The 72,089-nt window shown below is 42.6% G+C and overlaps 2 long non-coding RNA genes across 3 annotated transcripts; one reads left to right on the top strand and one right to left on the bottom strand.

Annotated features, from left to right (window-relative positions):
• The first annotated feature begins 22,670 nt into the window (after positions 1 to 22,670).
• Positions 22,671 to 49,564, top strand: LOC308476957. Its single transcript, XR_013986272.1, has 3 exons — positions 22,671 to 22,836; positions 41,545 to 41,631; positions 49,313 to 49,564. It is a non-coding gene; the product is annotated as an uncharacterized lncRNA (long non-coding RNA).
• Positions 49,565 to 52,657: 3,093 nt separating this feature from the next.
• Positions 52,658 to 66,587, bottom strand: LOC308476978. Of its 2 annotated transcripts, XR_013986305.1 has the most exons (4): positions 66,499 to 66,587; positions 54,353 to 54,461; positions 53,616 to 53,819; positions 52,658 to 52,685 (listed from the first exon to the last, which is right to left on the bottom strand). It is a non-coding gene; the product is annotated as an uncharacterized lncRNA (long non-coding RNA). The 2 variants fall into 2 exon arrangements; XR_013986306.1 differs by lacking the exon at positions 52,658 to 52,685 and having other exon boundaries at positions 53,611 to 53,819.
• Positions 66,588 to 72,089: the final 5,502 nt, after the last annotated feature.

Here is a 72,089-nt window from a genome sequence, read left to right as displayed (position 1 = left end):
GAAGCATCTGTAACCTGAAGCGTCTGTAACCCGAGGTACCACTGACTATAAAAACATAATAAAACATTAAACATTAAAAAAAACTATCTCTATACAGGGCTGCCTTCAAATGTCTTTTAAAGGTTGTATAGTTATTTATCTCCTTGGTTCGAGGGTTGCATAATTTCAAACCCTCCAACATTTCTCCAATCAAATTAGGTACGTCCTAAGGAAAAGCAGGACATTCCAGCATCAAATCAGAAACTGGGATGGCTTCCGTAAATCTGGGAATGTTCCTAGAGAATAGAGAGACTTGGAGGGTCTGTGTCAGTGGGGCATTTCACCTCAGGTGCCACCCTGCTGAAAGGCAACAGAATATAAAAGTACATGGTTATTCTAACAATGTATTTACTGTCCTGTGAGAAAAGTCTCAGTATCTATTGAAACAAGGTATATATGTGCTAAGGTAGAACATAAGAAGAAGAAGAAATCTACACAAGTAAGGGACCATAGATGGACTTTTCACTGGGCCATTGGGCCCTCAACTTGTACAAATTACCAACAGTAGCTGCCATTTCGATTGCACCGCTCCATTCAGGAGTGTATACTTTATAAGACAATTTGATACAGAGCTAAGTCTTGTAAAAGATTTAAAAAATCCAGATGGGCTCACAAAACTTGCCCTGAAGTTTATTTCTAGAATTCTCCTCCCCCTTAAAAATAATAATAGTGATTTCCCATTGTATAAGACAACAACCAAGATTTCACACTGAGAAATAAAATACCTACCCCATTAACAAATATGGTCTGCATTTTTAATTTATACATACCAAAAAAAAAAATGATCTGTGTGAAGGACCAGGTGTACAGCTTGGGAGTCATTTTGGACTCACAGCTGTCCACAGTGCTGACCTTTAAAGACCTAAACGGCATCAGCCCTAAATACCTGAAGGAGGGTCTCCATCCCCCCCCATTGTTGAGCTCAGACATGGAGATCCAGGACTGAGGGCCTTCTGGTAGTTCCGACACTGTGAGAAGTGAAGCTACATGGAACCAGGCAAAGACCCTTCTCGGTAGTGGCGCCCACCCTGTGGAACGCCCTCCCAGCAGATATCAAGCATATGAGTAATTATATAACATTTAGAAAACATCTGAAGGCAGCCCTGTATAGGGAAGTTTTTTAAGGTTAATGTTTTACTATGTTTTTTACCTATGCTGGAAGCCACCCAGAGAGGCTGGGGCAACCAAGCCAGATGGGCGGGGTGCAAATAAATTGTTGTTGTTGTTAGTATTAGACTTCGTGAAGATCCAGATTCTGACTGCATGTTGTTGTTGTTTAGTTGTTTAGTTGTGTCCGACTCTTCGTGACCCCATGGACCAGAGCACACCAGGCACTCTTGTCTTCCACTGCCTCCTGCAGTTTGGTCAAACTCATGCTGGTAGCTTCGAGAACACTGTCCAACCACCTCGTCCTCTGTCGTCCCCTTCTCCTTGTGCCCTCCATCTTTCCCAACATCAGGGTCTTTTCCAGGGAGTCTTCTCTTCTCATGAGGTGGCCAAAGTATTGGAGCCTCAGCTTCAGGATCTGTCCTTCCAGTGAGCACTGAGGGCTGTTTTCCTTAAGAATGGAGAGGTTTGATCTTCTTGCAGTCCATGGGACTCTCAAGAGTCTCCTCCAGCACCATAATTCAAAAGCATTCTGACTGCATTTACCTTACCAAAAAGAAAAGCAACAAGTGACTGGATGCATAAGCTGTTGCACAAGAAATGATTGCCAGCATCATGTCACTCACTTAAGCTTCTTCGGGGGCCGTGTTCTGATCCCTAAATGATAAAAGCATGGCTGTAGAGTCTGTGGCCCTCCACTTGTTGTTGGACTCTAACCCCTAGCAGTTTCATAGCAGTTCCTTTATAATAGATGTGCTTATGATCTGAAATTGCTTTAACCCTACCTTATGCAACCTTTGAGAAGCAGGCATGTTTTGGTCAGAAATCTAGGGAAGGTTCAAGAAGAGAGTTTTCCACCAGAGGTGGATTTAGGGCAGCATGACTGGTTCCGTTGCACTGGGCACCAAGGCTAGGGGGTGCCACTGGGCAGAGCAACTATGACCTAGTGAATTGAGCAGAACAGAAGGCAAGAGGTCGGGGAGGGGAATTCTGGCCTTGCAAAGAGTGCTGCTGAAATTAGAAAGACCAAAGTTCACTCCAGTTCCCACTGATATGGAAGACATATTGCATTGTTTACTGTATTCACTACTATACATTGGACCCAGGAGGCGATTTCTCACCTTACAGGGAATATGTCTCCCCCCAGCAGAAGATCCTATAGCTTCTGAGCAATGTAAATGCTTCAGTGACTCATAAACTCACCCTTTTTGCTTTGTTAGCCAAAGATATCAGAAAGAAGACCCTGGACAATATAGCAGTGTATTGAAAGGGAGACACAGAGTTCTTAATAGAGACCATTATTTGTGGTGTGACACCCCTTTTGCTTGTATTTATTTTTGATTCAGATTCATCATAGCCACTGACTAGTACAGTGGTAACTCGGGTTACAGACACTTCAGGTTACAGACTCTGCTAACCCAGAAATAGTTCCTCGGGTTAAGAACTTTGCTTCAGAAGGAAAACAGAAATTGCACAGAGGCAGTGCGGCAGCAGCAGGAAGCCCAATTAGCTAAAGTGGTACCTCAGGTTAAGAACAGTTTCAGGTTAAGAACGGACCTCCAGAACGAATTAAGTTCTTAACCTGAGGTACCACTGTACAATAAAGTTATTTTTATTTGGAGTCCCACTGATATGCATGGGCAAGAACATTCCATTGCTATCATTTTTATTCCTCTTCATTGACTGTTTTGGGAATACTGGGAATGTGTCTTGGATCCTAAGTTAAGAACATTGATGGAAAGAAAGTTTCCTGCACTTCCCTGCCCCGCCTGGGGCACAAGATATCAAACCCAGAAGTCCTGGGTTCAAATATCAGATAACCCGTCAACCCAGTGGGTGGGGTTGAATAAGATACTGATTGTCCAGATCCTAACCACCACCATCACCATCTATCATGCGAATTTTTAGTTGGGAAGAATGAAATACAGATTGTAAAGGACTTAACACTTTTATGAATGGTGCATAAATGCTTAATGAAACAAATTAAACCTAAGGTGAACCTAAGGCTTAAGACCTAGGCTGAAATAAGGGCTTGGCTGCATTGATTGACCATGTCCCTGACACTTTTGGATTGCAGTGAATATATTTTATTTTACTCTTTTTTAAAAAAAGTGAATGGGGGTCAGAGAAAGTATGCTAATTGAGAGTTCAATGTATCCTCGAGGTTATGTCATTTAGATCTCAGTGTGACGTTCTTTTCCAGAGAGGGAAATTTTCAATTACTAACACATTGCTCTTGTTGAGTTTCCTCTTTCTTTCTTTTTTCCTGTTCTTGGAACCTGTGTCTAGCTTCCTGCTGGGTGTTCTTTGTTCCCCCTATTTAAGGATAATATCAGTAGTCTTCCCTTTTTTTAATAAGCCACATTAAGCTATTCCACCTGGTCCTCTAAGGGTGCTATCAGAGCAGTTCTCCCTTCTAATCAGTCTTTGTCTGATGGCACAAATATATATTAAATTGTCATTATGACACCTAGGAGAGCTCAGCTTAAGTTAACGTCCTCAGGTCAAGAAGTAATTTGAGTTAGCAGAAGTAAGCCACTGTTTCAAATTTGTCACGGTTCTTTCAATCTGTTACAGCTAATTAAGGTTTGGCTCATTTCCAGTGAACACCTAGCTGCAATTGTTCTTTTCCTTTATATAAAGATATTGCTCTTTACTTTACCCTTAAGACTTCAGAGTTGTAGAGCACTGGTTGTTAACGAATGTTTAAAGACAGGTTTGAATGGAACAAGGGTTAGGAAGGAAATCCACAGCATACATAGAAAGCACGCTTGTACCCCTTTAACAGTCATGGCTTCCCTCAAAGAATTGTGGGAGCTGTAGTTTATTCATGCTCTAACAAGTCTCAGCACCCTTTACAAACTATAGACCCTCCAAGTGTCCCTATTTTCCAGGGACAGTTCCAGATTTACAGAAAGCATCCCAGTTTGTGATTTGATCCTGGAATGTCTCACTTTTCCTTAGTAAAGGGTAAAGGGACCCCGACCATTAGGTCCAGTCATGAGCGACTCTAGGGTTGCGGCACTCATCTTGCTTTATTGGCTTAGGGAGCCGATGTACAGCTTCCAGGTCATGTGGTCAGCATGACTAAGCCGCTTCTGGTGAACCAGAGCAGCACACGGAAATGCTGTTTACCTTCCTGCCGGAGCGGTACCTATTTATCTACTTGTACTTTGACTTGCTTTCAAACTGCTAGGTTGGCAGGAGTGGGGATTTGAACCGCCGACCTTCTGATCGGCAAGTCCTAGGCTCTGTGATTTAACCCACAGCGCCACCCGCATCCCTTCTCTATTTCCATCAGAGAAATGTTGGAAGGTATAGAAGGACATCCCTATTTTCATTGGAGAAATGTTGGCGAGGATGGAGTTATGTGATCCTCGATCCAAGGAGATGACTAGCTATACAACCTTTAGAAGATTTATGAAGGCAGCCCTGTACAGGTAAGGTTCACGGCAATCTTTGGGGGAAGCCATGACTGTTAAAGTGGAAAAAGAGTGTTGTGGATGTGACTATCAGTGGCACAAGTGTGATATTATGTAGCACTCAGACATTTGCTCCAAACCTCAGAAGGACTGCTTTGTTACAACTAGATTTAAGAGCTGCAGTGAAGCAAAGAATTTATTTTTTTTAATGAAACTGTGGATTTTCTGGTAACTTCTAAAAGAGTGTGGGTGGATGTCTCCTCACATCTATGGTCTCAAACATTCTTGCAGGTTTATTTTGGTACTTGGTATAGAAAATTCTGTTTCTATTCTACATGCTGGGTGAAAGTCACCTTATTACCTGGTATGACTCTCCTTTGGTCCCCTGCTCCCTTTTCAATCCTTGGGACTTCATTCATCATTAAGGTACTGTCTGCGTATGTTCGGTGCATTCCCCTTGGCAGTGGTGCCTGTTTCCTGATTTCCCTGGATTAGTATGCATGCAATACCTATTTCTTTTATCCCTGACAGAATATATATGACCACCCTGACCACCAAAAGGTCATGCACAAATAGAAGGATGCACCAATGCATTTTGGGTAAATCCACAATTGCGACGCATCACCATGCATAATTCAGAGTGCATTTGCATTCATGTCAGAAGCATTTAGGTATTCCAGTGGTTTTTTAAATGTGGTTTTACGGGGGACCACTATTCTAGCTGGGTATCTATCTATCTATCTATCTATCTATCTATCTATCTATCTATCTATCATCTACCATCTACCATCTACCATCTACCATCTACCATCTATCATCTATCTATCTATCATCTATCTATCATCTATCTATCTAGCTATCTATCTATCTATCTATCTATCTATCTATCTATCATCTATCTATCATCTATCTATCTATCTATCTATCTATCTATCTATCTATCATCTATCTATCTATCATCTATCTATATCTATCGCCACCGTATTTTCCTACCCTACAGTCACCTTGTGGGAGGATGCTTAAAAAACTTACAATTTAAAAATCTGTCTGTCACAGATTCACCTGGAAGTGCTTTGTGACGGCAAGAGCTGTTCGACAGTGGAACAGTCTCCCTTGGAAGGTGGTGGACTCTCCATCCTTGGAAGTTTTAAAGCAGGGGTTGGATGGCCATCTATCATGGAAGATTTAGCTGAGATTCCTGCATTGCAGGACTAGATGACCCTTGTGGTCCCTTCCAGCTCTGCAGTTCTATGACTGTGATTATTTACATACAGAGATATATGTGCACCGGCACAGCTGTACTGTTGGATGAGGCCCTGGATGCCGAAGTAATGGACTATCAGTGGTTCAGCTTGAGATCATCAGAGTGGTGGGAGGAAAGACCTGCCACTTCACCACAAGGAAAGAGCACCACATCAGAATGCAGGATGCGTAGCTAATGAGATGTGCTCCATATGTTGTTTGGCCCAAGTTGATAATCAACTCCAGTCAGCATAGGATGATGGGAGTTGAAGTCAAGTGTCATGGACGGCTGAATGCAGAGGAGAGGTGGGAGGCACCAGCTGGCGAACACCCAAGGGAACCCCCAGGGGAAGAAATCTCACAGAGAGGAGATTGGTGGTGGGGTGGCAGTGAGTGTTCAGAGGGAGAAGAGGAAGCAGACTGGGAGGAGGTGTTGGAAGCTGGAGAGGAAACAGGGTTTAGTGAGCAGGAAGAGGTTGTGGCAGAGAGCAATCCAGAATCGGAGGCTAGAGGGAAGGGGGGCAGGCAAGAGACAGAGATGAAGCAGGCTGCAAAAGAAGCTAGGGAGTCTCCCCATCCTGCTGTGATCAGCTCTCCGCCCGCCTGGTCTCCCAAAACACAAAGAGGAATGAAGAGGGTGGAACAAAGAGAGACAAGACCAGGCATAGGCAAACTCGGCCCTGCAGATGTTTTGGGACTACAACTCCTGTCATCCCTGACCGCTGGTCTTGTTAGCTAGGGGTGATGGGAGTTTTAGTCCCAAAACAACTGGAGGGCCGAGTTTGCCTATGCCTGGACAAGATGAAGGAGCCTCAGGTTGCTGGGGAAGGAACCGGGAAAGGAGCCTTAGAGAGTGGTGGGAACTGCCTCATTGATGTAAGACCTACTGGGAAGAGTTGCTGTGATCACTAGGCCTAGGCTGTTTTGGTTTGTTTGAATAGAATTAACTTCACTGACAACGGGTGTTTTCTTGCTGACCTGCTCCTGACTGCTCCTGTCAGCTAGCAACATATGGAGGACACCATATGGGCTACTACCCCTGATGTACTCCTGGAGATTGTACAACTAGGTGACACTCCATTTTCATAGGAGTGAAAGTGCTCTCTTTCAAACCTAGCAGGAAGCTGTAACTGAGGGCTGAGTGTGGGTGTTCATTGTACAAAATGTGTCTTTCTCCTCATATAAAATGCTACATGGTATGTGTATATAAAGTCCCATGGGACTGTAGGAGATTTTATTTTAAGAGGAGAACATTTGAGGAGTAGAAGAGGGGTTTTTTGTTGTTCTCTGTAGTCCATACCTCAAAAAGTAAGACTCCACTGTGTGTTTTTCCATAAATACTAATCACCGAAAATAACTGCAAAACAGTGAAAGCATAGAGCAAACACATAAATAAATCATTGCATGATGTCAGACCAAACCTCCTGCCTGCCTGAAAGACTCCCTTCATTTCTGGTATATTTGACCTTTTGATGGGGAGATGTTTGCATATCTCTGAAATATCCCCTCTTTATTATTGCCTGCTTTCAGCAGGTTGCAGCTGTATCGAACCTCATTAAAACAACAGTCTTTCAACCACTTACATTGGAGCGGCCCCATTGACTTTAGCGAAGCTTCTCCCAAGAAATCTATTTGAGCCTGGAAGCTTTAATCACCGTATAGAACAGGTGAGCGTGAAAGAAAGGAAATGATGGCAAGTTGACTGCATTTCAAAGAACATTTCCAAGGCTGAAGCACAAATCTGGAACACACTAATGTGGAGGGGGGGGGAGTATTGTGTACAATAAATATGGCTTTTGGAGGAAGTGATCCTAACGTTTCCATATATGTTTTTAATTGGTTTAAATGTTTTTAAACACACACACACACACACACACACACACACGTATTGTTATAGCTGTTGTTTTATCATTTTGGTGATAGCTAGCCTGGGCTCATTTCAGAGAGGAAGGGTGGGATACAAATTTAATAAGAAACTAAGAAGAGTCTGCTGGATCCAATATGTGTGCATTGGGGAAAGAAACCCATGTGTCTTGCCCTGAAGAAGGACAGGATATCAATGCAGTAATTTATTGCCTATTTCACTTTAGAGTTTAGATGCTATTTAGAGCTGAAGGGTTTCAGAGCAGTTCAAGCTATAATGAGAAAGAAACATTTTGAAATCTTCAGAGTTGTTCCGCAGCCTTATGTTGAGATGTTTAAGCCAGCAGTTCAAGGTGTTGTTCTGTTGTTAGAGCATTATAATCCTGTATCTTTTCCTACACGGAAAGGAGCGGGGGAACAGCTTGGGAACAAACAGCAGGAGTGGGAAAAGGTAACAGTTCCCCTGCAGTTGTTCTGCTGTCCAGCACTTTCTTCCCAAACTGCTTCTCCTTAAAAGAAAGAACCCGGAAGAAGTGACCTGGCTGCCTACAAACCATACATTTCAAGGACATTTCAAGGTCATGACTTTCCCCAAAGAATCCCGAGAACTCTAATTTACCTCTCACACAGCTACAATTTCCAGCACCATGAGCAAACTACTGTACAGTTGCCAGGATTTGTTGGGGGGTAAGTCAAATGTTTGAAACATGCTTGTGAAAAGTATAGGGTGTATGCTGGCCCAGAAAGCTTAAGGAACAAGACTATTAAAAGTAGCAACAGTTTCCACAAGTATTATTAACAAAATGAATAAATTTTGCTTCAATGGAGAAGACATTTTGCCACTGGAGTGGATTTGCGGATGAAATCAGATTCTTTTGAAGACGAACCATTTCGTGAGATAAAAATGTATGGACTGAATTCTGTGGTGGCACAAGGGCACCACCATTTTGCAAGGGAATGTTTCGTCGTCATTACCCAGACCTGACTTAGAGAGCAATGCTATGCACAAGAAGCTGGCGTAAAACAAGCTGGTGTAAATTAAGCTGGCATTATGTTATACCAGATCCAAACCCCATTCAATTGTGGGGCTTGTAAGGTCATGTGACCACTCTGAGTGGGATTTGTGATCCAGCCCTACCGTGCCCCTGTTGGGGGACTTGCACCAGACAAGGCTCCGCCATCAATGTCTCAGCCGACTGAGGCAGGATGAGCATGTTATGCTGGTGTATCTTTGGCTGAGCCAGGGTTAGAGACCTAATGCCGGCTGAGCCAAAGACTCACTGAATCCTAAGCTGCTTATCCCGTAACTTGTCGTAGGGCTGCCCCCTGAGTTTTAGATAGTGTTGGGTTGCCAAGACAACAGAGGTTCTTGTCAGTTTATTTCCTACCTGCTGTCAGAAAGGCATGCTTTGGAGTTTACTCCTGTAAGGAAGCTTAGCACACATACTGTACCCCACATTACAAACATTTGCGACATCAGTTCCGGAAGCCCGTAAATTGAATCTATACACCTCTATCATACATTAAATAATTAAGAAATGACTCATTTCTTTCAATACCATTTGTTTTCAGTCAACACTTGAGCGACTGTGTTTGTGGAATGGGAAGAAAAGCTGAGGGAAGAAAACAATATTTTATATTTTATAATCAGGGATGACTTATCTCTCTGTTTTCGGGGTGCCCGTGTATGATTAGGCCAACCTGTGCCCTGTCACAGATGTCCAAGTTTGATAACAACATTGATGTCACATGACACTAATGTCACATGCTCTGAGATGGTACGAGGTCATAATGACGGAATGAATGCACTTTCTGAAATCTTTCCTTTAAGGACGGTGGTAGTTCAGTGTGGTGGTGCTTACAGCCTTTGAACACTAAACCTGCTTTAGATGTGAAGAGCAAGTCAACAGATTCTTTGAGCAATGTCAGACAAGACTGAGAGTCTGGGTGCTTGGAAAATCAAGCAAGGAGTGGCAGTCCAAGGTCAGTTCAGCGTGAAGATCCAACAACTTTATAGGATCAATGTGAACCCTATAGGTCCCTTCTGTCTTTTGACCTCTGTTTAGTTGGTTAATTATTGCTATGCTACTCTTTGGATGGGACATGAGTGGCACTGTGGGTTAAACCACAGAGCCTAGGGCTTGCCAATCAGAAGGTCAGTGGTTCGAATACCAGCAATGGGGTGAGCTCCCGTTGCTTGGTCCCTGCTCTTGCCAACCTAGCAATTCGAAAGCATGTCAAAGTGCAAGTAGATAAATAGGTACCGCTCAGGCGGGAAGGTAAACCGCATTTCCATGCACTGCTCTGGTTCGCCAGAAGTGGCTTAGTCATGCTGGCCACATGAGGAGGGAGACAGTGCTCCTGAAGGTAGGAGTCTATCAATTGATGAAGATGATCATCCAAATGTTATAGACCAAATGGAGCAAACAGCAAGCAGACCTAGTGGTGGGAGGAAAAAATCCTTAAATAAGAGACACGGGGGAATGATTAATGGACTTCAATGTCTGTACACTAATGTGCAAAGCATGGAAAATAAACAAGATGAGCTTGAGCTCTTGGTACAGCAAACAAAATATGACATAATAGGCATCACTGAAACCTGGTGGGATAAGTCCCACGATTGGAATGTAATAATGGAGGGATACAATCTATTTCAGAGAAACAGACCAGACAAGAAAGGAGGAGGAGTGGCGTTATATGTCAGGGATGTGTATACCTGTGAAGAGATCCAAGATTTAGAACCTCAAAGCCAAAGTGAGAGCATTTGGGACAAAATTAAGGGAGAGAAGAATAACAGTGACCTCATTGTGGGAGTTTACTATAGATCCCCAAGCCAAACGGAGGACATAGATGATGCCTTCCTGGAACAGATGGCCAAGCATGCAAAAGGAAGGGAGATAGTAGTAATGGGGGACTTCAATTACCCGGATATTTGTTGGATGTCAAACTCAGCCAAGAGCATAAGGTCAAACAGATTCCTCACTGGCCTTGCAGACAACTTCATTGTCCAGAACGTGGGAGAAGCAACAAGAGGAACAGCCATTTTAGATCTGGTCCTAACCAATGTTGATGACCTGGTTAGTGGGGTAGAAGTGGAAGGATCATTAGGCGTGAGTGATCATGCTCTTCTGAAGTACAGCGGAAAGGAGCAGCCAAGCATACTAGGACTCAATTTCTTGACTTTAAGAAAGCCGACTTCATAAAACTTAGGGAAGTGCTGGGTGAGATCCCATGGACAGTAATACTAAAAGGAAAGGGAGTTCATGATGGCTGGGAGTTTGTTAAGAGGGAGATAGTAAAAGCACAACTTCAGGCAATACCAATGAGACGGAAACATGGAAGGTGCCTAAAGAAGCCAGGGTGGCTATCTAAACAACTTTTAACTGAGTTAAGATTAAAAAAGGATGTGTACAAAAAATGGAAGAGGGGGGAAACCACCAAAGAGGAATTCAAACAAATAGCCAGCACGTGTAGACACAAAGTCAGAAAAGCTAAAGCACAGAATGAACTCAGGCTTGCTAGAGAGGTTAAAAGCAACAAAAAAGGCTTTTATGGGTATGTTCGTAGCAAAAGGAAGAACAAAGAAACAGTGGGGTCACTCAGAGGAGAAGATGGTGAAATGCAAACAGGGGACACAGAAAGGGCTGAACTCCTCAATGCCTTCTTTGCCTCAGTCTTCTCTGAAAAAGAAAACAATGCCCGACCTGAAGAATTTGGAGCAAATGATTCAGCAGAGGAAACACAGCCTAGAATAACTAAGGAGATAGTACAAGAATACTTGGCTAGTTTAGATGTATTCAAGTCTCCAGGGCCAGATGAACTGCATCCAAGAGTATTAAAAGAACTGGCAGATGTGATCTCAAAACCACTGGCAGTCATCTTTGAGAATTCCTGGAGAACAGGCGAAGTCCCGGCAGACTGGAGGAGGGCAAATGTTGTCCCTATTTTCAAAAAGGGGGAAAGAGAGGACCCAAATAATTACCGCCCAGTCAGTCTGACATCAATACCAGGGAAGATTCTGGAGCAGATCATTAAGCAAACAGTCTGTGAGCACCTAGAAAGGAATGCTGTGATCACCAATAGCCAGCATGGATTTCTGAAAAATAAGTCATGTCAGACTAACCTGATCTCGTTTTTTGACAGAATTACAAGCCTGGTAGATGAAGGGAATGCAGTGGATGTAGCCTACCTTGATTTCAGCAAGGCATTTGACAAGGTGCCCCATGATATTCTTGTAAAGAAGCTGGTAAAATGCAGTCTTGACTATGCTACCACTCAGTGGATTTGTAACTGGCTGACTGACCGAACCCAAAGGGTGCTCATCAATGGTTCCTCTTCATCCTGGAGAAGAGTGACTAGTGGGGTGCCACAGGGTTCTGTCTTGGGCCCGGTCTTATTCAACATCTTTATCAACGACTTGGATGATGGACTCAAGGGCATCCTGATCAAATTTGCAGATGACACCAAACTGGGAGGGGTGGCTAACACCCCAGAGGACAGGATCACACTTCAAAACGACCTTGACAGATTAGAGAACTGGGCCAAAACAAACAAGATGAATTTTAACAGGAGAAATGTAAAGTATTGCACTTGGGCAAAAAAAATGAGAGGCACAAATACAAGATGGGTGACACCTGGCTTGAGAGCAGTACATGTGAAAAGGATCTAGGAGTCTTGGTTGACCACAAACTTGACATGAGCCAACAGTGTGACGCGGCAGCTAAAAAAGCCAATGCAATTCTGGGCTGCATCAATAGGAGTATAGCATCTAGATCAAGGGAAGTAATAGTGCCACTGTATTCTGCTCTGGTCAGACCTCACCTGGAGTACTTTGTCCAGTTCTGGGCACCACAGTTCAAGAAGGACACTGACAAACTAGAACGTGTCCAGTGGAGGGCAACCAAAATGGTCAAAGGCCTGGAAACGATGCCTTATGAGGAACGGCTAAGGGAGTTGGGCATGTTTAGCCTGAAGAAGAGGAGGTTAAGGGGTGATATGATAGCCATGTTCAAATATATAAAAGGATGTCACATAGAGGAGGGAGAAAGGTTGTTTTCTGCTGCTTCAGAGAAGCGGACACGGAGCAATGGATCCAAACTACAAGAAAGAAGTTTCCACCTAAACATTAGGAAGAACTTCCTGACAGTAAGAGCTGTTCGACAGTGGAATTTGCTGCCAAGGAGTGTGGTGGAGTCTCCTTCTTTGGAGGTCTTTAAGCAGAGGCTTGACAACCATATGTCAGGAGTGCTCCGATGGTGTTTCCTGTTTGGCAGGGGGTTGGACTCGATGGCCCTTGTGGTCTCTTCCAACTCTATGATTCTATGATTCTTCTATGATGACGGCTGTACGCCGGCTCCCTCGGCCAATAAAGCAAGATGAGCACCACAACCCCAGAGTTGAACCTAATGGTCAGGGGTCCCTTTACCTTTTTACTCTTTGGATATTAGCAGTGCTAGCAGCGAACTGCCACAGTGAGCAGGGCAGCAGTCCCTTTCTCTCAAAAGCTGCTAGACTGTCTTAGAGAATAAAGTATTTGGAGCCTATTATTAGAGTTTCAGAGTTCTGGGACTTTGCAGTTCCAAGCCACCCCTCCCTCCCTCCTCCCCCCCCCCTGTGTTTCAGGAAGTAGAATCAAAAGCCTCCTAGGGATGCCAACCCATATTAAATGTTTGTCAAGGTGATTCTGAAGATCAATAGCAACAAGCAACCCCACAACAACTTCTTTGTGGGTTGAGAAATGCTTGCACAGGAAGAACACTAATACCAATTAACATTGGATAATAACTCAGTTGGTAGAGCATGAGGCATCTCAGGGTTGTGGGTTCGAACCCCACGTTGAGCAAAAGATTCCTGCATCGCAGGGGGTTGGACTAGATGACCATTGTGGTCCTTACAACTCTACGATTCTATCATTCTAATACAGATAATTTGCATCAAAGCAATTTGCATGAAGACAAGCACAAGTCTGTGAATTTAGGACCCAGCATGGAACATGATGGTTCATTGCTTCTAATACAGTTGGAAACATTTTTATATTTACCATATTTTATGGGGGAAAGTGACATGTGACTTGTTTTGTAGCCAGGGCCCCAATCCAGCTACACAGACTGGAAGAAGGCTTCCGTGAGTATATGCTTAGCTTGGTGAGATACCAAATGCACAAATAAGTACTGCGGAAGTGATTTCCTTCTCCATGCCAGCAGTCCTGGCAAACGGCTGTTGAGAGGGAACAGAAGGGATGAATACCGCCAACCCGAACCCACTTATTTTCCTTGCCACCTCTCCCAAAAAACTGATCAGAGGGAATTTTGATTTTAATGAAAGGTTCCATCTGTGCAACTGTCTCTTTCATATGAAACTCCATTGGATCCAAACTCAAATTAGAGTCCCACCTTTATGGTGTGGGTTTTGAGACACTTTAAAAAGCAATTCCTGTGCTGATGATTCTTACTTTCCAGAATCCAAACTTCTGTATGCAAAAGAGCCAGACCCTGACTCCTAATAAATAGTAATGTTGTGCTTTGTGTTGTTTGTTGCATAATTCATTGCTCATGTCTGTGTTTCGCATTGTCTGGTCTCCTTTCATGCTAATTTCTCCAAAGGCTGGATTCATCAAAAGGAATAACCAGGAGATATTTTTCATTTTAACAAATACAAATGGCACCCTGATGCTCCCCAATCTATTTTTGAAATGCATAAAATAGCGCTCGGAATAATGACTAGGTTTTGCATTTGTGATAAATTAAAATAAAAGCAATTGCACTTCATAAATATTGGAGAAAGATAAGAGCTATTAGAGCATCCATTTTATACTGTGAAAGTACTGGAGATAAGTCTCAATAAAGGACATATCACCCACTACAGCAAATATTTAGTTTCTATCTTAAAAAAAATATGTGATAGTTGTGACACTAGTGCTGTCCCACTAGTTATATTGTAATGTTGGCATTGTTGACATGACCACCATTGTTATCAGCAATTGCTATAACTATCTAACACTAACACAGGTGAGCATTTCCATGACAAAAGTGCTCTCATATATAGATAGGGATGCCTGAGTTCAGTATTCGTGAATTGCAATATGAACTGACCCTGATCAGCATCTCCTGAACTAAGGTGTGGATTAGAACATAGTTACCCATCAAATGTCACATTACCCCCCAATGTTGGGGAGTGGTTTTCAGCTCAAGAAATGTAATAAAATGCATTTTTCAAGGGAAGATTTGAAATGTGCCTTTTGAGAGAAAATACATTCGAAAATATTCATTCTACTGCAAATACAATTATCATGAGTTCAGTACTGATCATCTTCAAAGTTGACCTAATGATTCAAAGTTGAAGTAATGGGCCCCGCCTGCTAGCCTGTCCCTAAAATATCACTGGTTAGATACCTATTAGGGCCATAAATTACCATATAGCATATATTCAACACAAAAAACAGCGACAATTGGTTGTTGACAAAGGACAGCTGGACATATAAAGGGCCTCAAGGACAAAGCTTAGGGCCTCATCAAACCTAAATCCGGCCCTGTTTGAGGCTGCTGCTTTTCATCATGATGTAAGCTCAGCTGGGTTGGCATCAGTGCTTCTCCAGGTTTTCTACATGTGAAAGTGTGAGCTCTTTCTCTTGGCTTCCACTCCTCCTTCCTCCCTGTCTCCCGCTGTTTCCCATGTCCCCTGCTGTCATAGGCACCACCAATTGGCAGGGCCGCCCATTTCCTGAGACAACATCTGTAACACAACAGCCCTCCCACAGCTATCCTGTTGCCTTCCCTGCCTTTCTCCAGGCCCAGTCCTTTGTCTCCTCTCCCTTTCCTCAGTGCTTCCTGCCCAGAGCAGGTGACCATTTTGGAACCCACTGAGCTCCATTCACTGGGCATGGTATTCAGTCAAAGTGCATTAATAACCTTTCAAAATATCTCATACATATCCAACAGTGACTGGAAAGGAAGAGCAAAAGAAAGCTCATGCGGGACAGGTCTCATCAGCACTACAGTGTGGTGGGATGCATTGTGATCCAAACAAAGATCTATTAGATCAGTAGTCCCAAGGTAGTGGTCTGAGGAACCCACCCATGGGGTTTGTGGCACCATTCAGAAGACCAAAGCCACCATAGAGATATCAACATTTTCAAAAACAAGGTGTCCATGGCTTAGCTTTTGAAAAACAGGGTCTGCTGTGCTTAGCTAATTGGAAACCACTGTATTAGAAGCTTTTCCCCTCTAAGGTCAATTGCAGCACAGGGGTGTTTTTTGTCAGGATCACAGCTGAGAAGGGAAGGGTTTAACTTCCCCTCTCCTTACATTGTAGCCCTGGTGAGAATCGTCTCTACTCAGTGGAGTATTGCATTAACAACAGCAATCATACGTGACTGTGAACCACACAATGAAAGTATCATTGGTTTGAACCTTCCTGGTTCTCACTGGTGGGGGTAAGGAAACACATACTTTATTAGGATATGGGGGAACTGTCCTCAACATTATGGCGACAGAAGTGGGGATTTAATGGGCAGCTTCTGTTTTTGGCTGCAGTCACTCTGTTCACACTGAGACTTTAATTGGGCTCTGTTTGACCCCTATGCAAGGTTACCGAAATGCTTTTCCAAGGATAGGATTTTTTAAAAAAATAGGAAAACTCTGAGCAAATAAGAAAAGAGAGAGGTGACACCATGTAAGTAAACTACTGAAGTCACTAGTATGAATTTTGTTGTCCTTAAAAGTTCAGTCAACATGGAAAAAACAACCACCTTCGGGTTCTTCATATATATTTTTTAAAGAAATCCTCAGTGCTGCAGTACAGAAGCATTGCTTTAATATTAACAAAACAAATGAATGAGATGGAAAATTAAAAGAGATTACGCTTCCTGCTCGGCATGTTTTCATTTTAATAGTTTGCAGTTTAACAATTACAAACAAGCCTTTCATTATTAAAATTGGTGTTTGTTAATCAGGCTTAAGTTCTGTTTCATAATTAATTCTGCAAAGAACTTGATGGATCTGGTTATTAAAAATATGACAAAGCAAAGCACAAATGAATTTTGGATTTTAAAATTATCCTTCTTTAGCACACTTGATAGTTGACGTTCATTAGCATAAATGATTATATTGCCAGAAAATGGGTGAATTGTAAAATGTAAAAATAATGCAACTTGACACCCACTCACCCGCTATCTTTTTCCTCACCCTTATATGCAATAATGAAGGCATTTCCTGTTGGCTCGTTTGAAGTTCATGTGATGTATCTGATCAGATTTTGACTTGCATATGGAGTGTAACATATGAGAAATTACTGGACACACCTATAGAGAAGGAAGCCCAGGATGGTCACAGAGTGGAAAGGAACTGGAAAAATCTTGGCTCCCAGACAACTGCCTCATAGTATCGTCTTCCTTCTTCCTTACATATTCCTCTATCACTCTGTGGGAGGGTGGCAGATCTGTAGCTCCCTGGTTGTTGGACTTCAACTCCCATCAACCCCCAGGAACATAGCCAATGATCAGGAATGATAGGAGCTGTAGTCCAATCACATCTGCAGGGCCTCCATTTCTCAGTCTGTTCTGTGCTCTCTGGGAGCATAGCCTGTTGTAGAATAGGAAACTATAAACGGACCAAGTCAATCTTTATCATTTTGAGTGTGCACCAAAGAAAAGGATGGGCGCACATAACTTCTGGAATGCCAGGCAAAGCGTTGGCTGAATATCATTCCAGTTCTCCAGGAATGGCAAACAGGCATGGAAGCTAAAGTTCTAGCAGAAAAATCAGGCATGGGAGGAGTGCCAGTCAGTCAAGACTGACCTGGTGCAATCCTTATGCCTACATGACATAGATGTGTAATGCATAAATGGCATGGATTTCCCCCAAAACTTGTTAAGCAGCTAGTCAAGTAATGAAGGGTTGGGATCTCATTCTGTGGATACTTTGGCATGCAAACTCTCTGGTTATTTGACTTTTGATGCAAAAAATAGCAAATGTGGTGGCAACTGCTGACAGGCAGGGGCAATAAGGGCAGAGGGCCTTCTTGGTAGTGGCGCCCTCCTTGTTGAATGCCCTCTCATCAGATGTCAAAGAAATAAACAACTATCTGACTTTTAGAAGGCATCTGAGGGCAACCTTATTTAGGGAAGTTTTTAATGTTTGATGTTTTATCATGTTTTTAATATTCTGTTGGAAGCCACCCAGCGTGGCTGGGGAGACCCAGCCAGATGGGTGGGATATGTATAAATAAATAAATAAATATTATTATTATATTCCGGGTGGGGTGGAGTCTCTGCTCAAATGTGTTTTGAGTCAGATGTGCCTCAGTGTGGAAAAATATACCGTATTTTTCGCTCTATAACACGCACCCGACCATAACACGCACGTAGTTTTTAGAGGAGGAAAATCCGTAGGCATGCCACCCGTAGGCATTCCCTCCATAACACGCACAGACATTTCCCCTTACTTTTTAGGAGGAAAAAAGTGAGTGTTATGGTGCAAAAAATACGGTATATGCCCCGATGCAGTGCTTTTTTCCTAAAAAAAAAAATGTATAGGGGTACTTCATTTTCCTACTCATATTGAAATACTGCACCTCAATGAGGCCAAAGTTAGATTCACAAAATGTTTAGGGGTCTACGTACCCCTGTGTCTCGCCAGAAAAAAAGCACTGCCCCGATGACATCTATATGACATAAGTCTAAACTGAACTCTCACTTGGCACATTTTCTCTGCCCCCCACATAGCATCAAGCTATAAAGGAAAACATAGTGATCCAAAGGTGTTAGGAACATTGGCAATCAATGCACCTAAGCATTCATTTCATTCTGTTTCTCAGTCCTTAGATTTTTCCCTCCCCCCCATTATAATTTAATTCATGAAGCCTTTATGCAGCATTCATAAAAGTGCAAAGTCTTTAAAATATTTACCTCATTCTTTTCAGCTAAATTCTGCATGGCAGGTGGTTGCTTATCAGAGAGGAGGAAAGCCCCATCGCACAAACAAAAGTCCATGCACAGGGCTTCTCCTGACCGGGCACATTAGGTGAATCCTGCCCTATGTTTCTTTGGTTACATCTTAATTTGAGTGTTCTTTTATTGAAAACAATAAAAGTCATTTTAAAAGAAAGTTTAAAATACTAGCCACCAGCACTGCAAGAGGGAGAGTGAGGTTTGGAATCTTTCTCCCCCTACTCCCCCTTCTGATCAGTGGGATTTAGCTTTCATTTTTTATCCATCCTGCCTTCTCAGTACACACCCCATTGGACTGTAACACAAACATTCAGAGTCACACTCTTAACGACATGAATTTTGAGCTCTAGTTTCCATGTCTCTTGTGCCAACGAGTCATTTTTTCAGCATCCAAACTTCCGCAAGCCAGACTTTGGTTCGTAATATGCTACTGTGGTGTGCAAATTATACAATTTACTGTGGTGTGGGGGGGGGGGGCAGCAAAGAAAGATCTGGTATGTTCTATGATAGTATTTGCTAGATTCACCATTAGCCAGCAATGGAAGAATGCACTGGGCCAAAGACATTTTATTCAAACTGGCATGGCTTTATTACATATGTAAACAATACACAAATGCAGAGAGAAATCCCTTAATGATATAACTTATTTTAGAACAAACTGTAAATCTTCATTTCTTTCTTGGATTCACAACCTTCTGTTTGTCCTTCTGATTGTCTTCAAGCTGGAGTACTTTCACAAAAGGTCAAATTGTGGAGTGGAAAATGGATCTGACTCATGTGTGGGTAATTAGGAAAAAAATTGGCTGAGCACCTAGATTCAAAACATGGGGCTTTTTGTTCTTTTCAGTGGGTGAGAACCCCCAGCAGAGTTTAAAACACTCTCAGAATTAACCAACAGCACAATGTTGGCACATAGGTTGTTAAGCCCTTTTGCACATCTCATTTATTCCGTCTGAAAATGCTTGCACCTTCTCTCTATCCCTCTAGCAATGAACAGACCACACACTATTAAGTTTAAACGGTTTTAATTACTAAATCCAAAGGTCTGGTTCATGTATTATTGCATGCAGCAGCAAGGAGAACACAGGTAGATTATTCTTCGGTGCAAGATACATCATGCAACTTAGAGAAAGTTCTAAATGGAAACCATTTAGAATTGAGATCCAGTGAGCTTGCCTCTCTTCATCTAGACAGTCAGACCTTGGGCTTTGTTTCAGAACCATCCCAGAATTACACAGCCCTGTGAACTAGTTTTTAGACATCAATACTGACACCATCAATCTAAGCAATATTAATGTTAATTAATATATTATAATGTGTTGTTTTTAATATATGTATTTAAAGAGTGGCTTGAGGTGCTTGTAATTATATCATCCTTTGTTCCTTTATCCTTCTAATTCTCCCTTCTTTTCTGTATATACCATAAAAGCACACAGATTATATTTGTAATCCAGTGTATTTTATTTCAACACATATGAAGGGATTTATATTATGATTTTCCATTAGAAACATAGAATTTAGAGAATATATATATGGGTGGGTGGGTGTTTATTATGTATTATTATTTCACAGTGATCTATAAATATGTTTTGTGTGTCATATATTATGAATAGTTGAGGTTTTCCATATATAATGATGGTTTATTTAATATAAAAAAACTTAAGAGAGGTTTTATGGTATTATTCATGTATATAATTATCTGCATAATGGTTTTCTTACATATTAATTACATGATATTTCAGTGCCCACAAGGAAGGTTATCATTAATGGAAACAATGGCATTTTATTGTTTTACAAGAACAATTAATTATTTGATTTTTAAAAAATACATATTTCAACATCACTCTAAGTTTTGGCTCTTTTGCTGTCCCCTTTTTCCTTCCACTTGCTATCAAGTTTGTCCTAACTGAGGTTCAGATGAGTCCTCATCCAGCCCATTACCTTCTCAGGGCATATATACAGAATAGGTATGACAGATAAACAGAACAGATCTGTACAGAAGTAGAACATTTGAGTTTTGATTTCTTTTTTCATCTTTGCTAATTTAGTTCTAGTTTTTCAGTGTTCTCTGTGGGGATAGTCACATCCTCTTTCAAATTGGCTCTCTGGTGCTTTCAAATAGCGACTGCTATCTCTTCAAGGACTCACGTTCCTTTGCTCAGACATAGCCCAGCACACAGAGATGACTTCACTGGCAGAACACAAACACCAGAGCACTCTCCCCTCCTGTCAGGATGCTGTCAGAGGCTCCCAGCTGGTTGCCCAGGAAAGTATAAACACAAGGAAAATTTCTTGCCATCCTTTTTTATTTCAACATTAAAGAGAGAGGCTATAGAACCCAGCCTCTTGGATAATGGCATTGTCCCGAGTGAATCTCCACCCCCCATCTTTCCCACTTCCTCATTTGTCATCATCATCATCATAATCTCCTGTATGGGTACTGTCTTTGAGCTCTTTGCTCTCCTACTTTTAAGGCTCACCAGGTTCTGGGATATGGAGGGTCTGGAATGCTTTCTATAGACACCGTGTCAGCTAACTGCCATTCCGGTCCTGCCTCCTCCTCTCCCATTATTTCCCAACTTCCCCCCTCATCTGCCTCTGAGCTGTGACCTCCCTCAAACCACTGTTGTAAAGCTATACTGTCTTCTTCATCGTCCTCCCTGGAAGGGTCAGGATGGGGTGGCGGTCTCCACCATTCCTCCTCTGCTCAGTCCCTAACACCTTCTGTGGTTTCCAGCACCCTGGTATTTGGAAGCATTTCTGCCACTGATAGCCCTCTGCCCTATGTAGTTGTCCAGTCCTCTTTTAAAGCCATCCAAGATGGCAGCCATCACTGGCTCCTGTGGGAGTGAGTTCCATAGCTGACTATGCGCTGTGTGAAGAATACTTCCTTTTATCAGTCCTAAGAGATTTGCTGGCACATGAGGAGGTGAACAAGCCCAAGATGTTCTGCCTGTTGCATTGCCTGTTGCTGGCAATAATTGTTCTAGAATAGAGCTAGAAAATAAAACAGATATTCCTGCTTTCAGTTACCATATACATACACGTGCATGGTCACCAATGCCAAAAAGAACAATAGCAGTTGCCAATGTAAAAACAAAAACAAAAAACCTGCTTTGGGTGACTGGGGGAACCACCAAATTAATAACAGAAAATAAATTCCTATAAAATGTCACTGGGAATCCTGGACAAGTGCTCACAACAAACAAATGGAGCAGTATTCAACTAAGTTTTACTCAGAGTACACCCACTGAAATTAATGGCCCTAATGTAATCATGTTCATTAATTTAAATGTGCCTCCTCTGAGCAAACCTTAGTTGAATATCACCCATAGTTGTGCATACCTTTTACAGAGAAGCTGCCCCAAACCACCAACAAATTGCAGAGCCCACCTTTCTCCGTGGACTGAACAGTGTTTTCCAGTGCTACCCTGGTACAACAATATGGAACAAAGTCATGATGAATCTTCATGATTTTTCCATGGGGATTGTTCCCTTGACGCATGCAGAACTGTGGCATGAATTGGTTAGTTCTAAAGGGGCAACCCAGGACTGTTAACAAGGGACACCTTTCCAGACCTGTGGGAAAAAATCATCCCCCACTTGTTGGCTAGTTCATCTCTCCTTCAGGCAGGCAGCATTGGCACAAGGTCACAAGGTCATGAACTCTCCTTCAGACAAATAGTAACAGCATGACGTCACAACCACCAGTCTTCTCCTATAGACAAGTACTATCATCAAGAAGTATCAGCTTGAGGCAAAGGTGCCATTTTCTAAAAAACATTGAGGGGACCTGACACAATGATGTCTTGATGTCACTCTGTGCCTGGCTCCACGTTCGCCCTGAACAATCGGGGCCCAGCCCCCTAAAAACAACATTGAGTGCCCCACAGGGCTTGAGGACACAGTAGCCAGTCTCTCACAGACAGGTAGCACCAGCATCATCACAATGTCCAGCCTCTCTTCAAACAGGCAGCATCACCATGAGGTCACAATAGTAGTTTCTCTTATGGGCAGGTGACATCAGCCTGAGGTCACAATGTCCAGCCTCTCTTACAGGCAGGTAGCATCTCCCTCTTTCAGGGAGACTGCATCAGTATGAGGTCATACTTGGCAGTCTTTTTTATGCTCAAGTAGCAAGTCTCTCTTACAGGCAAGGAAGAGGGCAGGAGTTGGGCATCATCAGAGTACCGAAGACCCCTCACTCCAAATTGGCAGGTGAACTATCTTACTAGTTTTATGTAGATGTTAAATAGTATAAGGGACAAGACTTGCAGAACCTTGTTGCATCAATGCCATAAGGCTGAGAGAAGGGCATATAACACATGCCAGGAGTAGGACTTTTGAAAAAATGGTGTCCCCAAATCTCTTCACTCCAATTTTCTGCCCAGGAGGCCTACAAGGAAAGCTCTCAGTCACACACACTGCAGTAAACCTGAATTATAATTTTACATTTAACAGAAAAATAAATAATGTAAAGGCATTTTGGTTTTTTAAAAGCACAGCATTACAAAATGAGCCTCACTACAAAGATATGCAAAACAGCACAAGGGCAAGGTTAAATTATTGAAGGATGAGTAAAAAAGTAAAGGGGGAAAAGAAGGATTTGGTTTTTTTGGTTTTTCTTTTTTGTATAATATATTGTTTCACTAGGTTTCTATGTAATCCGGGAAATAGAGTATTCATTCACTTAATAGATCAATATCATATGTGTGTGTGTGTGTGTGTATTCTGAATATTATTAGTAAATACAGAACATACTTAAATATAGATAGGGTTACTAAAGCTGTAACTTTATAGTACCTATTGTTTTTCCTTTCCCAACTTTTCAAGAGTTTTCTTCTCCTTTCTTCTTTTTCCATATCCAAGCAGGAAGTCCATGGTCAAATAATAAAACCAAACAAACTATTAATGTTAGCAACAAACTGAAACCATAGCTCTCCATGATTTTTCATCTTTTTCATGATTTTTATTTTTAAATATTGTTAACAGCATTGTGCTCACTTTTTTCCTTTCCCCTCTTCTTTTCTTTTCTTTTCTGTTATGAATAAGTTAAAATTTTTATCGTTAAAAAGAGAAAGCTGCTATGCACCTGATTCAAGCCGGAAGTCCTGTTTTTGCTTCCCTTTTTGTTCTTTTGTTCATTTTTATGTAAGTGCGTAAGCACTTTTTTCATTTTAATGTTTTGCTTCTTCATTGTTCTCTTCTTCTTCTTCTTTTTCTTTTACATTCGTATTGTTACTAAGGTGTGGTTTTTTTTAATTATAAGCTTTATTTTTGTCCCATTCACTTTTTCTATTTCTTTTTTATTATTTTTACATTGATATGCTTTTTAAATTCTTCCTTTTTCTAATGGTGGGTTGGGATCCCACCTTACAGAACTCCAAAGGTATTCCACAGACAAGTGCCACTACTGAAAAGGTCCTAAACTTCTGGGATTAGCAACCTCACCACTGAAAAGGAAGGGACCCAGAAGGGACGATCTTAACAGACAGAAGGCGAACTCTGAGATACCTGAATGGATCCAAGTCCAGGTTAAGACCTTGGAGTGCCAGTACCTTGAACAGACTCTAGAAATGAATAGGAAATCTGTGGATGACTTGTAACATCTAAGTAATATAATACAATGTTTGGTAAAAGCAATTCAAATTCCCACACCTACGCTTGCAATGGCTGGCAGCTCTAAAAGGACTCCTGATTCTTCACAATCCACTACTTTGCTCCTTTAGCTACAGCAATTCATTGATCTTGCACCTGAGCTTCATCTGTGTCATTTGTTGCTGGTGTTCTTATGAAGGACATTGAGCAAACACAGCTGCTCACAACAATTTGTTTCGTATTGGCTTTATAATAAAAGCAGCAGCAAAGAATAGCATAGCTTGGTGGAACTGATCTCAGTTCCTTGCATCAAGTCAAACAGCTGGTTTACATTTCCAGAGAAGTAGACGATGTCTCTCTCTTAGAACTAGACTGCACCACTTTAAAATGGAAGTGACTATTGCATTCATTTTTATCCTGTCCTTCACGAAGTTCAGGGTAGTCTACATGGTCCTCCTGCTCCCTACAACGACCCTATGCAGAGGGTTGGTTGATGGGTGTCATTGGCCCGTGGTCTCCGAGTGAGCTTTATGGTGAGGTGGGAATTTGAACACAGAGCTTCCTGCTTCTAGTCCAGCACTCTAACCACTTTATAAAACTGGATCCCCCATATAAAAATAACTTCCTGAACATGGAAAAAAAAAACCCCAAAAGGAGTGCCAGGGTAAGAACTAAACTAGAACACTTCTCCATGTAACTTTCCATGGCAAAGAGCTTTTGATTTGAGGATGATGATAATTGGAGGTGGGGAATTAATGCCATACCTGCAGGCATACTACCAAAATGCAACATAGGGAAGCTCAAAGAAGCGGGAATAAGAAAACATTTAGCTGTGCCTTTGCAATCTATCCCCTTCCTATTCAGGTGGCATAGTCCCAGAAGGATGCATGAGTGTATTAGCCCAACTTTTTATAATAATAATAATAATAATAATAATAATAATAATAATAATAATTTATTATTTATATCCTGCCCATCTGGCTGAGTTTCCCCAGCCACTTTGGGCAGCTTCCAATCAAGTGTTAAAAACAATACAGCATCAAATATGTCTTTTAAAGATAAGATAGCTGCTTATTTCCTTCACATCTGAAGGGAGGGCGTTCCACAGGGCAGGTGCCACTACCAAGAAGGCCCTCTGGTTCCCTGTAACCTCACTTCTCACAATGAGGGAACCGCCAGAAGGCCCTCAGTGCTGGACCTCAGTGTCCGGGCCGAATGATGGGGGTGGAGACGCTCCTTCAGGTATACAGGACTAAGGCCGTTTAGGGCTTTAAAGGTCAGCACCAACACTTTGAATTGTGCTCGGAAACATACTGGGAGCCAATAATAAGGCCTAAGGGAAACTGTATGCAATCACATGCCATCAAAACATTAACTGGTAACTTTTGGGGTGGCCCTAATTTGAGGGACTGAGAATGCCATTCCACCTAGGGGTATGGAATTCTCAGTTTAAATTCCATTTGCTAAAGAAGTTGACAAAGGGAACTTGCATTGGAAAAATGTTCCATGGACATGGCTAGCTTCTCATGAGATCAATGTAGCAACTTGTTCCAGGTCACTTCGTGGGTCCCTGAGTGAGTGCCACTGAATCAAATCAAAGAGTGGAAAGCTGCCATCTGGATGAGCCTTTTGAAGAGGAAGCGCTGAAATCTGAAATACGAGATGCCTTAAAAAAACGAAGAAAGTGTTCTTGTTTTTAAAATGTCGCCATCCGAAATCTAGAAATGAGACCAGAGTCATATTTTGTTTTCTCCCTGTGCTTACTAGCGGGGGGCAAGGGGAACTTGGCTATAATGCATTAAGACTCTCAATGCTATGTACTTACAATTTCAAAATGCATCCTGTGGGATTTTACAAGGGCAGTCAGAGATGAACAAGGATCTGTACACTCTTCAGGCCATGCTGAGAATTTTAGTGTTTCATTAGGTTTTGGAGGATGCTGTGAACTAACAGATCATCTGCCAGCACTTTGCACAAGGCAGCAGTTGCTGAGCTTAACTGATATGTATGAGCATGTTCCCCAGTGAAGTTGATGAATGGCCTTCAGTGATTGCAGTTCCATATAGTGAGGGATCCATGCATGCATTCTTGAGGCAGTTGCCATGCAACCATTCAGAATCCCCATTGAATGGGCAAGATAGCCCCTGAGATGGAAGTGTATAATTTCTGTTGTCTGTAAAAGTCTGCTCCTCCGACTAACAGCCCTGCCCATTATCTTGGCTTAATCACCTAGGGCTGCATGAAGACTAATCTCCAATGCAGAGCTTATTCCTACCAGGATGTGAATATTTCATAGAGAAATGTTGATATCAGAAGGCATCAATATTCAATATGACTGGGTGGGAAGAGGCTGTGATAGTTTGCGATAAAGAAATTTCTAATTGCAAGAGAGGATTCTCATGTAGGTTTAAGCCAAGAGGGGCAAGAAAAGAAAAAAGGGAATAATAGCTTGGTGGAACAGCACTGCTGAGAGAATAAATTATATTAACTCTGGAATCACAATTGCTGTTGGTGGAAATATGGTGAGAGTGTATAATAACCTCTTGGAAGGAAAAGTTACCAGTTTAATTTTCTTCTATTCTGTAGGCTTAGCCAGTTGTGCAAACAAAGCAGATATCTGTGGATCACATTTTACTAACAATTCTATTAGGGATTCTAGAGGAAATTTATTTTTCTGAACTCCAAAATAAATTGACCACCTGGACAAATGTGCAGATGGGAATTTACATGTGAATGAATCGTTATAATTCATATTTTGCACTTCTCTGAATTTTGCAATACAGTTCTCACTTAGGACAAGTATCAAAATGTGTTTAGAAATGCTTGTTTTGTGAGAAAATATGTTTTTAAAATGGTATTTTTTTATTAGGCTTCTTAACAAAAAAAAAGTAGAGATTACTAAGGAAATGCTATGGAACAGACTTGAATGAAGATATGTTCAGCTCACACATAGCATGAAACAGAGAAGGGGAGGGGTGTACATTTATGTTTGTCTTAAATGCTATCTTTTATTTGATTTTAAAAAAGGTATGAACTTCCCCAGTGTAGTTCCAGAACAAAGCAGGCTACTTCCCATTTCCACATCTAAAGCAATGCGGACAATTATAGATAGGGTGGGCTGCTAGCTTTGTGCACCTTTCAGGGTCTAGTACAGGTGAGGATTTTGGAAAGGCAGAAAAGGAGCAGGGCAAAACATAAACAGAAGAAAGGAGTGGAAGCAAAGTATCCAGACATTTAAAGATTTTTTCAGTCTTGCCACCTAAGATTACACACACACACACACACACACACACACACACAAAACACACACATATACACATACAACTAAAGATGCTGAAGACTCAACGCTGGACTTTCAACATGCAAAATGTGCTCAGATTATGTATTAAATACATAGTTTGCATAAAACTATAGTTTTAAATGAAGAAAGAGACAATGGACAAGTAGAGAAACAAAAACTATCATTTGCTCTAACACTGACGGAAATCCCATGATTAACTATTTCTAGTTTTCTGTCTTTAACCTTTTGCAAACATAGTGACATCACATGGTTCCAGTCAATGTGCCGAGGGTTTGAGTATCTGCACAACCATGAAGAACAGAAGTTCTGACTATTCCTATGCTAGATGACCACCTTTGATAGAACTTGTTATCCACTACAACAAAATAATCCAAGCAGACTCCTAAAAATATATTTGAGGAAGGTTTGTAGAGCATCTGCTTTCAGTACAGAAGGTTCCCTGGCACCTCCATGTGGTTCTCGTGGGAGAGACTCCGAGCCGTTGCTAGTTAGTGTAGACAAAACTGAACTGGGTGGACTAATGATATATGACTTTCCTTAAGGCAACTTCCTGTGTTTCTAATAAGAGAATCACAATAAGCCTCATCAAAACAACTTAATCCTTATCTAAAATGTGAAAATGGATACATGAATCAGAGAATGAGAAGCCATTGGTGGTGTAATGATCTCAGGGAGGCAAGCAAGCTCCGATAAGAATTAACGAGTCTCTGGCAGTTTTATGGTACGTTTATTCTATTAATTACAGAGAGCGACTCCAAGACTGCCGCCCCTTAGCTATGAGTTGCTCATTTTGAGTGTCCACCCCCGTCATAGCACGAAGGACACCAAAGTCCAGTCCTTCCATTGCATTTTAACCCTTTCAGCTTTTCTGGTTTGGGGAGAAGGTGGGTGGAAATCCCCCCTCCGCTCTCAAAAGAAGAGCCCTCAAGAAGCTGTTTCTCTCCTGGTTGCATAACAACCCACTCAATGCCGTCTATCTCTTCCCCTCCCCTTGCCTGCAAGCTGTCCGAGTCTGAGAACTCTTGGTGTTTTGTCCGCATTCTTTCATCTCCAGAGTCAGACTCTTGCTCTCTCTGTACAGTGGTACCTCTGGTTAAGAACTTAATTTGTTTTGGAGGTCCGTTCTTAACCTGAAACTGTACTTAACCTGAAGAACCACTTTAGCTAATGGTGACTCCTGCTGCTGCCGCGCTGCTGCTGCGCGATTTATGTTCTCATCCTGAAGTTCTTAACCCGAGGTACTATTTCTGGGTTAGCAGAGTCTGTAACCTGAAACGTCTGTAACCCGAGGTACCACTGTACTGGCATTCCTTCGTCTTGAGAGTTTGACTCTTCCCCGGCATTTGATTCAGCCACATCCCTGACAGGCAGCTTATGTAAAACTGGGAAGCATTGTTCAATGCTTGATACACTGTGTGGCTTAGCTTGATACACCATGTGACTCAGGATATATCATAGGCACCAACTCCTATGGGTTTCGGGGGCTTTGGTCCCCCAATAAAATATTTGATTGGTCTGCCCCCCCCCCAAAGTTGATGGGCATTGCCATTCAAAGGGTGTGGGTGCACTACATCATGTGATCAATTAAGTGGGACAGGGCTTACCTAAGACCCCCACCCCCAACAGTTTATTCAGGTTGGCACCCCTGAGATGGGTTCTGAAAGACACAAACAATGGCACTGTGCTAACAAGAAGTGAAAGGTTGCTTGTATGAGAGCTCTTTCATCATCACACATTCATGTTTACTGAGTGCAAAAGTCTTTTTACATTAAGGGATTCCAGTTGTAGACTTGTTTTGCTGGGTATTATTGTTCATTTTTGCTAATTCAGTCTGAAGGTTGCTAATGCATGAGGAATTTATCAAATTAAATTAATAGGGTGTATCGTATCAACACTTCACAGAGCTTCTTGCATGCCAGTGATGGAAGAACTCGTGCAATGGGGGTGGGGAGAAACTGATGAGTGTTAGGCTCATAGAGATCCCTGATGAAGGGACAGTCCATGCATATATGCACATGTACACACACCTACAAACCATAAGAAGAAGAAAACACACACTGCTTTTCATCCTTGTTGTTGCAGGTATGTTTGTTCAAGTGTGCTCTACATTTAAATTTGACAGCAAGAAGATTCAAATTGCACCAGTAAAGCAAAACAGCACAATTTATTCTGCTTCTAAGACTGAGGTGCTCCGAGAATTTGGAATCTTATGTAAACAAACAAATGTCATGAGTACAATCGCATGGAAATGTGGTTTGTGCCAGCCAGTTGTTTTAAAGAGGCATGCAGTAACAGTCAATAAGGCAGGGTCAAAGAGACTGGCTGATCAAAACTATTTGTTTTGTTCTGGCCAGAGTGGCACTTGCTTCTGAGTAAACAGACATAAAAGCGCCAGCCCTGGCTTCAAATGCTGGCTCATTCTCCTTGCATCCTCCAGGCCCAGTATACCTGAAGGAGCGTCTCCACCCCCATCGTTCTGCCTGGACACTGAGGTCCAGCTCCGAGGGCCTTCTGGTGGTTCCATCACTGTGAGGTTACATGGAACCAAGCAGAGGGCCTTCTCAATAGTGGCACCCGCCCTGTGGAACGCCCTCCCATCAGATGTCAAAGAGATCAACAACTATATGACATTTAGAAGACATGTGAAGGCAGCCCCATTTAGGGAAGTTTTTAATGACTGATGTTTTAATGTATTTTTAATCTTTTGTTGGAAGCCGCCCAGAGTGGCTGGGGAAACCCAGCCAGATGGGTGGGGTAGAAATAAATTATTATTATTATTATTATTATTATTATTATTATTATTATTATCATTATCATTATTATTGCAGAACATGGCACCAAAAGACACACACCTCAGTTTTCATCAGAGGAATGTTGGAGGTTGTGCAACATATCTTAGCCCAATGTCATAGATGCGGCTGGAATTTTTTCTGGTAACTGTGGCAATGTATAGCTGACGTATAAAACAGAAATACTTTTCTAAATATTTTGTTTCAACAAGCCTGTAGTTAATGTATTTTGCTTATCTGATCTGCATGGTCTGTGCTTATCAAGAGAGCTTGTAAAACGTAATTCAGTTATAGAGCCTGCCTCGAGCAATATAAATAGTCATCGTTTGTGGAATCGAAAAGTGAGCAGCAATAAGATACACATTCTTTGGGGACATATTGGATTCAGAAAGTGGAGATATTATCTTTCTTACACCTACTAAATATAAAAAGTAGGCTTTTAACAAAATGATCCAAAGGGGAGAACAAAGGCAAGAGAGTTGCTAAATGGTAAAAACTCAATGTCTGCTAAGGAATGTTCCCTGCATAGTACTCTACCTTTTCACACTGCTTTATAATGTAGCTATGAATAATGAAATTTGCAGAATTTCATGTGCAAATTTTGTGAGGCATGTGATGATTCAATTTTTCAAGAAGTGTTGGGTTGTAACACCTAGAGGAAATAACATCCAAAATGAAAAGACCTGGCAGGTAAAAATAAAAATAAACCAACAAACCATTAGATGAAGCATTTGGGTGGGGTGGGGGAAAGATGGATTGCTAGCCATGAGACCAGAATAAGCTCTTTCTAAAAATAATGAAAGTCTGAGGCACAAAGAACAAAGATTCAGCTGGTAATGGATATGGATATGCCAAACCAGCACCTGATTTTGCAGATGCTTCTTCTTTCGTGAACACTGGAGTGAGGAGTGGGTGTGGTGGTAGCTGGGCTGAAATCTTCTGATGCTACTAGCAATCTTCTCAGAAGGAGAGAGGGGTCCGACCGTAAGGCAATTGAGGGAGAGCACTAGAGACATGGATATGCCTGAAATGTGGGACAATAAAAGAAACACAGACATGGCTGTGTACACCAAGACAGAGGGATGGTAGCAAGGAATGGAGGGAAACATAGCAAGCAAAGTAGAACCAACAGCCTCTCATAACTGAGGATGAAAGAGGAGACAAAGGTGAGAAAAGTGGTGTGTGAAAGTAAGAGTGGAGTACAGCATAAGGGGAGAGTAAGGCTCCACCTGCACTATAATTTAAATCAGTATCATACCACTTTAAATAGTAATAGCTTCTCCCAAATAGTCCTGAGAATTGTAGTATGTTAATGGATCTGAGAATAGTGAGGGGGGCCCCGTTCCCCTCACAGCTACAATTCTCTGAGTGGTTTAACCAGTTTAACCAGTCTCTCTCCCCACAGGGAACTCTGGGAATTGTACCTCTGTAAGAGGAAGAGGGGGTCTCCTAAGAACTCTAAGCACTATTAAAAAACTACAGTTCCCAGAATTATTTTGGGGAAGCCATGACTGTTTAAAGTTTTACAGCATTGCTTAAAATGTTTATTGCACATGCGGCCTAAGTGTGGCTGGGCTGGAATGTCAGAAGGAATGTGGGCAGAGGCACCAAGGTCCGCCGAAGTCCACTGCCACTGCCAGGCCCAGTCTCTCAATATGGGGAACAGCGGGAACTTCAAAGAGACACAAAAGGAATTCCAAGGAAGAGTGGCAGCAGGAGGGAAACCAAAGGGAACAGATTTGTTCAGCAAATGGTCAGGTGGACAGTACTACCTTACAGAGTTGGAACACATGAGGGCAGGCTATTCTGAATTTTTGAGGTTAGCTCCTCAAAAATTGGTGGGCCAAATAATATGACTACACAGAAACCTTATGCAGAGGGTTTTCCTATGATAAAAAGAGTTCCTACCTTGTGTGATGGGCTCACCAGGTATCTCTCCTCGAAACACAAGGGTTTTGAGGATGCTTGGGACTCACCAGGGGAGAAAGGTTTCACACCCTGCATATTTGATAGTTAGAACACTTGTTGATTTTCACCTTGCCATGGTTTTTGCAGTTCTTGAATTGACTTAATTGCATATTGTTCCCCATTCGTTGTTCCATTGGTACAGCCTACAATATATCTTTGTACTTTCCCATTTGGTCCTCTTCGTGTTCTGCAGGCATTCATGTTAATATCATTTAATTTGATATGCCTACCATTTCTCACATAGGCAAAATGAATGCCTACCATTTCTCACTTACCTAAACACACAGACATCCTTTCCATTGTATAGTAGGAAAAAAGGAAACAACAATGGCTAGAATTACTGCTTTCTCAATGATATGTAATTACAACTGTTGAGATACATTAGATTTAGATTAGTGGCTTGATGATTGATAAATGAATCCCTTGCCTATCATTAACTCAATCTGTCATGGTGAATCTGTTTGTTTGTTTGTTTGTTTGTTTCAAATGATTACAAATCAATTCTTGCCAGAGGGGTGTGTGTGTGTGTGTGTGTGTGTGGAGAGAAACACCTGTTAACAACATTGGGTGAAAAGAATTCAACAGAGGCCATAAATATTGGTCGGTCAATCTCATCTGGAGTTAACAGCAATGAAGTTGAGCGAGATGTTAATGAAGTCAATGGAAATGCAGTAGGCCAAGTCTTGAGGCAGACAACAGTGCTTTTAAAAAGAGAGAGATTAAAGTGGTTTATACATTGCCCTCATTTTGTTGGCTCTGGACAAACAGCTTGTATGAAGTTTAAACTTTTAACACAGGACCCTTATACTAGGTCACAGCATTGGTCCTTCTAGCCAATGGGATTTTTTTGGCTATTGTGGTGGTTGCTGTTTTTTACTCTATATTTTGGATTTAGTTAGGAACTAGTAGGTCAACAGAAGGTGTAGCCAGAACCAATGACAAGTAGAGTCAAAGCCGAAGATGGGAGGAGCCAACAAATTTTAGTTTTGTCCACATCTTTGTCCTCCTGAATTCTATAAGGGCAGCATTATGGTTAAGGAGGAGAAATCCATACTTAAGTCGGTCTTGAACCTATGTGAGGTTGTCAGGTGGAGGTTCAGCTCGTGCACTGCTATCTGCTGGAGTAGGCATAGGCAAATTTGGCCCTCCAGATGCTTTGGGACTACAATTCCCATCATCCCTGACCACTGGTCCTGTTAGCTAGGGATCATGGGAGTCGTAGTCCCAAAACATCTGGAGGGCTGAGTTTGCCTAGGCCTGTGCTGGAGAAAGAGCAGGGAGATTGACCAGACCAGTGAGAAAAACTCTTACGAGAGCCCGTGTTTTGGAAATTAGAGTGTTGGACTGGAGACTGGGAGACGAGGGTCTAAATCCCCACCCACCTATGAAGCTCACTGGGTGACCTTGGGCCAGTTGCATTCCTGCAGCCTAACCAACCTCACAGGGCTTTGGTGAGGATAAAATTGCGCTGGGCCGGGAGAGAAACATGTATGCCTTGTTGAGATCCTTGGAGGAAAGGTGGGGTATAAATGTGGTAAGAGATACCGTATTTTTCGCTCTATAAGACACACATTTTTCCCTCCCAAAATTAAGGGGAAATGTGTGTGCATCTTATGGAGCGAAAGCAGGCTCCTTGGCTTCAGCGATAGCAACGCAAAGCCTCCAAAGTGCAGTGGGAGCGCTCCCACCGCACTCCGGAGGCTTTGCGTAGCTTTTGCTGAAGCCTGGCGAGCGAGAGGGGTCTGTGTGCTTCAAAGATAGCCGCCTGAAGCCTCCAGAGCACAGTGGGAGTTCCCGCTGTGCTCCAGAGGCTTCGGGTTCCTTTCGCTGAAGGATAGGTGCCCCTTCAGCTAAGGCGCAGCGCCCCTTCAGCTAAGCGGGAGGAGAAATGGAAGGGGCTCCGTTTCTCCTGCCGCTTCGCTGAAGGGGCGCTGGGCAGATAGGGGGAGATTTTTTTTTCCAGGCAGCTATCTGGAGAGCGAGAGGGGTCGGTGTGCACCGGCCCCTCTCGCTCTCCAGATAGCCTCGGGTTCCTTTCGCCTTCGGGTTCCTTTCACTGAAGCCAGGAGAATCTTGCTCTCCAGGCTTCAGTGAAAGGAACCCGAGGCTATCTGGAGAGCGAGAGGGGTCGCTTCCTTGTTCTCCCCCTCTAAAACAAGGTGCGTCCTATGGTCCTAAAACAAGATGTGTGCTATAGAGTGAAAAATACGGTAAATAAAGATCAAGAAGTAGCAGCAGTAGGCCAGAGGTTGTCAGGAGATACAGCCAGATTCTTTTGAAGTCACCCAAGCTCACCCTGAGTAGCTTTTCAGCTTGATAATCTCTTCCTCCCTATGTTTTGTTTCATTTCACCTCTGTCTTGTTCTGCCTCCACCTCGCCAGCCGTTTGATCCAACATTTGTGACCTCAGGGCAATTTTCATCTTCAATTACTCTCTTTGCTATAACGTGAATATAATCCAAGTGATTTGTGGTGTTCAGGTCCATAGTGAAAAAGGCATTACATGGAATTGTTCTTGTTACCATGGGAGTGAAAGGCTCCTGTTTTCAATGGTGATTCTACTTCTGGTCAGGATGCCAATTTGTCTCTTCCAAACAGTGTTATTTAAGCAGTTCTTCCCTGAAAACTTGTTAAAAATGCTGTGGTCCAACATGACACCTTGGTGAATCTTTTGGGGTTACTTCTGTGCCACTTGGCTTAGCAAAGCTGCCATGACATGAAAACTATATATATATATATTTCTATTATTTATAAGATTTTGGTAAGAGAAATTAAGAATTTATGTTGTTGTGAAAAACAGGACTTCAAGTCAGTAGGTTGTATCTGCCAACTTTAGAATGATTTTTACACTCATCAACATTTTTTCTTGTTATTACATTAGTTGCAAAAATCCTGCAAGGAGCTGTTTTCTGAATGTTGAAAATTTCAGAATATCAAAAACATGAGCACCATAGCCAGTAATTACAATCAAGTCAAGCGCTGAAAAATAATCCCAGGTAGCAGAGGATTTTATGCTAATAAGAGTACTTGAAGCAGTCCTTTCAGGTTAAAAACAGTGATATTACAGGCAAGTATCCAAAGGAAAGCCAGCAGAATAGTGTAAGAGAACTAGTCATCAACAAAGAAAAGCTGTGCCTCTGTCTGCAAGTCCATCTATCCAAAACCCACAGAATTTGTGCTCCTGTAAATGCTAGATTTAGAATTCACTAGGGACATGCAATGCGCCTTGCCTGCTGAGCAAATTTTCTAGCCTTATCTTATCATAGCTCTTTGTTGTTGCTTTTTAGGTTAGTATAGTTCACTTATTATTTGTGCTCTGCTTATCTATTCAAACAATAGCTGAAACAAGCTTACAATAAAAAATAATATAAAACTGTCGTATCTTGAACAGAGGAATAGCGGGAGACTTTTACTAACAGAAAAAAGGCTGTTTTGAAAAGAGCTGCCTTTACAAGCTTATCTGACACGTTTTAACAAGTGAAGCTCCAGATAGTTATGTCCACCATCTTTTGTTTTCCAGAATGCTGTGCCTCTGGTCCCAAGTGGGGTTGAGGGAAACAAAGATGGTAGCTCAACAACTTTCAGGGTCTCCTGCTTTTTACTTTTTGAAATATGGCAACCCTATTTAGAACAGGCAATACAAGCTCATTTGCCATCTTCTATACTGAATCTGCCTGGCTCTGCAGGTGCCTAGAATGGATGTATGCAAAGCAGAAACTGCCCTGGTGACTCCTAGAACACATCACAAGGAGGAAAACAAAATAAAACCTCCACATAATATATCATTTAAAATGATAGTTAAAACATCCAAAGACAGTGGTATGAAAACTTCAGCAAAACATCATGAAAAGTAACAGAGGTTAACGGCTAAGTTTAAGTAACAGAGATTAAAGGCTAGGTTTTTTGTGGGGAGGGAAGGATATTTATCATCTGCTGAAAGATGATCAGATATGGGCATGACATCCTGCTTTGCCTCTGAGATCACCACAGACTCTTCATTTTCACACTTCCTAGGCACATTAGATGGGACTTCACAATTATTTTTGGGTCAAGGCTTAGAGTTGAGAGATTTGTCCTGGCTGAAATGAAGATGCTGGTTTGAAAGCAGAGAGGCTTTTGGAGAGAGAGAGAGAGAGAGAGAGAGAGAGAGAGAGAGAGAGAGAGAGATGAGCTAGAAAACTAATGGAGGAAAACAAAACAAATTCTTAATGCAAGGTTTTGTTCCCTGGATTGCTTGTTCTGCCCCAATAATGCACAGTCTGCATGGCGTTAAATTGTACTGTCATATGTTTTGCTTCATTGTGATTGTGTGTGTAATTTTGCGTGTTCAGACCCAGAGACCTCCCTCCTAAATAAAGACACATTTGACTCAAATTTTAGTTTTGGTTTTTGGCAGAATTTATGCCACAACTTTATTGATTACAGAAAAGTGTGTGGTTGCATAGGCTCTGGTTCGACTAGCTTCCTGCCATGCAGATAGCGCTGACCCAGAACTCTATCATAGGTCAGCCAAAGGGGAACACCTGAGGAAGGTGAAAAGCCTGGGAGCAGACTCTATTCACTCCCCAGATGCTCCCCTGGACTCAGGCACGGGCACAACCCCTTTCCGGGGGTTGGCCAAACCAAGTTGAGTCCCTGGATTCCTTTAATGGAGTACCCTTCACATAGGGATGGCAAGACCATTCTTCCATCCCTATCACATGAACCAGTGCCTATCCACAACTTTACAAGTTGTGATGAATTGCTACATGGCAGGCAAAACCCAAATGGCAACAGCCAATCAGCCAAGTGGAAAAATTCCTGCCCTGCCCCTGTCCCAACGACAGACGACAGACGACACACGATGGCATAGCAAGGTCAATTGCAAACGGCCCTAAAATTAGGGAGAGGTGGGCGGGTGTTCCGATGCATAAGCTGAAAAAGGGAGCTTTGGGTCATGTGCATGGGTTTATATAGATCCGTTTAGACTGCAACCCCATTGGCCAGATTAAAACCCAGCATCGAGGGACCTACCAATCGGGTGTTGTGGCTATCCAATGGACCCACCCACAACCAAGAGGTCAGTCTTCAGATCTCACCACAACACATGCCCTCTTTTAGGGAGGAAACTATTTTAGCTTTTCTCAATAAACAAAAGTTTCTGTTGAAGATACAGAAGTTCTGTATCTTGAAGCTAGGACGTACATAGTTCAGTTGATAGAAAATGAGACTCTTAATTGCAGGGTTGTGGGTCCAAGCCCCACATTTAGCAAAACATTCTTGCATTGCAGGGGAGATGGACCCCTAGATGACCCTTGTGGTCCCTTCCAACTTTGTGATTCTAAGTTTTAGGGGTGGGAAGAGAGAGACCATGGTATATGAATAAATGTTTTTTAACCAAGTTTGATCATACTTCTGTAACTAAAAGCTGAGTTCAATTGCTAAGGTAAGATCAATAGTGAAACTCAGTTAAAAATATTTCTTCCTCAAAGCTGAAATTAGCTGTCAGTGTTGTGAATAACTTGTGTATAGACATAAAAGCAGGTGCTATAGTGGTAAAATGTTACCACCATTGAAACTAGTGTGACTATATTATGCACTAGAATATATGAGTTAGGGTTAGGGAAAGGATCTTTCAAGGAAATTTGCAGTGGTCTATTTTTTCCTGTTTCTCATGGCCTATTCTTTCAGTCAAGTCTACACTGTGCAACAGGTCAGATTCTTGTGCAATGTATAGGTTTCTTCTCCTTCTTCTAGAATGCTGGGATTCTTTGCTTTATAGAAAAACGAGGGGTTTCTGAGCTAAAGGATATAATCAACAATGCATTGCTGAAGATCTAAATATTGACAGGTTCACTGTGCCTTCAGCATGTGGTGCCACACTCCAATACACAAGATGCAATGCTGAATTTTGTCTAAGTCCATTTGCCCTTCTCAGGTTTTGCGGGCAGGCACCAGGTCTCCCCTGTGAATTGGCCTATAGCAGGCCGGATTGTCTTCCTGACACTGATTGGCCCAATGGCGGCAGGAATTCAGGGAGCATTCCCCTGGGTGTGCTGCCCATCTTCCAGAGGAAGATTAAATATCTGCGCTGCGGCGCCTTTCAGCCTCATGCTCGCTGCACCGGTTCTCCTACCCACCTTCCCTTAGTTCAGGGTTTGTTTGGGGTTTTTTCTGCGGATGGTACATCCTAGCTACAGACAATGTCAGTCACTGGATTAAGGGGTTTGGCAGGAATTTTTCCCATCTGGCAAATTGGCTCTGCCATTCGGGTTTTCACCTACCTCATAGCAATCATCACAACTTTGTAAAGCGGATAGGCATCGGGTAAGCCTAGTCTTGGTTGGAGGGGAGGTTGTAGCCTCCACCTGCCCCTCCATGAGAAAGGTTATCCTGTTAAAAGGATCTGGGAGGAGTGGCTCTGTCCACCCAGATGGGGCCTAGGGCCATACCACTCCTCCAGTGGGGACCGCTTGGGGGAACACCCTGATTCACCATAGGTCATATGGTGCCCCCCGGCTTCACCCTTAGAAACACTCCCACTGGACGGGTGGGAGTGACATGCACAGTTGCTTACCTCTATGTCTATGGTCAAACCAATAAAGTTGTGGCCTTAATTGATCCCAAAACCCAATATGCCATGTCTTGTCTGGTTATTTGCATTTTAGGGAACAGGGTGGTCATGGGGCCTTTCCACACAAAGCAAAATTTGCCATTCTTCCTATGGAGAACCATCTGAGAAATTTTGGAATAAGCCAAAAGGCTAGTAATAAGATTAGTCAAATTTCTCCAATGGATTTCATTCATAATGAAATTTACAGATACTAAAGAAATCTCCCCAGATACTAAAGAACTCTCCCCAGAACTAAGGCAAATTTGGAGTTCCTGCTTGAGCAGACTTGAAAAGAAAGAAAGAAAGAAGTTTACTAATAAACATATACACTACAAGTGCAGACTCATGCTTCATAGTCACAGGGACTTTGCATTCAGCTTGAGCCAAAACATTTATATTGTTTCAGGAGTATGCAGTTATCAACATCACTCTGATAAGTCTTTAACTTATCACAATATGTTCCCACTGAGCCATTTGCCAATCTCTAACACTTTGTTATCACCATTAATTATTTGATTGTCTCCCTCTTGTGAAATATCACCTTTCTGTTTGTATAAGCTCAACACTCCACTCGCTTCATTGCTCTCTTTATAGTCATGTTGCATACATAGCTGGAGTAAATAATCCATTGTTTTAATCAAAAGGCTATTAAGCCTCCTGCAATGGCAGCAAGTTCATGGAGCATGTCAGAGGACTAAGCAAGCCTGCAGATCTTCTCCAAGAATTTAATTTGTACTTCTGTGAAGTTCTGAGTAGACATCAGTGCGATCATTTTCTCTCCAGGGGTGTATTAAGGAAATATATGTGTCATGGGAGTTTGCGTTAATTGTTTCCCACAGGAGATGCAGGCAAGTCATTAAATTCTGTGGAGTTTCTAATGTCACTCTTAATTTGATCAAGTATTATAGGATCTTTGAGGAAATCAGTATTTAGTGTTCAGCAAGGCTGAATTGAGAGTTGATGTTTCTGGTGCATAGGTTTTACGAAATTACTTCGAGGATTATTGCAGTAAATCATTGAAACTGTCATCAGTAGCACATGATCATCATTTGGAAAAGTCAGGTTGACATAATAAGATGAATAAGAAGACAACGTTCTCAGTGCCGTGAAACATATCGTGTAGATTCCATCTGCCATATTGCACTGAGAATAATACTGTGCTGACTACAGCACTGTGAAATGTAGAGCTTTTGTAGCAAAACCCACAACATATCATGCAGGTTAAGCAAATCTGATCATTTCCTTCTGCAATGAATGGGTGTGGGTGTGTGGGATGGAATTAACATGGCAGAAGCTGGAAATATCAGGGAACAATACTGACAATCATTAATTAGTTGATCCTATTCTCAAGATCTCTCATGAATGGGCAGCTCAACACTAGCACTTGAAGGAGAAACCAGGGTCCAGTTCCTACTAAGGTGATTAACCTGCTGGGCTGAATTGTTTCCCATTGCAGGTTGACTAAATGCTGGATTTCATGAATCTATGTTAGTCATGTTCATTAACATCAATGGCCCTACTCTGAGTAGGACTTAATTGAATGCCACTAGAAATGAGGGCAGCTTCAGAAGAAATATTCACCCATGTAAGCCCTCTATGAAGCTGGGTTTCTAGTTCAGGAGAACACCATTGCTCCAAATTGGAAGCCCAAAATCTGGGATAAATTTCAGTTGACATAGAATTGGTGGCATCTCTAGGATTCCATGCTAAAATAACTGGGAAAATGAGCTTTGTTTTGATGACTTTAAAAATAATGTGGTAACTAGGCCTGGAAATCAACCAAGTTATAATAGATTGCAAGACACAAGACCCATCTGACAAATATTCTGACCTTGTCTGCATGCTGAAATTTGCCCCCTCCCTAGTCAGTGGCTATACAAAAAGAAGATAGCACAAGACACTCTCTCAGCTAATATGGAAAAGAAACTTATATCTCTTACCTCATTCCCTCACAAAGCCAGGCAGTCAGAAAAAAAATGGGTGAGTTGCATGGTAACAGATGTCAAAATTAAATAAGATTGAAAATCACAAACATCTCTTCCTGCAATTCAAGGAACATTATTCAAAGAACACAATAGAAATGGAACTAGAATGAAATTTCACCAAGTTTTTGGAGCAAATCCATGTCATCTCTGAATAGCGTCTCTCTCCCATAACCTAAGACTTTGACTCTTGCTTCTTTTCTTTTGTTCTGATTGGCTGCTGTGCTCGTCATCTTGCTAGTACCCACTACTGTACATCCACTCTCTTATCATGCTATTTCTCTTGTCACTCTCTTGTCATATTTTTCAACACCTCAGTTGAGCCCTTGTTTCACTTAAACTCATTCTCCATAATTAGATTGGAAGCTCTTTCCAGGGAGGGATCTGCCTCTTTTGCTTATGTAACTTGGCAATGTACACCGAGACTGCTCTCTAAATCATTAATAACCTTTTCCTCTCTTTCACATTCATGAAAAGGGAACACTCAACATAAATGAAAGTCTGAAAAGTCAAAGCCCGAAAGAAGGAAATGTTACGATATGGATGCAATGAAGCTGCGAATTGCTAGCTTGAAAACATCACATGATGGAATGTTGGGACTGTTCCGTGGGAAACAGAGGGACAGTCAATTCACAGTGCGAAGCACCGGAATTAGCTCAGAGTGTAATTTGAGCTCTTCCTCTCGTTCCTGTACAGGAAGTACAGGAAGTGTTGGTCTCTCGACTGCTGGAGCTTGAAGAGAGCAGTCATGTTTTTTGTAACGCTGCAAAGACAGAAATAAAGGTATGTAAATACGTTTCTGTCTATCTCTTTCCCCTGCCGGGGGGGGCAGGAAAGAGGAGGTGTGTTCTTCTCACGCTGAGAAGAATCGCCTATCGCGACCTAGCCTGGATCTTGCTGGGGAATGCAGACAGGGAGGTCAACAGGAGATCAAGCCGGGTGCCTGGAGAGTTGCCAGTTACTACTGATATAGGCTTGAATTCCGACAGGAAATATGTTAACAGAGAAAACAAGAAGGAATCCAACATTGCCTGGGGACATCCATCAGGCTATGCTAGATCTCACCTCATCTACTTCTGGCCCACAAACAGGACCATCTCCTTATAGAACCATAGGGACAGATGACATGAGACCTAGCACACTTTAGAGAACTCTAGTGCATGGCAGCATCACCACAGCCTTACATTTCTGACATAGGATGTGAGCATAGTATGTCCTGTGGATGTTTGGCCTTCTTTACTCTGCCTATATGATGGCAGAGGTGGTATTTTGTCTGCCCCTGGCAGAAATGTTCAGAGTTACAACAATTAATGTTAGGAAAATTGAGATGGGTACTAACTAAGCACTAAGATGGCCTTGGTAGTCCACAGGCCTGGTCTTCCTGTTATATACCTGCTGGGATTGATAAGGCATCTGACCCTCACCTGAATCTCATAGCTCTCCTGACAAGTGCTTTGGTCTGCAGCCACAGTGTGGATATAAAGGATGAGATTGCCCACCAGATACCAGACACTTTACTATTCAAATTAGGCCCCAGTGTTTTTGTTACAATCCCCTTCTCAATTAAGTAATCAATTTTAATCTAGAATTTAAATTCTCAAAACTTTCTTATTTGTTAAATCGAGCAAGTAAACTACTGCTCTCACTTCATTACAAACAGTATTTCTACCTGCAACACACTTGAGCAAACCTGCTCCTCTTCCTTTCACAGATATTTTGTTGCCATTTGCAACTGTAGCTGCCTCTGATTAGTTATCATTTAACTCTTTGGGGAAATAATTAGCATCACACGTCATGTGCATGGAAGTTGCCGAACCAATTAACCAACTAGAAGGATTACTGTTAATAGCACCAGTTTTCATATAACTTGATATTGTTGGATAGTTTGGATGAACTGCAAAAGCATTTTTTGTTTGCTTTTTGTTGCCACCCTGGAAGCTTTCTTTATTAGTGCTACTTTGTTTTGTACGATTCCTTGCAAATGAAGGAAAACAACTTTTCTGCTTGTATATGTTGATAATATAATTTTGGCTATTGAGAAAAAACAAGATTGTACAAAAACAAGATTGAGTGCAGGCATGGCCAGGACATAGGCATCTTGACTGTGACAAAGGTGACCTGTGTGCTTGTTTCTTGATTAACAGCTGTTGGGAACTTCAAGGTCCCTGCTCTCCCTTCTTATGGTCTTGTACAGGCCCTGGAGACTCCAACAGAGAGCATTCCATGTCAAGAAGGAGGACAAGTGGGCACCCTATCAAATGACAGGGCACGAGCTACACGGAGCAGGGCCTTTTCACTGGTGGTGCCCATTGTATGCCTCGCTCTTCTCAGAACTGCTCACTTTTGGCCTGTATTTTGGAGCTTTATAATTTAGGAAGACTTTGGACGAACTGGTTGACAAGTCATCATTCGCTGATGGATGAGTGGATTGTATTTGCTGCTATTCTGGGCTTCTGGTGCACCAGGGTTTACACCAGCGTAATAGAGTTGGCCAGGATGCCAGAAGGGATACAATTTATGAGCTTTCTCCATTATCTGCACAGCAGGGGGTGTTCAGTCAAAAGTGCAAAGGCTGAGCTGAAGCATTTCCTGCTGGTTACCTGCTTTCAGCAATAGAGGTCACTGTTTGGTAGTACCCAGTTGGTTAGCTGTCAGATTCTAGAGCTCCCTATTGGTGGTTCTTAGGTAATTCACAAAATACAGAGTTCATTCATAAAACACAGTGCTCATTCATAAAGCAATAACATAAATCTCCATTGCTACATATTGGGTGTATATTTCAGCGGTTGAACATACAGGTTTATGGCCATGCTGTAGTGTAGTGCTTATGCGACTGTGAATGAAAGGTGGCTGGGCTCATTGTCTCAAGGTTTGCGGGGGGAGGGGGGAGAGAGGTGACAAAACTGATTTCCAATAAGTGCCCCCCTTTATTTCTATAACAAATCTTTGAGTCTGTACTCTGAATAGTGACACCAGTGACCTAGAAGGTGCAGGGCTTGTCAGTCCAACCCCTGCACAGTCTCATCAGGGCTGACCTTAAGGCAATTGGAGCAATTTGGCCAAATTGGGCCCCGCGTGCCCAATCTAGATGGATTTTATTTATATCTATAAGATTTTGCAGACTTTGGCTGTGATCTGGGGCCCTACAAAAAAAATTCAATTTGCACCCCACTGCTTCAAATTGGGCCCCACTGGCCATCCCTGAGTCTTATAGTTGCTGGGCCTGAGTTTCCCTGCCCTTGCATGAAGTCTTGGGTTTGCGATTTTGGGAGAGGGGAGACTGTGGCACTGGGGAGAGGGCAGACTAGTGAGGCCCCCTAAATTTAGAGGCCCTAGGCTTCAGCCTACTTAGCATGTACATAAATCCGGCACTGTCTGCTGTTTCTGATTGTTCTCATGGAGGAACTCCTGCTCAGCTTCCAAGGAATCCCAAGGTTCTCTGAAACCTGGTGTAAAAACCCCTGCAGACCACATAAAAACAGATGTTAAGTTAGGCCATATAATATCCAGTTTCGTAATCCTTTCTGTTCTGATTCAGGTCCTTGATTGAGATGGCAGATTGTTCTATAATTGGGTGTTGATTAGCAACTCATTGAACTGTAATAATCTGTACTAGCAACTGAGGTGTACTCAGAAAGGTGTGAAACCTTCACTTCCCTAAAAAGGAAAAAAAAAAAAAAAAACAAACCCAAAGGTTTAATTTCACTCTGATGAATACAATTAGATGCTCTGAAAATTTTGGGAAACTGTTGGGCAGGTCTGGCGCTATATTAGGCAGAGTGAGGCAGCTGCCTTTATGTCAAATGTTTGGGGTAGGGTAGGGCATAGGAAGTGGCAGTGTGGGGTAGGGATGTGCATGCCACATGATCTGCCCTGTATCCTTTACGCCAGCCTTCTGCCTTCAGGTGTGGATGGATGATGCTGTTCCATCATTAACATAAAGTAAGATTCAGCTGCCTCACATTGGAATGTGAGGCTTACCATCTTTAAAAAAAAAATGTTACGATTGAAATATTTTCATGGATAATAAAGGTACATTTAATGTCTCTGTTTTCAATTCATAGAGTCCTTTCTACAGGTCAGTTACATTCAGTGTGAGATACTGCTATCATAACCATTGTGAGGTTGTGGGAAAGAGAGATGTGTGGGATAATGATATTTCATTACAGCCCTGTTTAGGGAAGTTTTTAATGTTTGATGTTTTATCGTGTTTCTATTGGGAGCTGCCCAGAGTGGCTGGGGAAACCCAGCCAGATGGGCAGGGTATTAATAATAATAATAATAATAATAATAATAATAATAAATAAATAAATAAATAAATATTTTGCATAGTGTATGTGCAGAATTCTGTGCCAGTGTCACATGGATAGGCTATGTATGTATGTATGTATGTATGTTGGCAGTGTGAGAGGTTGGAGAGCCCATAGTGTGGTTTGTTGCATTCAGTTGATTGCAGTGAGTTTTGTTTGTGTGTGAGAGGGGGAGAGAGTTGTTGGGTCAAATTAGCGGTATCAATTAGAATGTTGTTGGTGGGGTTAGATCTTTGTTGGGCTGTATATATAATAAACAGGAGCCACACTGGGCCAAAGGCATTCTCTTTTGTTTGTCCCCATGCTAATTTCAATTTGTTGGTTAGCTTTTCTAGTAGGACTGTTTCCCATACAGTTTTGTACCAGTGGTCCTTGCCTCAGGTAGCAAAACGTTTTAGCTGGCCTTGGTGACCAATTGACTTCTCCTCACATCTGAACCATAGTTTATTTACAGATGGGTGAATTAAGAAGGCATTTGTCATACACTGAAATTTATCCTTTTTTAGAATTTCTACATTGGCATGGCTTCTAGGACCTGTCATGTTCCCAATGGTTGCACAAAGGGAGGTGGGGATTGACAAGGATGGAGGGAAGCCCCACCCACTGGCCTTTGCTCTCTTTTCTCACCCATCCATGCACATGAAATGAATAGACAACTTTAGCATGGTGGGATTGAAAGCTGCTCAACCTCTACTCTTGACTGCCAGACCAACTTAGGCCCAATAAATTTGGCTAACTGAGCTGAAGGACAAGATGTGCCCCTCTCCCTCCTTCCACATATTGGAGCTGATTGGCCTGGCAGTTGAATACTAACTCAAAATGGGTGACAGGGCAGCACAGCAACCATCATGGAACCTAAAACCCAGGAGGCTTTCACTCTTTCACCTCTGTGATGAGGAGGCCTCCTCCTTCACCTACAAACTTGCTTCTCTGCCTACAGGGAGAAAGATTTGCACTGCTGTGAGTCCTGGGATGCTCTCCCAGGGACCACTGGACCACAGCCTAAGGAAGATCACTGAAGGTATAATTAGGAAAACAGCAATTTTGCCATTACTCAAGCAGTTGCTGTTACAAACAATTGTGCAAAGCTAGATAAAAGGACGAGGCTTTCTCAAAAATATCTGGCTTTATGCCTTTGAGTTTGCACCATGCGGGGATGACAATGAATTAACATCAATCTTTAAGTGCAACTACCCTGTGGTGGCTTTCTTGTGAGGGAAGGCAGATAATGGACAGAGTTTTCTCATGATTTCAATGACATTCACTGTTGCAATCCCTGTTTAGTCTGGACTTGCTCTTATGTATTTCACAGCAGACTCACACGCTAGAAATAAGCACGTGAAGCCTTTTTTGTGTATACACATGGCATGGAGGTAAAATGATGGGGATTTGATAGGGATGTTGTGACACTGGATTGTGGCTCTCTGCAAAAACATTCACATTAGACTGGGAACCCCACAGGGATGCTGCAAAGCTAGCCCCCCCCCGAGTTTCTCTACATTTGCAAAAGATTGAATTGTCTCAATGGGAGCCTCTGTGAAATGGAAAACTACTAAAAATGAATGTATTGCATTTGAGAACATTACTTATGCAAGATCTGCAGGTGAAAAGAGCATCTTTTGTTTGAAGGTGAGAAATTGCTTCCTTTAAATGCTCAATTAACTGCAAAGCTGTGGTTGGGGGAATTGGTCGAAGCCCCCCATCTCCATTTAATAGTCATTTAGGAGTTTGGCCACTTGAAGAGGCAGCGCTTATGTTCTATGAGGCTGAAGCTCAAACCAGTTTGGAAGCTACATCCATTGCTGAGGGAATCTTTATAGTAATGCCCAGATGTGTGAGGCTTTGTAGCGCTTACTCTGTGGTTGACTTCACATCCTGTCTTCTTGAGTACGTCTTTCATGTTCAGGGTTTCACGTGTCTAGAAGAGTAACTTAGAATAGAGGCCACCAGCATTTTTGGACCAGCAGACACATTTTGAATTTTAAGAAAGAGCTGGGGACACCAGTCACAAGATGGCGGCCATGGGGGTGTGGCATAACACAAAATTAGAGAGAGTACAGCCACTGCTACTTCACATCCCCAGTCCTGAACCCCAACCTCAGACATACCAAGGGAAGTCAGCTATGCCCTGCTGAAGTCGATTGTGGAGTTCACACAATATTGATTTCTCTGTCTCTCTCACACAGTGATGCGTTGCTGTCCATCAGACACAGGGAGCATTCCCCAGTACCAGGCAAATGAGTAAAGGTAAAGGACCCCTGACCATTAGGTCCAGTCGTGACCGACTCTGGGGTTGCGGTGCTCATCTCGCTTTATTGGCCGAGGGAGCCGGCGTACAGCTTCCGGGTCATGTGGCCAGCATGACTAAGCTGCTTCTGGCGAACTAGAGCAGTGCACGGAAACGCCGTTTACCTTCCTGCTGGAGCGGTACCTATTTATCTACTTGCACTTTGACGTGCTTTCGAACTGCTAGGTTGGCAGGAAGGCAAATGAGTGGTGCTTTCTTAATTGTAGCTTGAATCATATTGATGTAGGAGGGATAGGGAACTTATCTGGATGCTTGGGGAAGGGAGAAATATAAAACACATCTTCCACACATGGCTACCAGAGTTTGGGTAATGACATTTAATGAGATCTGCAGGATGAGAACACAGCTTGCAGTGAAGAGCATGCTGTTGCGTATGTCAAATCCTTCCTGTGCAATGCTGAAGAGGATGGGGTGGGTGGAAATGGGAGGAAAAGTTGTACCTAACAGGTTAAGTGGCTAGAAATATCTCATCAGCTCAAAAGTTACCTCTTTTTAAAGAAGCAGCCCCAAATACTGGTGTGATAACCATAGTTGATTTTAGAGCTGAAATGAATATTAGAAACTTCTTTTTTATTTGTTTATTTTTTAACTGTTGAGATGAATTGGAAGCTTTGCTGAATATGTTCATGACCTTTAAATATTATTTTCCAGAGGGCACTCAAAAGGCATGAACAATTTTCACCCAGTGGTGAGTGGGATTTGTGGAACTTTAAAAATAAAAAAGTCCATTTCTGAACATTAGTCCATAGTAGTGGGCTGAAAAAGTGTTTTAAAATAGGTTTATTTCCACATCAGCTAATGACAACACAGAAAACAGATCTGTGCAAAATAAACTAATTGCTGTGGAATTGGAAATGGTGTGGCATATCTGGCAAAATAAATGACTGTAACTCTTATTCTCAGATAGGTCATAATTACATTCAATCTCCTTTGCATCATTTGAAATGCAACGAGGCCATAACAGTTGTGGCTGCTCTCCTGGAAATGAGGACATGTGTAAATTTTTGAATGGTTTGTTCTCATCTTCATGTTATGGCTTGTTGTGTTGCTTAAATGTCTGTGTACAAAATAAGATATTATGAGATAATACAAAAAGGAAAAAAACGAAAAGGCAAATGAATATCAGAACCTGTTGAAGCATGTCCTCTATTCCTATCTCCTATCCTTTCCTTTGTTCAATTAGTCATGACTTAGGGGTGGGATAATGTAGGGGTGGGAAACAGTGATACTTGTGGGAATCCCCCTCACTTTTCAGTTGTAGTGTGGTCTAAATCAAGGAATCCCAATGTATTCCCCTCTCAGGATGATGTCAGTGCCTTTAGATTTGCAGAGAGAGAAAGAGAGAGAGAGAGAGAGAGAGAGAGAGAGAGAGAGAGAGAGAGAGAATGCTCCATGGATCTCCCTATTGTGTTTAGAATAGTAGGTGCATCTAGTGCTATGGCTTAATTTTCCAAGGCACATTTTAAAGCCCATTTCAGCACACTAATACACTATGGGACACAATTCTGGAATTCCTAGAGTATTTAAAAGCTCCAAAAGATGGTTATTTCTGTCCAAGAAGGTACCATAGTTATTACAAGACAATAGATATTATTCTGCATTATACAAATTGTTTAGGGCTATAAGCCTGAGGCTGAATCCTTTTCATTAAAGTTCAGAGGTGAGGTGAAGAAGCTCTTTCCCCCCTTCTGCTTGCCAACCCTCATTACAAATCAGCAAGTAAGCTGAATGAGTACTTTTTGGCCAGAGAGCATGTGGTCCTTAAAAGTCTCAGGGATCAAACTTGGGAAGCCAAGTGGCTTCAAATTAAGTTAAATGTGTCCACTTCTGTTTATGATTCTGTCAGGCTAAAGCTCAGCAGCATTGCATACGAAGCTACCATCGTGTTGAATATGCCTGAGGAGATGGGATGGAATTCTGGACCAGACTGGACAGAGAGGAGTGAAAAATTAAAGGAGACACCAGTGTGGTCAAGACTGACCAGCAGAAGAGGGATAACTGGAGAGTGAGTAACTTAGGAAAAGGCCTGTTGAGATACATTAGTTATATGATATGTGATGGAACGGAGGAGCTGAAATATATCTTATTATTAACCATTTAAGAATTGATTCTCAAAAAGCTTTTTTCTTTATTGGAGTATGGAGATTGGTTTTTGTGCTGTAGTCCCAATGAAAAGTGAAGGATCTACACTTAAATGGGCCTACATGAGAGCCAGTGTGGTATAGTGGTTAAGAGTGGTAGACTCGTAATCTGGTGAACCGGGTTCGCGTCTCCGCTCCTTCACATGCAGCTGCTGGGTGACCTTGGGCTAGTCACACTTCTCCGAAGTCTCTCAGCCTCACTCACCTCACAGAGTGTTTGTTGTGGGGGAGGAAGGGAAAGGAGAATGTTAGCTGCTTTGAGACTCCTTCGGATAGTGATAAAGCGAGATATCAAATCCAAACTACTATTCTTCTTCTTCTTCTTCTTCTTCTTCTTCTTCTTCTTCTTCAACAAAAAAGTCCTGCAGAAAATGCTGCAAGTTGCACATTTGACAGGTCCCTAGTTTGCTGCCGAGAATTGATTTTTCTCAGTGGCTAAAGCTTAGCCTAATACATCCACAGCTCTCTCTTGATCAGGGGTAGTAAACCTCTGGCCTGGGGGATTAATGGGGGCCTCAAGATTTATCGATGGAACCCATGGGCCACTTGCCTCACCAGGAAACACCCCTCACTTTTCCTACTTCATGCTCTCTTATGCCTGGCTTGAATGTGTCTTTGAACTGTGATAAGGCCTCTTGCTTGTTTGAAAGGATGGAGATATGTGTGTTGATGAGATACCTTTGAATTTTGCCTGGCTAGAATGTAGCCTGTTGTACAAAGCCAAGGGTCAGTGACCCTTGTTTCACCCACTTTTGTCTTTGGCCACACCCATCACTGGCATGTGGTTCCTAGAAGCTACTCGCTAAGGGAATGTGGCCCTCAGCTAAATAAATGTTCCCCGCACCTGATCTCATCCTCTAACCAAAGATGGAAGCATAGAGATTTATTTTCCCTTCCCACATTTTCTTGTCATGTCATGCTTTCCCCTCTTCATTAGAAGCGATGCTATGGAAAGAACAGATTTTTTAAATCCCCCAATAGAAGGACCATCAGCAGAATGTTCTCCTACAACTTTCCAAGACAGCACCTGTGCTTTCTTAGTCCCCAAACTGCTTTTTAAATCAATGGAACCAGAGAGATGGATTTAATGCAGTATGTGTAGCAAGCTGGGTACAAACAAGAGGGTTTAAAAGTGCTCTTGAATGCAGGAAAGACTAAATAGCACATAAAAAATGTCTGGAGAACATTTCCATGCAGAAAACATTTGTGCTGTGAATATTCAGAAAGGTTCTTTTCTTTTCTCTCCCCCTCCCTCCCAATAAGAACACACATTGAATAGAAGAATCCTGTCAGTGAGTAACACAAAAGGAAAAAAAGGAACAGCAGGAGTCACGAGAGGCCCAGATAAAGGAAAGACCGGAAATAATTAGGCCCAGCTAAAAGAATGTGTTAGAGATAGCAAGGGTCTAAGACTCCTCTCTGAGGTATTTACTTTTAGATTTCTCAAAAGTTGAGCAGTCAATAAAGAGAGTTTGTGTGTGAACCAATAATTGCCAAGCAAGAGAAAGTAGTGGGAAATGATCAAGAGATATGTGGCGGCTGTTTTCAATAGTGTCCGTTCACCAGTTTCATGGTGGGCGACTCTTCAGTGATTTCCCCATATATTTCAAACTAATAAGACTCAATCTGATGTATTATAATAACTTTATGGAATATTTGCTAGAAACAAAGATAACACAGCTCTTTCCGTAAATTTGAGCGCAATATGAACACAACGCTAAGCCCCCAGTTCATTACTCCTGTTAGGGCCTTGTGTAAGGCTACCACTTAGCTCATGCCCAGTTAAAATGTATCTTTGTATGTATAGATGGGAATTTAGAAATAATAATTATAATCTAAATAGAAACACAATACAGCTCAGCATAGCGGGGAAGACTGAAACCTGTGTACTGCTCAATCTGCTGCCCATGTCAATTTGTTGATGGCAACTTCAAGGTTCCCCCTCTACCTTCTTATGACTCTTTATTGTTCAACCAGATTTGGACTGGATAGCCTTTCAAATGTAGAACTGTAGGGCAGAACTCATAGCTAACCTAGCCTTGAGTAACCTTCAAATAAAGATGTGGGATGAAGATTTTTCAACCCAACCTCCTTTCCATCCTTTGCTGGAGTTGAAGCCTTGAACTAATGCGAGAAATGAGGAACAGAGGGTAGAATATGGAGCATACTATGTTGATCAGGCAATGGCTGAAGACCAGATTCCTAGTAATTATATCAGGCTGGTTTAGAGCCTTCCTATTGAATGCCATACACAGAAGCTGATTACTTAAATCCCTATTACTCTCTGTGCTCAATGGAAAGTCTAAGGATTCATATTTCCAGGGAGATCACTAGGCTCAGTCCCAGCCATGGCCCACAAGATGTCCAGTTCAAGTAGCAGATTCCCCTACAGCTTCCTTGATCTTCAGATCTCAAACGTTTACCTACCCCATGATGAAACTTCTCTTGGTTTGAAAGAAGAGAAATAATATATTAGCATGTTTTCCACAAGGGCAGGCATTGTATTGATAAATAATTAAAGATGAATATCTTTCACAGTTATTAATCATCATTAGCATGAGAAACGCCAGACAAAAACCTGGTGCATAGTTGGGAAGAAATAATGAACTGAACAATCTCTCATGGGTAATGCTGTTCAAAAAGATCAAATATTACTCCTACATGCATATAATGGATATAGGAAAAATGCTAGTGTTCTGTTACCTACCTGTGGTGAGGATTACAATTACTGTCCAGTGGCCAACTCGAGAGAGTAAGATCAACTTTTTCAAAAGGAAAAGTGTTTTACTATTACTCTCCAGGGCAAAATAGAACACTTTTTTTATTTTATTCAAATATCATGTCTTCAGGCCTTCCAGATTTATTTTCTTATTGATTAGCAACTGTAATTCTTTTGCTTACTTAGCTACAGAGCCCCTGGTGAGTATTACCAGAGTGTATGCTTCCAGCTCTTCAATAATGAGAACCTGCTTTCTTGCCTGTTAGGGAGTGAAAAATATTCAAGTGCCTTCATCTCTGCTTCCACACAGTGACTGGGTGTTCACGCCATGGTTTAGGGTGGGTTAGGTTTATTTATGACTCAAAAGTATTGCTTGATGCTTAAAAAATAATAATCCAAGGAAGATGAAACCTGCATCAGGAATAAGAGTACAGACATTTAAAATATATTTTGGGGTATTTTGACAAATTCTTTCATTATTTCCTGAAGAATAGAAGAGCCTTGCTAGAACAGGTAAAAAGTGCAGGTTCCAAGTGAAAAGATAGGTCTTTATTGAAGTACAAATATGCATAGGGACAGGCTTAGAAATAAGGAGGAGGCTGCAAAAAACCACATCCAAAGCAATGTTTTTAATACAATTCCAAATTGCACATGTCATTTCTATTAATCATTCAAAGGATCCCAGCAATCTTAATAGTTGCAAACCCGATGTCATCATCCTGAACCAATCTAAATCATTTGGCTCTTCAGATTGGCCCTCATCATAATATCATGTGATTATATATAACCATTTTTGGTGTCTTTCTTTATTAAGACTTTGACTAATTTTCTTGTTCATTAAAAGGCTTCCAATGTCCTCTTTCATGTGTCTACAAAACAATTCAAGATTAATCACAGTTGCCATGCCTAGCTGATTTTATTTTCAGGCATACCACAGCCACCATAGATTCTAACAGTTTATTCTTTTTAGTATTCTGGAATGGCCATTCATTATGTACAGTACCTAAAAGCAGCTAGTTCTGTACTGCAAAAGGCAGGTACAGGACCTTTGAGTTTAGATAGGCCACAGACTCAAAAGAAAATGGAAAAATGTAAAATACAGTTTTATGAAATTATTATTTTCTCCGACACCAACTCCCACCCACCCCAGCCAACAGGAATCATGGGAGTTGCAGTCTGACATTAGGAGGACCTTTTCTATCTAGTCCAGCATTCTGCTATAGGCAAATGTTAGGGTTTCAGTGACTTCCATTCTCGTTTCAGTAAGTCCTTCTTAGAAATGGGTCAACATGTTGCTGAATTCAGCTTGGTTTATTATTCATACCTCAGTTCTACAGGTAAGAAAAGCAGAGTACATGTGAACATATATAACAGTCCCAGTTTAAAACGATTAAAGCCGACAGCAAGGAGGACTTGAAAGTCAGCAGCAATGGATTGAAAACCTAGGTCATACTCTCAAAGCAGCCTGAAAGGAAAAGGTCTTCATAAGTCATCTGAAAACAGATAAGGAGGGGGCATAATAGAGCTCCACCAGCAGGGATTTCCATTGTCTTGGTGCTGTCACTGAAAAGGCCCTGTCCTTTATACCAGGCTGTCTAAACTCACAGGCAGACAGCACAGACAGATGGGACAGACAGCAGGGCCTCAGCCACTGTTGGTAAAGCCCAGGCAAATACATATGGCAGTAGGTAGTCAGTTTATCATGGATTTTCACCTACAGTAAAATCTGAGGTGAATCTGGTGGTTCTGCTTGGTCAAAACATCTGAACATTTTCAGGGGGGATTAAAGATTTTATTAAGCCTATAGATATTTACTGAGGAATGATAGAAGGGGGAGCAGAATATTCCCAGCATGATGCTTCCCGTTGGACAAAATGGATGGCAAATGCCCCATGGCACAGCCATCCTTTAAATCTGCTTCTTGTAAGATGCAAAGCTGTTTTAAGAGCCTCGGGAGGCCTTGGGTAGCTATTAGAACTAGAGGACCATGTGCTTGAAATAAATCAGTTGGGTTTTGGTTTCTCACCACGTGGTTTGAGTTCCTCTTTCTGCCTGTCTGCCATCAGCAGACAGCTAACTTCTCCCAGCACTGAATGTCCTTTGGTTCTTTGTGCTCAAAATAATAATAGGAGGACCTGTGAAAATTCTAGGCAAACAGTGTGCTCTTTTTGGAAGCGAACGTGAGGTGAAATCTCACTATAGCTTTCTGGGTGCTAAGGAAGCCAAAATCCCTCCAACCCTTTGAATTAATATGAGCAGAGAACTTTCATTTTTCTTCATTGCTGACTGGTACATTAAAGCAAAAAGATTCTAGGTTAACCAAAACAGTGTGGAAAGGCTAAATGGTCTGCTATAACAATTAATATTTTTAAGATTAATATTTATAAGAAGATCATAACTGTGCACATTGTAGCTGATACTGTTTTGTGCTCTCCATTTCTTAAAGTTGTTTTAAAATGTTTTTATATTGTGTAACCCATCCTGGGACCTTAGGTTGAAGGGTGGGAAAGAAAGAAAGAAAGAAAGAAAGAAAGAAAGAAAGAAAGAAAGAAAGAAAGAAAGAAAGATGTTGGTAAGTGCATAATCCCCCAAGGCTGGTTCCCTCCTTTCTTTTGTAAAATTTCACATCAAACAGATGTCATACAATATGGCTCATAGAGTAACATCCAAACATTCAGAAAGGGGAAATCCAGGAAATTGCCCCCCCCACCAAAGGTACCCCACCTCTGACTCATAAGAACCCAGCTGAGAGTGTCAAATGTGTTTATTGTTCCCATTTCTAACAATTGTGTGAGTTTGGCCACCTTGTCTGCAATTCCCATTTTGCAATAAAGCTCCATGTATAATTTCTTTCATCATGCTCTGTGTCTTAATGACAAATTGCAGCCACTTTGAAACAATCCTGGCTGACAGTGGAAGTGGCTACTGAATCTTAATAATCAATTTTTAGGAATCCATTATCATTGCTACTGCCAAGAGGAGAGAAATGTCACACCAGCATATGTCTGAAAACCACAGTGGTTTAACCAAGTCTGCTACTGGTGGAATGGTCCAGTCCATCATCTGGTCCATTCCATTCCATCATCTATAAGCTCGGGAATGTCTCATGAATCCTTTGGTTCATTCCTTTCTAAGATCTATTCTCCTCCAGGGGAAGCCCTGCAGCCCTGACTATCATTAGTACACTTTCTAGCAAATATATATCGCCTCAGTTCTCATGCCCAGAGGATATTGAGATATGAGGAAGCAAACCAGTGGACAGGACCAGTAGTGGGTCTGATGATCAAGAAGGCAGTTTCTGCATGTGCTGTAGAGGAAGGTGAGGGGCAGATAGGGCTCATCAACCTGGGAAGGTAGCCCATCTAGGAGAAGGAAAACCCTGGCCCTAAACCTCCACTGCCTTGCAGGATATCTTCAGGAGAAGAAAGGCTAAGAAGTAAACCCTACAAAAATCAGGAATAGAGTCCCTATGTTGGCTGGATGGCGCTTCGTACACCTCCATTTGGCAGTTCCTGCAGCCAAGCTGGTCCCAAGCATATTCCTCTGCTTTCCTTTGTACCGACCTCTGTACAAATTGTCCAGGCTTGTGCCCTAGAGAGGTCATTTTTGTGCACAGCGGTTTGAGTTCACCCCCAGAAGTGGACTCTATTGTCTCTCAAAACAGATGGGTGCCAACAACAACAATTCATGATTAGCTGCTGGTTCTAGGGATGAAACATTTTAGATCAAAGGTGGACCATGGACCACCGGTGGTCCATGAGGTTCATTCACATGGTTCATGGTGACAGCTCTGGGCAGCAGCAGCATAACTATGTTTGTGGGAGAAGAATGGCAGGTGAACTAGCTGCTCTGTCATCATTAGAACCTGATGCTCTGCCTGGAAGGTGAGTGCGGCAGATCAGAATTAACTGTGGCTGGTGACAAAATGGGGGAAGGCCATGAGAGGGTGACAAAGCATTTGAAAGGAGTGAAGAGTCGGACTTCCGGGTCAGCGCCATCGTTAATGGCGGATTCCCTCTGAGTCTCGGAGGGACCAGCTCCGCGGGATCGGGTCTTACCGCTGCGGCAAAGCGGGGGCCCTTTAAAAATCACAGGCGGGGAAAGCCTGTGAATGTGGGGACTCGGCGGGCACCTTTTGCGCCCCCCAAGTTGCGAAGGGACCCTTTTAAGGGCTCCGGAGCGGGACGGGGTGAGCGGCGCGGTGCTGAGAGTCGACTGCTTCTTCCGTGGAGTGAAGCCGCACAGCCGTTATCGGAGAGCGCTGACTTTTTCCTGGGACAATTGGACTTTGAAAGCAACTACCCGTGAGTAGGATTAAATTGGATTTAAAAGGAGAAAAAACAAGTTAATTCGACACCGAAGCGGGAAGGTATAAACAGGAAGTCTGCCTTCCTTTGTTGTAAATAGATCAAAGCAAAGAGACTGTAAAGCGGAAACTCGGAAAGACGTTTGGAAAAAGACTTAAATCTTAATATCTGGAAAGCGGTCTCCCCTCCGGATTGCAGGAGAGGAGGGGGGAAGGTTTGAACTGTATTTACCTGCAAAAAAAGGGGGGAAAGGAAGCTAAAATCCGCTGCCTAAAACCTGGGAACGGGCTGCCCCTAAATAAAGAACGTCGTTCAGTGGAAAGCCTATCGGTAAGCAGTAGACTTTTGACAGCTAACTCTGCAAAAGAGATACAGTGTTTCTGGACCTCTCCTGGTTCTAAAGTAACTGTTTAAGTGTAACTGAAACTGTTGTTTTTAGATGAATTGGGGGACTTATAAGGACTATTTTCATTTTTAAAAGTTGCAAGCTTTGGTGGTTACTGTGTCCCCCTAGAGGAGGTTTGACATTGCTACAATAACAACTGGGTCAGAGGAAAATTCCATTCCAAAACAACCTTTCAACTGTGGGATCAACCTTGAATTCTCATGAGAGTGTTATGGCAGATGGGAGAGGAAAGTTAGAGCTGGCGCAGGAAAAAACAACCAGGTCTGGCAGACCCTATCGGACAGATACTGCGCAGCAGCGAAGGGCTTCAACATCTGGAGCATCTGGAACATCAGGGGCTGCTCCTCCACAGGTCAACCCAAAAGTTATGTCGTCCGAAGATGTTTTGGCACATGCACTTGGAAAAATTAATGAATCTTTGGAAAATTTAGCTAAGCAGGTAGCCGAGACAAATAAACAAGTAGCTGAAGCATCAGTTAAAATTGACCTGAATACTACAAGCATTAATAATTTGGGACAGAAGGTGAATACCAATACAGAGTCTATTGAAAAATTATTACAGGAATCTGCTTCGACCCGAAAGATAGCCAAAGAAGCAAAAGATATAGCAACTGCTACTCAAGAGAAGATACCACCGGTATATAAGCAATTGGAGGACCACGGTTTGACATTGTCTATGATTGAATTGAAAGAGAAACAAAGAAATCTAAGAATCAGGGCTGTACCAGAACGTGAGAAAGACAATTTGGTTGAATTCCTTACACAGGAATTTACAGATTTTTGGCAACAGGACTTGGGGAAGGAAGAATTTAAGATAGTGAATGCATTTAGACTTGGAAGAGGACAAAGGAGGAACAAGGCTAGGGACTGCTTGATTACTCTTCGAACAAAAGAGGAAAGAGACAAAATTTTGAATCTGCACTATCAAAAGACTTTGGAAATTTATGACTCAAGTGTGGAGATATTTAAGGACATTCCAAAACATCTTTTGGACTTAAGGTTAAACTACGGAGACCTAGTAGCCCTGTTGAGAAGAAATAGAATTCTCTTTAGGTGGGAATTTCCTCAAGGCCTATCCTTTAAATACAAAGGAAGAAAGATAAAAATAAGATCAGTTAACGATAAAGATAGGTTTCTGAAAGATCACGAAGAAGACCTACAGAAAGAAGCAGAATCCAGAGAAGAGCCAAAAACACTGGAAAAAGGAATACTGGACATAGCAAACTTATCTTTTGGATTGCACGGCCCAGAGAAAGAGACACCATCGACAGAACAAGAACAGACACTTGGCGCAGTTGGAGGTAAAGCGAAGTAACCCCATCATGGCTCTGCAACTGTTAAGTTGGAATTGTAATGGTTTGAACTCTCCTCGAAAGAGAAAAAGTGTTTTTCATTTACTAAAAAAGGAACAACTGGACTTGATTTGCTTACAAGAAACACATGTAACAAGGTTACACAGGAAACTACTGATTAATAAAAGATTGGGACAGGAGTTTATCTCATCTGACAAAGTTAAAAAAAGAGGAGTTGTGATATATGCAAAGGAGAGACTATCACCGAAATTAATTTTCAAAGATGAACAAGGCAGATTTTTGGCAATTGAAATTCAAGTTCAAGGAGAGAAATTTTTGATCGTAGGAATTTATGCACCGAATGAGGGGAAATCTGAATTCTTTAAAAAGTTGCATGAGACTTTATTGGACTATTTGGATTACAATCTGATTCTGATGGGGGATATGAATGGAGTAGTATCTACAAACATGGACAAGGCACAAAGACAGGTAGTTACCAAGGATGGTAGACTACCGAAAACATTTTTTGAGATGACAGACAATATGGACTTAGTGGACATTTGGAGAGTAAAGAACCCCCTGGGAAGAGAGGGAACTTTCTTTTCTGAAGCCAAGATGACATGGACTAGAATTGATCAAATATGGGTAACTAGAGGAATGGCACCAAAGATAAAGAAAGTGGAAATCTGCCCAAAAACCTGCTCCGACCATAATGCTGTAAGGATGGAGATGAAACAAATATCAACTGGCTCCTTCAGATGGAGGATGAATGACACCTTATTTAGAGATGAAGAAGTCTATAAAAAGGCCCAAAAAACTTTGAGAGATTATTTTGAAATAAATATGAACACCAATGTAGAAAAAAGAGTAATCTCGGACAAAAGTAAAGCTGTTATGAGAGGGTTTCTGATACAACAGAATGCAATAAAGAAGAGAAGTCAAAATGAGAAGAAAGATAAAATTTTGGAGAAAATAAAAGAAAGTGAGAAGAAACTGAGAGCAAAACCAAAGTCGCAGGAGATTTTGAGAGAAATAAAATTATATCAAGTACAATATATGGAAATGATGAATCAGGAAATAGAATGGAAAATTAAACAAATGAGACAAAAAACATTTGAATCAGCTAATAAATGTGGGAAATTGCTGGCCTGGCAAATGAAAAAAAGACAAAAATTAAATACTATCACAAACTTAGAAGTGGAAGGAAAGAATATACATAACCCAACTGAGACTGTTTCCAGAGGTATTATAAACAATTATACACACAAGGGCCACAGAAAGAAATGGACATAGACAAATTTTTGAAGACAAAGGGACTACAAAAAATCTCCCAAGAAAGCAAATTAACGTTGAACTATAAAATATCCGAACAGGAAGTAGAAGGTGCCATTCAAAATATGCAATTGGGCAAATCTCCAGGACCGGATGGGCTGACTTCTAGATATTCTAGATCTTTGAAAGAGTGGCTATTACAACATTTGAAGGAAGTCTGTAATGAAATATTGGAAGGGAAAAGGGCACCAGAGTCATGGAAAGAGGCGTACATTACACTTATACCGAAAACAGAGGCTGAAAAGACTCAGCTTAAGAACTACCGCCCTATATCGTTACTTAATGTGGATTACAAAATTTATGCAGACATTTTGGCCAAGAGATTGAAAAAAGTATTGATGGAAGAGATCCATAAAGACCAAGCGGGCTTTCTCCCAGGAAGACACTTGTCTGATAATTTGAGAAATATAATTGATATTTTGGAAAAACTAGAAGTGAATATAAACACTAAAGCAGTTCTGATATTTGTGGACGCGGAGAAAGCCTTTGACAACATCTCTTGGAGCTTCATGAAGAAGAACCTACAGGGGATGGGGGTAGGCCAAGGTTTTGAAAATGGTATAGGTGCAATATACTCTGAACAAAAGGCTAAATTAATTGTAAATAATGTGGTGACGGAAGAATTTAAGATAGAAAAAGGGACACGACAGGGGTGCCCAATCTCCCCACTGCTTTTTATATCGGTCCTGGAGGTTCTGCTGAATATGATTAGAAGGGACCGGTTGGTTAAAGGTATACAGGTCGGAGCCAAACAGTACAAACTGAGAGCATTTGCAGATGACTTAGTATTGACGTTACAGGAGCCAGAATCTAGTACTAAAAGGGTTTTAGAACTAATTCAAGAATTTGGTCAACTGGCAGGATTTAAACTGAACAAGTTAATGTTAATGGTTTCAGAACTCACAGAGTTAAAGAGTTCTGGTGACGTCTCTTTCCTGAGGCGTGGTTAGAAACACTTAAGGGAGGGGTTTGACTCCGAGTGTTTCAGTCTGACTCTCGGACGCCATGCGAAAGGGAGAATGTGTCAGTTCTCGCCAGGTCTGAATTTATGATGTTATTCTACATGATTAAAGACAAGAGTAGATAAGGACTGCCTTGTGTCTGCTCTGATTTATTCCACACGTGCTGCACTTTGCTTCTCACCGCTGTGTTTCGCTCTGCTACCGGCAAGAGAAAGAGGCCTGAGGAGGACTTTTGCAGGAGGCACGGATAGCTTGCAGAGTTTCGCAACGGAAGTGTGCCAGGCTCCATGTTCAGTCTCTGTGTACACTCTTGTCCGGTGTAATCTCAGAGGTTATGGATGCTCGCCAAAGCTTTGAAGCATTGCAGGAACGTCCCACGTGTGGGGGAAGCCAGCAGGAAAGTTGCTGGGGCCAGCTGGAGCTCTGGAGCTGTGTCTTTGAAGCTGGAAGGAGCTCGCTGGGAGGAGAAGCTGATCTGCCGGAGCCGGAGGCCGGAGGAAGCTACTGCCGAGTCGTGAGTAAGCTTAGCCCCCGGGGAGGAGGAGATGGCTCAGTCCCAGGAACACGGCTTTGAGCTTAAGCTGCCGTGTGCGAAACTAACTCTTAACTCGTGGTTAGAGTGGAGTTATTTAGCAGAGTTGTCCCTAGTTGGAGCCAAGCTCTGGGAAACAGTCACGCCGATGTCTACGTCAGCTGGGGCTGGTGCAAGCCAACGTGAAGCTGAGGAGCGTGTGCTTACTTTTCTGGCTGACAACGTGAGTGCTGATTTGAGGCCTATTGTTCTGGATGCAAGGAAGCCTGAGGTCGCTTGGGTAGCTCTCCAGGAAGCGTGTAAAGCTGGGGGCACAAGCAAGGGCCGGGAGATGGCTGCATCAAGACAGGAAAAAAGGCAAGAAAGCACGGAAAGCCGGTGCACAGCTGGGAAAGGCTGTGGGACCCCTGAGGGGGGCGAAGGGACTGTTGCCACTGCTGCTGCTGGTTTAGCAGAGTTCAAAAGCTGCGTGGGTGATGCAACATGTCTGCGTGAGGAGCTTGGAGAGAGGCAAGCTGCTGGGGGCCCTTTACCCATCACTGGGGGTGCAGGAAAGCGTCCTGGGAGCCCTGGGAGCAGTGGGGGGGCGGTGAGCAGTAAAAGCTCAGAGAAGCCTCTTTTTCCAAAGGCTGCCAAGAGTTGTTTACGTCGTGAGTCGAAGCCTGGGAAACAGAACAGTGCTGAAGGCTTCAAGGCCAGCCATCTGCTGCAGAGGGAGATACGTGCTGCAGAACTGTCTGGGAACTCTGAGATAAGTCCAGTCTTCAGAGGAACGCAGGAAGTTGCGGTTACGGACGCTGTCAAGGACAGGTGCAGCCAGACGTTTGTTGGCATGGCAACGCTACAGAGCAATGCCAGCAGGGACACAACTGTGAAGTGGGTGTTGGACTCAGGAGCGAGTCATCACCTGATAACGCCATCTGCTGGGGAGCTGCGGAATTGCAGAGCTGTTTTGTCTGGGATGACTTGTAAATTAGCTGACGGGACAAAACGAAATGTATCTAAAGCAGCAAATGTCTATGTTTCTGTTTTGCAGGCGGAGCTGGAGTGCTTCATTGTACCAGGGATGAAGTGTTGCCTGTTATCGATTTCTGCTCTGGCGAAGCAGGGATACAAAATTTGTTTTGAAAATGATACCTGTTCCATTTTCAGAGGGGGGAGGCAACTTGTCAACGTGGAGAGCAAGGACAATCTCTTTGTTCTGGAAACACCTCTGGAGGGTGGTGGGAATGCAGGGAAAGCACAGGCGCAGTGTGCTAGTGTTCCCAGCCATGATTCATGTGTTCATGTATGGCACAAGAGAATGTCTCATGCTTGTCTGGAGGATGTTAAAAGGCTGCCAGGCTGCACCAAAGGTTGTAAAATCACGCCATGTGAGGGATCCCTAGTGTGCAGGGCATGCAGCAAGGTTCAAAGGTGCAGGTTTCCCGGGGTAAAGAGGGTAACCACAAAACCTTTTGAGTTGATTCACACAGACCTTACAGGACCAATGAAGTGTGAGAGTCTGGGTGGGGCCAGGTTTCTGCTATTGATAGCGGATGATTTTACTCAGAATTTATGGTCTTTTTCTCTCAGGTCGCAGAGAGAGGCGGCGCAACTCATCCAGGATTGGGTTGCGGAGGTGGAACTAAGGTTCTCCACCAAGGTGCAAGAGTTCAGGAGCGACCGTGGGTCACAGTTCACTGGGTCTGCTCTGAAGGAGTTCTTCAAGGAAAAGGGAATTCGTCACCAGGTGACGGGTGCAAAGTCTCCTCAAGAGAGAGGCGTGGCAGAGCACAGGAGTGAAGCACTGGCTGAAGTTGTCAGGGTTTTACTGTGTGACTCTGGGCTGCCTCAGAGCTTTTGGAGTGAGGCTGGGAAGTTTGCCAGCTTTGTTTTTAACAGGTCCTACAATCACGATGTAGGTGACACACCGTATTTTCTGTTGCACAAGAGGAAGCCACAGGTGCATTTCTTCCGTTCGTTTGATTCCAAGGCTTCAGTGCCAATACCAACAGCGCAACGGAAGGAGGGTGGTCCTAGGTACCAGGACATGATCTTCTGTGGGTATGATCCTGCAACAAATGGGTGGAAGTTTGCATACCCAGAGGGTGATCAGACCACGCTGCTGGTCAGCAAGCATGCTGAGTTCTTTGAGCAGGGTGGTTGGTCACAGCCTAGGTATGGTTCTGATTTTCTCTCAGAATGTCTGTCCGATTCTGAGGGGGAGGAAAGGGAGGAAGAAAGGGAGAAAGGAGAGGCAGAAGCGGAGCCTGTTGCCGAAGACCAGGTTGCTGGTGATGGTCAAGCACAGGGGTGGGTTTCTCCACAGGTTAAGAGAGAACCCAAGAGTGAGCCTTCATCTCCTGTTAGCCAAGTGCAGGAGGCCCGAAGACGCAGCAAGTCAGAGGGGGAGTCTTCTGAGCTTGCTGGAGACACACTTGCTGACCCCAGTGGGTCAGGAGGAGCGCCCGAGGTTGTGCTCCGGCGGTCAACTCGGACCACAAAGGGGATTCCACCGGAGAGGTTTCAGGTCACCAGTGCGTGGGTTGGTTTCGCACAGTGTGATTCTGGGAGTGTGGAAGGGATTCAACAATTGCCTGGGATAGATGCCAGTGGGAGGCAAAAGGCAATGGGAGGTGAGTTGAACTCAAAGAGGTCTGTAAATAGGGGTTCACAGTTTCCCTCAGGATTCGTGACGAGAGGGGGTGTTAATGGTTTCAGAACTCACAGAGTTAAAGAGTTCTGGTGACGTCTCTTTCCTGAGGCGTGGTTAGAAACACTTAAGGGAGGGGTTTGACTCCGAGTGTTTCAGTCTGACTCTCGGACGCCATGCGAAAGGGAGAATGTGTCAGTTCTCGCCAGGTCTGAATTTATGATGTTATTCTACATGATTAAAGACAAGAGTAGATAAGGACTGCCTTGTGTCTGCTCTGATTTATTCCACACGTGCTGCACTTTGCTTCTCACCGCTGTGTTTCGCTCTGCTACCGGCAAGAGAAAGAGGCCTGAGGAGGACTTTTGCAGGAGGCACGGATAGCTTGCAGAGTTTCGCAACGGAAGTGTGCCAGGCTCCATGTTCAGTCTCTGTGTACACTCTTGTCCGGTGTAATCTCAGAGTTAAAAACTAAGGTTTTAGAGAAAAATTTAACATTGATTGAAAGAGAGAGGTTTCAGAATGAGACAGGCCTGACTGTGGTTAAGAAAGTGAAATACCTGGGGATTAACATGACAGCCAAAAATGGGAACTTATTTAAAGATAATTATGAAAAATGTTGGACGGAAGTGAAAAAAGATTTAGAAATCTGGTCAAATTTGAAGCTTTCACTGTTGGGTCGTATTGCTGTGATAAAAATGAATGTATTGCCTAGAATGCTGTTTTTGTTTCAAACATTGCAAATTGTGGACAAGATGGACTGTTTCAAGAAGTGGCAGAGAGATATTTCTAGATTTGTCTGGCAGGGCAAGAAGCCCAGAATAAAATTTAAGATATTAACTGATGCAAAGGAAAGGGGTGGATTTGCCCTGCCAGACTTTAAACTTTACTATGAATCAGCAGCTTTTTGCTGGTTGAAAGAATGGCTACTTCTTGAAAACACAGACATTTTGGACTTAGAAGGTTTTAACAATGTATTTGGATGGCATGCATATCTGTGGTATGACAAGGTCAAAGCGCATAAAGCATTTAAAAACCATATTGTCAGGAAAGCACTGTTTAATGTTTGGATAAGATACAAGGATTTGTTGGAAAACAAAACCCCAAGGTGGCTGTCACCGATGGAAGCGAAAGCTCTGAAAAGGCTCAATATGGAGGCCAAATGGCCGAAATATTGGGAAATTTTGGAACAAGATGGAGATAGACTGAAACTGCAGAGTTTTGAGAAACTAAAAAATAAAGTGCCAGACTGGCTTCATTATTATCAGATAATGGAGGCATATAATTTGGACAAGAAAATTGGCTTCCATGTGGAAAAATCAAAATTAGAAACAGAACTGTTAGAACCCAAAACTAAGAATTTGTCAAGAATGTATAACTTGCTGTTGAAATGGAATACTCAGGATGAAACTGTGAAATCTGCTATGATTAAATGGGCACAAGATGTTGGACATAATATTATGTTTGCTGACTGGGAACAGTTATGGACCACAGGTATGAAGTTTACGGCATGTAATGTCCTAAGAGAGAATATTATGAAAATGATATACAGGTGGTACATGACCCCAGTCAAGCCTGCAAAAATCTATCATTTGCCCGACAATGCTGGAAATGTAAAGAAACTGAAGGTACATTCTTTCACCTTTGGTGGACGTGCCCAAGGATTAAGGCCTTCTGGGAAATGATATATAATGAACTGAAAAAGGTATTTAAACATACCTTCTTGAAGAAACCAGAGGCCTTTCTCCTAGGCATAGTCGGCCAATTGGTGCCAAAGAAGGACAGAACTTTTTTTATGTATGCCACAATAGCAGCAAGAATACTCATTGCAAAGTATTGGAAGAGACAAGATCAACCCACTCTGGAAGAATGGCAGATGAAGGTGATGGACTATATGGAACTGGCAGAAATGACTGGCAGAATCCAAGACCAGGGAGAAGAGTCGGTGGAAGAAGATTGGAAGAAATTCAAAGATTATCTACAGAAATATTGTAAAATTAATGAATGTTAGAATGATGTTGGATAGTAATTAAGTGGTTTCCAGCTGTAATGCTTTAAGGGAATATGAAAAAAGGGTTATAAATAGGTAAAAATTTAATATTATTACTTTTAAAGGATTTGCTGAACCAACAGATTGAAGTGGAATACAAAAAAGGGAGGTATGAGGAGGTCCGGGAAATAAGTCAAAGGAAAATAAGTAATGGAAAATCTGTGTGTTTTTAACTATTTTTATTTTGTATTTTTGTCTCTTTTTTTTCTTCATTTTTATTGTAATATTTTAAAAAATCTTAATAAATATCTTATTAAAAAAAATGAAAGGAGTGAAGGGTGAATACATGTTAATGGCGGGAGCAGCAAGAAAGTGGAAAAGATGCTAAGAGAGAATGCACACTAGAGAAAGGGAAAGAGTCAGAGTGGGAGTTATTGGTTTATAAATAAAATATCCAAACACAAAGCAGGATGAATGCTGAATCTGACCTACGTTATTGTATTAAAATTTGAATTCTGCATGCATATATATATATATATATATATATATATATATATATGCATAGCACTTTAGCAGCTAGCACTGTGTATTACAAAGAGCATCATTATGTGGTCTGCCAAGACCCTCAGAAATTTTAAAGTGACTGGGAGGGGGAGTGTGGGAGCCAGCCTTCTAGATGTTAAGCTAAGTATCTGCTTAGTTGTGGCTGCTTGTACCTTTTCATCTTACGTTGCAGTGATGACTTTTCCATTTTTATATAATTCAAACTATCTTGAAAGGGCATTACCCAGAAAGGTGTCCTCGAAAGACTGTAAAACAAACAAAACAATAATATTTATGTTGCTCTCCGGGCAAAGGATTTTGATTGTTTTCTTGCAACATTTGAATAGATGCATATGTGTGCGCAGGCAATGGCTGCATTGTGCATAGGGAAGATACCTTCTCCTTCCCTCCGAGTCTCTGGCCTGCAGAAGTAAACAAATGAAGGACTCGCTTGCACATTCATGTCAGTGTGGCGGCATCTGTGACAATGATTCAATTCCAGCATATTGGTCCCATCACAGCCTTCTGCGCTATAAGTAGGTGTTCCTCGGGGATGCTTTTCGTGCCCAGCTTTGAGTTTCACACAAGATCATCCCTGAGCACAGCCGTAAATTAGAGCAGAACATCCTGCTTTGTGTCATTTCTGCCTTCCTAGTTTTAATTAGCTAAGTGCCGGCCTCTGGTAAAGCACTCAGAGGTACTTCTCAGACATTCTTCTGCATGAAGCTGGTCTGCACTGGCAGGGGGTGGCAATGGCTTGCTGCTTTTTCGAGCCAGAGTCTCTGAAGGCTGGTCCCCCAATGCTCTTCTCTTCTCATAGCAAGACGGCTTGCCTGAATTATTTGCCATTAGCAAAAGCGGGATTGCTTTATTCATTTATTTTTAAAGTTATTCCGCCTGCCTGAACGTCTTCTCTGCAAATCGAAAACCAGCTTTGGACAATCTTTTAGTGGTCTCAAGAGGAAAAGCAGTAGATATACTGTTTTCCATTCAGATTTCTTTAATCTACATTTTATTTTATTCTTTATATTTATTATGCAGACTGGTGGTTAATCTAGCTATGAGGACTGGGCTTAAATCCCAGATCATCTATAGTGGTCCTGGGGAGAACCTTACTTCTCAGGTCTGATTTGAATGCTACTGCTGAGGTCTATCTCACCATATGACCATGATGACATTTGGATGATGAAATCATATGGATCAGCCAGGTCATTGACAAACACTATGCCTTGGGCTCTTAATTTGACCACATGAATACATATGCTTGGAGCTACTTGATGCCTAAGACACCTTTTTCTCTTCCTAACTACTAGGCGCTCTTCTCCTCCAGATAGTAACATAGGACTCCTGGGGTGTGTGTAAAGTTATAGGCAGGAAGAGGATGTGGAGGTATGTGGAGCCTTTCTCTCACCATCCATACTTGGCACTGCACCTAATGCTAGCTCCAATGAAAAAGGCAAGGCAGATATCAGAAGAGATTTGCAAGGGATGAAGTTCCAAGATGGAAGGCTTTGAGTGTTCCTCTCTCTGGCAGCTGAGGCTTACCCTGGCCACCACCATTGCCACCTTGTGCTTTGGGAAGAGGGAAGAGTGCAGAAAGTTCCATTGCACAAGAGGAAATCCTTGCACTAATGAAATGTGCTAGCTGGATACTGCCCGCTATCTTTAGGGTGGTGGGCAGTTGCTTAGGTGGATTTAAAAAGCAGAGTAGCTGTATTTCTTCATTGTTTTGAGCACTCAGGAAAACATCTTGACAATTCTGAATGTGAGAGGGGTGGTGGTTGAAGATATCAACATCACACCGAGCCCTGGGGTACAGGAACAGGGTCCATGCGAAGGGAAGAGGGTGGATGAGATGATGGGCACATGGAAAGGTGAGCAGCAGCCTTACTGTGGCTTTGTAATTATGGGAGACACCCAGGCAGAGAGGAAGCATGCACCACCCCAATAATCTCCAGGGAGGAGTAGAGACTTTAGCAAGAAATAAAGACCTGCTCGGAAGCAAAGTTCTAGTGTGCCTGAAGATGGATGGAAAATGAAATGGATTTTGCTCGGAGAAGCTGCACTGAAGAATTCAATGAATTTCTTTCCACATCAGAGGAAATGTGGAGACAATGGAGCATATCTGCAAGCTGACCTCCTTCTTAAGCTCTGTGCAAACAGTTTCTCTCAAGGCATGTGTGAGGGACATCATCTGCACCCTCCACACTAAGCATTATTATAAACAGATATTGCTTGCAAGGGTTTCTGCTCATCAACCCATGCAGCAGTAGAGCTGTCTGTTGAGCAATGAGGAATTCCATCCTCCACATTAGGTTAGGACTATTGGTCTAAAACTGAGTTACTCTTGGGTTAGGAATATACACCTGCAACTGCTCCTATAGGCATATTTCAGCTCTGATTTATTAAATGTTTATTTCATTTTGATTGGTGGAGATTTGGGGGTTTTTTGGGGGGGGCACAAATTCTGCATCATCTTGAATGGAGTTCTCTGACAAGAGATGGCAGGGGGAATGACATGGAAGCTACACTTGGAAACTTGCTTCCAGCCTCTGCTACATCAGGACACCTGTTTTTACTACTCAGATGTACATATATTAACTCTGAAACCTCTTTATGTCTTCTCAGTTAATTGATGTTTATCAAGGGTGAGCTGGGACACCCTTGTATGTGTGTTTTTTGTGTGTGTTGATGAATCTCTTTCGTTTAGATTCCTCTCTCTGTGAACTCATTTGAGTTATTTTGAAGCTTTTCTTCTTGGTGCTATTTTCTTCCTCCCCCTTTACCCTTACAATCTTCTTTTTTAAATTTTTAAATTCAAAATTAAAACAAGACATATTATCCAAAAACATATCATCCTTGCCCCCCCATTTTTCCTCCCCCCTCCCACACAAAACCCCCCACCCCCCCACCCCCCGACTTCCCTCAGTTCCAGTCTTTGGTTTCTCTGAGACTGCTGTTTTCTGCATGTTACAAAGTTGTATAGATCCTCAAACTATTTAGCTGATTATTATCAATAAAAAGTTTGTGAGGGGCTGGGAGCTGGGGGCACTGTTATACAGTGGTTTCGCTCCTTCCTCCTGGGCCGTGTTCAGAAAGTGGTGGGGGGGATGAGTGTTCAGACTGCTGGGCCCTCACTTGTGGGGTGCCTCAGGGTTCCGTCCTCTCCCCCATGCTTTTTAACATCTATATGAAGCCGCTGGGAGAGATCATCAGGGGATTTGGACTGGGTGTCCATCAATATGCAGATGATACCCAGCTCTACCTCTCTTTCAAATCAGAACCAGTGAATGCGGCGAAGGTCCTGTGTGAGTGCCTGGAGGCGGTTGGAGGATGGATGGCGGCTAATGGATTGAAGTTGAATCCTGACAAGACAGAAGTATTGTTTTTGGGGGACAGGGGGCGGGCTGGTGTGAAAGACTCCCTGGTCCTGAATAGGGTAACTGTGCCCCTGAAGGACCAGGTGCGCAGCCTGGGAGTCATTTTGGACTCACAGCTGTCCATGGAGGTGCAGGTCAATTCTGTATCCAGGGCAGCTGTCTACCAACTCCACCTGGTACGCAGGCTGAGACCCTACCTGCCCACAGACTGTCTCACCAGACTGTCTCACCAGAGTGGTGCATGCTCTAGTTATCTCCCGCTTGGACTACTGCAATGCGCTCTACGGAAACTACAACTAATCCAGAATGCGGCAGCTAGACTGGTGACTGGGGGCGGCCGCCGAGACCACATAACACCGGTCTTGAAAGACCTACATTGGCTCCCAGTACGTTTCCGAGCACAATTCAAAGTGCTGGTGTTGACCTTTAAAGCCCTAAACGGCCTCGGCCCAGTATACCTGAAGGAGCGTCTCCACCCCCATCGTTCTGCCCGGACGCTGAGGTCCAGCGCCGAGGGCCTTCTGGCGGTTCCCTCATTGCGAGAAGCAAAGCTACAGGGAACCAGGCAGAGGGCCTTCTCGGCAGTGGCGCCCGCCCTGTGGAACGCCCTCCCATCAGATGTCAAAGCAATAAATAACTACCTGATGTTTAGAAGACATCTTAAGGCAGCCCTGTTCAGGGAAGTTTTTAATCTGTGATATTTTACTGTATTTTTGGTTTCTATGGAAGCCGCCCAGAGTGGCTGGGGAAACCCAGCCAGATGGGCGGGGTACAAATAATAAATTATTATTATTATTATTATTATTATTATTATTATTATTATTCAAAGCCAGCCAAGGAGTCCAGTTCGCTTTGTTGCATCTTCAGATACTTTGTAAAGTGTTCCCATTCATCCTTAAAGTCACAGTTATCCTTGTCCCGTAGCTTATATGTCAGTTTTGCCAGTTCTGCATAGTCCGTCAATATTTCTTGCCATGCTTCTTTAGTTGGGGTTTCTTCAGTCTTCCATCCTTGTGCTACCAGAACTCTTGCGGCCTACCCTTACAGTCTTCAGTCATATTTACCCATGTTTGCTGTGGAAAGAGCCAAATGGAGTTTTGCCAATGACTGATGTCACAGTACTGCAGCTTGCACAGTGATGGCTGATGTCACAATGTGACACCTGATGTGATGAGGCCATGTATGCTTATAAGCAAAATCCTGTGAGTTTTTACAGCCAGCAAGGTTAAATGGCAAATGAGTCTCAGAATTGGGAGGGCAAAAGAAGTAGGAAATAAAGCCCCAAGAAGCAGCTACAATCAGAACAACCAAAGGATGCCATATCTTTTGAGGTGAGCAACTGCTGGGAGTTGCAAAGAATGTGCTATTTTCACAGGTTCAATCATGTTTCGCTGTGGGTGTCATTGCAGCCAGGCATCTGGGCTCTTGTGGCGATCTGGCTTGGGGATGCCCCCCCCCTTGTGCCAACCCCCAGCTGCATCATGCCCCGCCCAGCCAATCAACACCAGAGGGTGGCGTGGCTGCGGGAGTTTTAAACTGTGGCATGGCCAGGGGGGCGGGGTGCCTTCCCTCTTTCACTTCCTTTATGCGTTGGTATGACACGACCTTGCTATGGCCACCATATTATTTGGACTGGGTAGGAATTGGCACCAGCCATTTGGTTTTCGCTTACCTTGTAGCAATCGTCACAACTTTGTAAAGTTGGCATTGGGTAAGCCTTTGTTTAATGGAGGGGAGGTTGTAGCCTCCACCTGTCCCTCCTCTATAAAGGTATCCTGTTAAAAGGATCCGGGTGTGTGGATCCTGTCCAAAGCCTGGATGTGGGCTAGGGCCATGCCACAACCCCAGAGGGTACCCCTTGGGGTGCCCCTATTTGTGGTTTACCTTAGTTGTACTCCCTGCAAATGGGCAAGAGTCAAGATATAGCCTGGCTTCACCCAATGCCTAAGTCAAACCGCTCACATCTGTAACCAATAAAGTTGTGGCCAATTTTAGCCCATAACCCTAAATAATTGTGTTGGTGTGTCTATTAATCAATACGGAACTGCGGGGCATAGGGCCTTGGCACGCAATGAATGATCAGAATTTGAAAGTATCTTATGCAGTCCTAGTGATAACCAAAGCTGAGGTTATTCTAATCCTGTGTTCAAACCCTTTGCCATTCTGTTGGCATCTCCAGCATGCTTGCTTGTTTTCAGTTACTTACAATTGTGGTTTTATGACTTGATCATGCATTGCCATAATCAGTCCTTCCACGTCTACAGGAGAAATAAACTCCACTTTTGGAGCTGTTTCCTTGATAAATGTGCATCTTTCCTCCTCGAGGCTTGTTGGGTAGTGGCAATGCGTTTTCCCCAGATTCTCAGAAGCAACCTTCTTTGAAA

Source organism: Podarcis pityusensis (genome assembly GCF_964106645.2).
Source record: "Podarcis pityusensis genome assembly, chromosome: 5".
Lineage (NCBI taxonomy): Eukaryota > Metazoa > Chordata > Lepidosauria > Squamata > Lacertidae > Podarcis > Podarcis pityusensis.
This window is presented reverse-complemented; position numbering and strand designations above follow the sequence as displayed.